Raw genomic sequence first — 68,952 nt, 5'->3', positions numbered from 1 at the left:
CCCCACTGAGTAGCCATGAGGCCAAGGAGGCCTCCTGGGACCTCCCCAGCCTCCACCTCCCTCCTGCCTCCACTGCTCACAGTCTCCCCTCACTAGTCCACCTGGTCCATATCCTTCGAAGGGCAGAAGGTCCTGATTCCACACAGTGCTGCCCTTTGTCTCCCGAGCACCAGCCCCTCAGGAGCCCCATCTTCCCAATTACTGTGAGAAGGGACCAGTCCAAGCCAGGTGTGGTGGCACACACTGGTAATCCCAGTACTCAGGAGGCTGAGGAAGGAGGATCGCAGGTCAGCAGCCAGCCTCCTTAGTGAGCTACTTGGTGAGGCCCTCCACCACCTTAGTGAGACCCTATTTCAAAATATAGAATAAAAACTAGGGCTGGGTGTATAACTTAGAGGTAGAATGCCCCTGGATTCAATCTCCAGGATATCTCTCTCTCTCTATCTCTATCTCTATCTCTATCTCTCTCTATCTCTCTCTCTTTCTCTCTCTCTCTCTCTCACACACACACACACACACACACACACACACACACACACACACGAACCAGTTCAGAGCCCGGGCAGGGCCCACAGGGATGGATAGATAGATGGATGGATGGATGGATGGATGGATGAATGGATAAATGGATGGAAGGATAGTGATAGATGGGTGGATAGATCGATTCCAGTCACTAGTGCCCAAACAAAAAGGGACCACAGCAGTTATGGCATCCATCCCTCTGCCTAAGCCGGTTAAGGACCTTCATGTCCATCCTGCTGGACTGTGAGGCTTGGAGCTTGGCCCCAGCCCTAGAGGTTCTCAGTAGGTTTTCTTCTCCTCCCGGCCTTCAGCCCTACTGTTTCTCTTGCTCACAGCATGAAAGCTAATAATTCCTCCATAAACTTACCAGGAAACTACCTGCATCCCCAAAGCTCATCTCTCTCTGACCCATGTGACCAGAGCCCACCCAGCAATGCCAGGGGTCACACACATGTGCTCGTGTGGACACCTGCGTGTATACATGGTGTATCAAGTCTGGTTTCAGACAAGAGCCTGGGCTCAGGGTCTTCAGATCAGAAGCCTCGTTCAGCCACTCACCATGTGACCTTGAGCACGTCCCTAGACCTCAGGGGCAGAAACAGAATCAGTTTCATCTCTGTGGCCAGTAGCAACTTGACTTAGTCGGCACTCAGGGAATATTTACTGACCTACACTTGGCCGTAACTGCTCTACTCCCTCAGAGAAGGTCCATGAGATTAAAAAAGAGGATGAATCCAGAAGCAGTCTGTAAACATGGCAAGGCTTTGTAAACACAACCAGGGCAGCACAAACATTGGCCTTAATAATTCTCCCACTCCTCCTGTCCCTACTTGGGCTCTCTTCCCAGAGTAGGGAGATAGGTAGCCTAGAAAAAGATGGGGGCATCACTCTAGAGGGGCTCTGCACAGATGGAGGGCAGAAAGGGGGATCTCTTTCCAGATCATTCTATCACCTAGGGACAGGTACATCTACCCTGAGCCCTGAGGCAGCCCCACACTAACCCGGCATGCCCTCCATCCCCAGCCATCCTGGGAGGGCCCAAGAGAGAAGCAGGCATAAGCTAGACAAGAGGGGAGAGGGCTCTGGAGCCAGGAAGGGACCTTAGGGCCACATCTCAGGCCACCACCCACAACCAAGGTAAGTGGATTGGGTGGATGGGGAAGCCATGTTCCTGGATAGAGAAGTACCTTTTTTCCCACGTGACTGCCTGGCTGCCACATGGCTTTACTCAACCCATTCCTGTTGAATGAAATAAGACTTTAACCAACTCTTTTTTTTTTTTTTTTTTTTTTTGCGGTACTGGGGATGGAACCCAGGGGCATTCTGCCTCTGAGCTACACCCCCAGTTCTATTTTTTTTTAATTATTATTCTTTATTTTGAAACAGGGTCTCACTGAGTTGCAAAGAGCCTCACCAAGTAGCTGAGGCTGTCCTTGAACCGAGATCCTCCTGTCTCAACCTCCCAAATGCTGGGATTACAAGCGTGCGCCACCACGCCCAGCTGTCTTTAACCAACTCTTAATGCCGCCTGGACATCTGAATACAAAAATGCCCTGGACACTATTGGAGAGCTGGGAAGCCTTCGATAAGTCTGTTCATTTCTCTGAACTTTTCTCCTCTGTGCACCTACTTCACAGAATGTTGCAAAGATGAAATGAAGCCATGGGCGGGTAAGAATCTGGCATATAGGACGCACATGGGACATTTTTAAAAAGTTAAGATGGGAAGGGGTCATACAGCAGGATACGGGTAACCCCACGCTTAGAAAAAATAAAAAAGTGATTTCCACTTGACTTTGGAGTGTAGTATATTTTATCTTTGGATATTTGATCAATTTTTCCCCCTGAATATTACAATTAGTACTTTCTGTAAGCATAGTAAAATGAGGGAAGGAGGCTGTTGAGAGAAGGTCACTATGGAATTACACTACAAATGCACTCTGCACAATTAAAAGGATGCTTGCAGCTGGGCGCAGCGGGCGCACCCCTGTAGTCCCAGTGCCTGGGAGGCTGAGGTAGGAGGATGGCAGGTTCAAGGAAGACCTCAGCAAGTAGTGAGACGAACTCTCATCACTCTAGCAAGACCTGGTTTCAAAATAAAAATAAAACAGAGCTGGGGGTGTGGCTCGGAGGTAGAATGCCCCTGGGTTCAATCCCTAGTACCACCCCTGCAAAAAAAAAAAAAAAATATTTGCTGCAATTTAGAAAACCTTTACCTCTAAGAAAGGATCTCTGGGCCTTCACGCTTCACTCAGGTCTCCCCTTCCCCTTGCTCCCACCCCGGCCCAGCCCCAGCCCTGGGGTAGAATCTGGGTGCTAGAGGCAGTAGGGCAGTAGGCTGCCTTCTCCCTCACTCCCTGAGAGACACACTCAGAGTCTCTCCTGCACCTTGATGGGTGAAGACCGGAGGAGGCTCCAGTTGAGAGAACCCACCCCCGGAGATCTCAGCTGGGCGGCACACTCCCTGCCAGGTGCGCTCACAGGCCAGGAGGGTGCAGCCCAGTCTGGCCTTGCCCTTTCTCATGAGAAGGTCAGAGGTGAAGACAACCGCCTGGGAAATAGGGAGGGCAAGGATGGACACACACCACCCACCCCACCCCACCCCACCCCCCCGGGGGGAGAGGAGCCTTCTTCCTCAGTGAGGAGGCTCAGGCCACCTCGGGATTGTTTACCACAGATCTGGCCCGGCACCTTGAGGCAGTTCCTGGAGAGGGCAGAGTTCAGCCATAACCTCAAGTCAGCAGGGAGATTGCTGTTTGGCAACATGCAGCCCAGACACACAAACACACAGACCACACAACCCGGCAGAGACACGCAGCCCCAGACACACTCACGCCACACCCCGTGGCAGCCACCCGCTCCCCAGACCTGTGGCCGCCCCACAGCCCCCAGAGCGGGCTCATTTTGTCTTCCCCACCAGCCAGCCATGCGGGAGCAGTGTCTCCCTTCCTCCAGGTGGATTAGTATTGCAATTTCAAATGTGTGATTGGGGGTCACATTTACTGGCTGATTCTTAATCTCTTTGGGGCTAGATTTCCAGCTGGGAAGTGGGAATGCTAATAGGACTGCCACTGTAAGGTTGTTCCCAGGATTAAAGACGGGAACTCATGCAAAACACCACACTCAGTGCCCGGCAGAGTAGCCTTGGCCCGGGGTATATATCAGCTTTTATCATTACAGGTACAGATGGACAGATGGATCCAGATAACACATGCCCCGCGTCACCACCGCCCCCAGCAGAAGGCAGCAGAGCAAGCCCTCTGGATGCCCACATCTGGCCTTCTCTTTTTTTCCTTCCCTCCCCTCAGCTGCCCAGGACCCCCTCCCTGGGAACTCTCCCGCTAAGCTAAGCTGAACACCAGGGAACCCACCACCATCCTCCGGAGTCCCTGATCTCCAAAAGTCCCAGAGCACGCAGTTCCTAAGGTGGCCCTGAGGTTCCAAACAGGGCTGGAAGGTGTGTGGGGAGCAGCCCAGTGATCGTGTTTGCCTAGCAAGCTGGAAACCCTGGGTTCCATCCTCAGCACCGGAAAAAAAAAAAAAATGTTGTTGTTGTTCAAACCAAATGCCTGCCCTTCCCCCACCCCAGACCCCAGCATGAGGCCATTCTGCAGCTCTGGACCACCCCCTCCTCCCCACTCGGCAGGACAGGTCGCTTTCCCCCACCGCCCCCTGCTCCACGACCCCGCGCGGAGCTGGAGTAACAACCGGACCCGCCGGCGGGGGCGGAGCGGGGGAGCGCTGCAGCGCAGGGGGGACCCCCAAAGAACCCAGCCCGGGCGGGCCCGGTCCAGCCTGGAGGCTGAGGCTGCCAACAGAGAAAGCTCTGAGAAAGCGCGAGGGGGCTGGGGAGGGGCGAACGAACACACGCGCGCGCACACGCACACTCAGTGCACACTCAGGAAAAACTTTGTGAACAACTTCAGAGAACTTTCCTGACAAGTTCCCGGCGCCCTCTCGGGGTCGGGAACGCTCGGGTCCCCACAATGGACGGCCGGAGGCGCTGGGGTGCGATCGCCCCGGCCCCTGCCCCGCCTCCCCCGCCCCCCGGGGGCCGACGGCCGCCCGCCCCCTCCCCACGCCAGACCCACCTCGGGTGCCCGCGGCTCCGGGGGGCAGGAGGGCGAGGAGCAGCCCCCAGCGGCACCAGGCCGCCAGCTCCATGGTGCTCACTGCGGCGCGGGCCCCATGGCTGGCGCTGGACCGGGCTGGGCGCGGCGGGGCCGAGGCGGCCCGGGCGGGGGCTCGGGCTCGGGGTCCCGGCGGCGGAATCTCAGCTCCGCGACTTCACGCCGCGCTGCCCGCGCCGCCCTCCGCCGCCGCCGCCCGCGCCGCCCGGGACTGGGAGCGGCGGCCCGCGCCCCCCCACCGCGGCCGCATTCCAGCAGCCTGGGAGTGGCCGCCCGCTCGCTCCCCGCTCGCTCGCGCAGGCCGGGTGCGCCCCGGCCGGGGGGGAGCGGGCTCCCACCCCCGCGAGGCTGGCCAGATTCTCTAGCCGGATCCCTGACACACTTTGAACTCGGGCTTTATCTTAAACGTCCCTGGGGAGTTTGCATCCTACTTCTTCATGTGCCTATTTGTTTAAATATCAAATAAAGGTTTTCCCCACTACATCCTCAAGGAAAACCCCACAGTCAAGGAGGGGGATGCGTTGTGTCAAACTGGTATCTTCCAGGAATCCCTGGGAATATATATATATATATATATATATATATATATATATATATATATATATATATATGTGTGTGTGTGTGTGTGTGTGTGTGTGTGTGTGTATGTATATATGTGTATATGTATATGTATATATATGTATATATGTGTATATATATATGTATATATATTTTTTGCGGGTCTGGGGATGGAACCCAGGGGCATTCGACCTCCGAGCTACACCTCCTGCCCTATTTTTTATTCTTTATTATGAATACCGGGTCTCACTGAGTTGCAGAGGGCCCCTCACTAAGTAGCTGAGGCTGTCAGCGAACCGCGATCCTCAGGTCTCAGCCTCCCAAATGCTGAGATTACAAACGTGCGCCACCACGCCCGGCTGGGATTCTCTTCTTAAATCTTTTGGGTATCTCCATTCTGGGAAGCATGATCTTAAGGGGGTCTGCAAATCTCGAAGGAGACAGATCAAAGGGGCTTTTGCGTGATCCACGTAAGAACGGCTTTCCTGTTTCTTTGTGGGGGCACCCAGAACCCCATTCATTCAGAGCTCCCCTTTGCCTTGTATTAGTTTGCTCACTCCACCTACTCACCTGCACTCCACCTGGAGCCTCTGACCCTATTCCTAAGGCCTGGTGGTGGGGTGGGAGTGGAGAGAAGCATATTTTTGTTCAAAATTCCCACAACATATTGCATGGGACATATTTATACTAACAAATTACTCACTGTTTATCTGAAATTCAAATTTAACTGGGCATCCTTATTTTTACTTGCTAAATCTATTTGGAGTGCTCCAGCCAAGAATACACTGTACCACCAGTCAAGAGGTGATCAGAGGCACCTATCGGGGACAAGAAAATTAAGGACACTAGTATTTCTTTTTTTTTTTTTTTTTTTTTTTGGTGGTACTGGAGGTGGAACCCAGAGGCTTTCTACCTCTGGGCTATACTCCCAGACCTATTTTTTATATTTTATTTGGAAACAGGGTCTCACTAAGTTGCTGAGAGCCTCACTAAGTAGCTGAGGCTGGCTTCAAACCTGTGCGATCCTCCTGTCTCAGCCTCCCGAGCACGGGGATTACAAGCGTGCGCCACCACGCCTGGCTGACACTAGTATTTCTTTACCTTTCTTTTCTCTCTCTCTCTCTCTCTCTCTCTCTCTCTCTCTCTCTCTCTCTCTTTTCTTTTTTCTTTTTTGGACTGGGGGTTGAACCTTTGAATTTTTTTTGGACAGGGGCATTTTACCTTTGAGCTCTACTCCCAGACCTTTATATATCTATTTTATTTATTTATTTATTTATTTATTTATTTATTTATTTATTTATTTATTTTTGGTGGTACTGGGGTTCCTGGAAGCCCTTCTACCTCTGGGATACACTCCCACAGGCTATACTCCCAGACCTATTTTTTAACTTTTTATTTGGAAGCAGGGTCTCTTAAGCCAGCGTGGCTGGCTCCGAACCAGCACAATCCTCCTGTCTCTGCCTCCCAAGCGTGGGGATTACAAGCGTGCGCCACCACACCCGGCTATATATCTATTTTAAAACCAGGTCTCAGTAGGTTGCTGAGAGTGTTGCTAAGTTTCTGGGGCTGGCTTTGAACCTATAATCGTCCCATCTCAAGTCCCCCAAATACTGGTATTACAGGCATGCACCACTAAGCCTGGATAAAAAATACACACTAGTATGTTTTTTTAAATCTCTCTTCTATTGCTGAGCAGAGTTCTACACAGGCACGTCCACAGTCAGGGAGTGGGGAACAGGGAGTTTTGGGTCAGGATGACCTGAGTCCAAATCCTGCTACATCACTGATTAGCTGTATGATCTTGAGCAAGTGACTAAGGTTCTCTGGGTCTCTATCTGCTTATCTGTAAAATGGCATATGGCACACCATGCTAGGGATTGAAGGAGATAATGCTTTGAGACACTTAGGACAGAACTTTGCACATAATAATTGCTCAGTAAATAGTCTCAGATTCAGTTGTATACTGGAGCAGATCCAGGTTTTGTGGAGCCTGAAGCGTAAAGAATTTGAGGGATCTTATTTAAGAAAAGGAATACAGCATTAGGAATCCAAAATTAGACACGTGGATGCAAACGAGGGGCCTGAAACTTACCCTTACTAATTTAGACAAGAGGAATCCTTTTTCTTTTCCTTTCTTTTGTTTGAAACAGGAGGATCACAGGTTCAAGGACAGTTTTAGTTAACCCCAGCAAATGTAAAGAATAAACAGGTCAGCTGAGCCTGGTGGCACATGCCTGTAATCCCAGTCCTTGGGAAGCTGAGACAGAAGGATCACAGGTTCAAAGCCAACCTCAGCAACTTAGTGAGGCTGTCAGTAACTCAGTGAGACCCTGTTTCCAAATAAAAAAAATAAAAAGGTCTGGGGGTGTAGCTCGGAGGTAGAATGCTCCCGAGTTCAATCCCCAGTACCACAGGAAAAAAGAAGAAGAAGAAGAAGAAGAAGAAGAAGAAGAAGAAGAAGAAGAAGAAGAAGAAGAAGAAGAAGAAGAAGCAGCAGCAGCAGCAGCAGCAGCCGGGCGCGGTGGCACACGCTTGTAATCCCCCTGCTTGGGAGGTGGAGACAGGAGCATGCGCAGGTTCGAAGCCAGCCGAGCTGGCTTAGGAGACCCTGTTTCCAAATAAAAAGTGTAAAATAGGTCTGGGGGTGTAGCCCAGAGGTAGAAGGGCTTCCAGGAACTCCAGTACCACAAAAAATAAAAAATAAGTAATAAATAAAAAGGGCTGAGAGTGTAGTTTAGGGTTAGAATGTCCCTGGATTCAATCTCTAGTGAACTGAAAAGAAAAAAAGAAAAAAGAAACAGAATGGGGTTGGGGATACAGCACAGTAGTAGAGTGTTTGCATGTGCAAGGCTCTGGGTTTGACCCCCCAGAACTGAAAAAGAAAAAGAAAAAAGAAATAGGAGGAAATAGAAAAGATCCAAGCATACTGCATGTAATAATAGACAGGTGTAGTTTTGTGTGTGTGTGTGTGTGTGTGTGTGTGCGCGCGCGCGCGCGCGTTTGTGGTACTGGGGATGGAATCCAGGGGCATTCTACCTCTGAGAGGCATCCCAGCCCTAATTATTTTATTCTTTATTTTTGAAACAGGGTCTCAATAAGTTCCAAGGGCCTCGCTAAGTAGCTGAGGCTGTCTGAAAACCACGATCCTCTGGTCTCCACTTCCTGAATGCTGGGATTACAAGCGTACTCCACCATGCCTGGCTTGGCAGGTATAGATTTTTAAGTGTGTCCTGGGTTAATGACATCAATTTATTATTTGCATCATTATCAGGAACATTCAAGAAATACTGCTGATTATTGGGACACAGTAGCCCCTCATGATGATCATCAATAACTCTTCTGGTCAGGGGTGGTAGTACAGACTTGGAATCTCAGTACTTGGGAGGCTGAAACAGGAAGGTCACAGGTTCAAGACCAGCCTCAGCACTCAGAAACTGTTTCAGGGGGGGAAAAAATTGGGCCGGGGTATAGCTGGAAGGTAAAATGCTCCTAGGTTCAATCCCCAGTAACACACACACACACACACACACACACACACACACACACACACATCTCTCTTGGGGTAGTGTTAGAGATAAGGTAAAGATTAGGGAAACTGAGGCTCAAAAGAATTAAGCAAGCCAGGAGTGGTGGCACCATCTTGTAATCCCAGTACTTGGGAGGCTGAGATAGGAGGATTTCAGGTTCAAGGACAGCCTCAGTAACTAGTGAGACTCTAGCAAGATTGTTTCAAAATCAAAATCAAAATAGGGCTGGGAGAAGCCCAGCGTGGTGGCACACACTAGTAATTCCAGCATTTGGGAGGCTGAGACAGGAAGATCGCGGTTCACGGACAACCTTAGCTACTACTTAATAAGGGCCTTTGGAACTCAGTGGAACTCTGTTTCAAAATAAAGAATAAAAAATAGGGCCTATATTTAGCCTATATAGCTCTGAGGGTTCCATCCCTGGGTTCCATTCCCACACGGAAAAACAAACAAACAAACAAACAATTTGACCAGGACACCTTAGCACCAACTGGAAAAGTTGTGCATCCAGCAAAACCAGGCCTCCCCCCTCATCCCATCAACCAGCCCAGGACCTAGTCTATGGCCTCTCAGACTTGCAATTTTGCCTTCTAAAATCACCTACTGGTCCTACACTGGAGGGCTTGTGCCTGGGCGAGGGCACACTTGTGGCCTTGGAGAAAGCATCATGATGCTGAGAGTCAGGGGTGTGTCCCCCAGCCCTCTCAGGCCCCTGAGTTAGGGATGCTTTCTCCCGCTGGGAAAGCTACTGTGGACACCATCTTTTACTGGACCCCTACTCTGTACCACCTGTACTAGAGCCACATTCCTCACTCCTGGAGTCCTTGAGGTCCTGGGGGAGGCAGAAATTATCCTCCGTTTTGCAGAAGAGGAACCCTGAGATCCTGAAAGGTAAAGGGCTTTTTTCTAAAGTCACAGGGCAGAGCCAGAAACCGAGCCGCGGAAAGTTTGGTTTCAACCATGATCCCCCAAGAGCCTCCCAGCATCCAAGGTACCAGGAACCCACCCTCCCCCGGGATCCCTGCAGGGGAACCAGAAGCGGGTCCTCCAAGAAGTCACTACTGTCCCTTTACCCACAAACCGCCCTCCTCCAGTCCCAGCCCCCGCCGAGGCGAGCCCCTCGGCTCAGGATCCCAGATCCCAGAGAAACCCGCGCGGGCCCCCTCGCTGGTGGGGGGTGGGCCGGGAGGGCGGGGCGGGGCGGAGCTGGGGTCAGAACTCACGCCCCCCCTACCCCGGGGAGGAGGCTCCGGAGGCCGGGCCTCGGCCAGAGAATGGACGCTTTCAGAGGCGCGGAGGAAGAGGGAAAACCCTTGTCTGCTGTTTGACTAGAGGAGAGGAAGGGGGGCAGGGTGGGCGCCGCAGTCTCCATTCTCTGCTCCCCGTCCCTCCAGCGGGCCTGGCAGGAGCGCCAAGGGAAGAGGATGTCCGAGGGACAAAGGCGAAGGGGGGAACCTCGGGGAGAAAAGGGGGATTGTTGGAGCCTGAGGGTTTGTGAGAAAGCCCAGTGAGGGGCCTGGGGAGATGGAGACTGGGCTATGGGTCGAGGGGTGACTGTAGGGCAGGGGTCACAGGGCAGATGCAGGGGATTCGAGATTCTCCTTAGGTCTTTGGGCCACAGGTACCGGAGGGGGCCTGAGGGCAGTGGAGGTGGCCGCTGACTTTAAAGGGGCAGGAAGGGGTCCTGACCTCCTATGGAGGTGACCTCTAAGGGTCACCAGGCTAGGGTCTGAAGCCAGCGGCCTGTGAAATGCCAGTCAATCATTGACCCGCTGCTGAGACTGGGGGGCACGGGAGGCAGTGTGTGTGTGTGTGTGTGTGTGTGTGTGTGTGTGTGTGTGTGTGTAGTCTCCTCCCCTCTGCCTACCTCACCCTCCAGCCTGGGCTCAGAGGACTGAAAACAAACAGAAAAAGGGAGGAGATGGTTCGGTCCACAGTCCGAGGTCCAGGCCACAAGCTGGGGCCTACTCAGCAGGGCCAGGCACAGGTTGCTGGAGAAGTGTATGCTGGAGAAGTGTGTGCACGGATTAATTACTTGGAAGGAGTCCCCAGAGGCCTCCCTCGGGCCACAAGGGAGGAATTTGGAAGCTTCTGATAAGAAAAGTTGTCCTCCTTAAAGGTAGTCTTTTATATTAGACTGTAGTCTAAACACTGGAAAGCCGCTCCCTGGCCTTGGGTGGGTCCCAGTCTCAGGAGAGAAAAGTGGCAGAACCCAGTCTCCATCCACACTGACCCTGGGCTTTACATCTCAGGAATTCGAGGCCCGCCGACCCGGGCCCAGCATCTCAGGAATGCGAGGCCCCAGTTTACCTTTGTTTTACCTTTCTCTCTCAAAGCCCCTTTGTAGGAGCAAAGAGTGCTCCTGTGTCCTTGGACTGACCTCACTTTTATGCGTGTGCAAGGTGTGTGCAAGGTGGTACGTGTGATCAAATCATTCATGGCTTGTGCATGAGATGCTGTCAGGGGACAGGTCTCTGTGCCATCTGTACTGGACATCTCACATGCACCCTTAGTTTGTCTGTGGGTCTTTCCCCAGATGACAGCTTTGTGTGTGACTTCAAATAAAGTTCTACTTTGAGCCCTTCATGGTGGCACATGCCCGTAATCCCAACACCTGGGAGTCGAGGTCAGCATACAATAACTTAGACCTTGTTTTAAAATAGAAAAAAATCAAGCCGGGCGTGGTGGCGCACGCTTGTAATCTCAGCACTTGGGAGGCTGAGACAGGAGGATCGCGCAGGTTCGAAGCCAGCCTCAGCTACTTAGTGAGGCTCTCAGCAACTTAGTGAGACCCTGTATCCAAACAAAATAGAAAATGGGTCTGGGAGTATTGCCCGGAGGTAGAAAGCCTCTGGGTTCCACCCCCAGTACCACCAAAAATAAAATAAATCAAATAGGGCTGAGGTTGTAGCTCAGAGGTAGAATGCCACTGGGTTCAATCCTCAGTGTCACACAAACACACAAAGCTTTGGTTTGCCATCTGAAATATGAAAAAGTAGGACAGAGTGATTCCTGGTCATTTATTTATTTATTATTATTATTTTTTTTTTTTTTTTTGTAGGTCTAGGAATGGAACCCAGGGGCATTTGACCTCCGAGCTACACCCCCTGCCCTATTTTTTATTCTTTAATTTGAAACAGGGTCTCACTAAGTTGTGGAGGGCCTCACTAAGTAGCTGAGGCTGTCTGCGAACCGCAAACTTCCAGTCCCAGCCTCCGGAATGCTGGGATTACAAGCGCGTGCCGGCACTCCCGGCTTTTGTGTGTGTGTGTGTGTGAGTGTGTGTGTGTGTGTGTGTGTGTGTGTGTGTGTGTGTATGTGTGTGTGTGGTACTGGGAATGGAATCCAGGGGCATTCTACCTTTGAGCTACACCCCCAGCCATATTTTTTTATTCATTAGTTTGAAACAGGGTCTCACTAAGTTGAGGAGGGCTTCACTAAGTAGCTGCGGCTGGCCGCAAACCGTGATCCTCCTGTCTCAGCCTCCCAAATGCTGAGATTACAAGCCTGCACCACCACACCTGGCTTGTTTTTACTTTTTTTGAGACAGGTTCTCATTCTGTTTCCCAGTTTGGTCTACGACACTTGGACTGAAAGTAATTCTCTCACCTCAGTCTCCTGAGTAGCTGGGATAATAAGTACAGGGCACTGCATCCAGCTTCTGGTCAATGCTTTAGAATTCAATGTGGGGTAGACCCCTTAAGCCGCCATGTTTTTTCCTTAAAAGCCCCACTGAGCCATCCCTCTCCTGGATCCACACTCCTTGTTCCGTGAGCTCTGCGTCTTCCCACTGTCTGTTCCACTGGGCCCTTCAGGACTCTAGCTCCTCTCTCCTGCTGCTAGAGTATAGACCTCTGGGATGTGAGTGAGGACACTCTTGCATCTGGCTTGTGGTTTGGAAAGGACAAGTCTAAGAAGCTTCCAGAAGCATACATCTATGGCAACCACAAAGTCCTCATGTGGGGGACAATTCCCATTTGAGATGTTTTCATTCACTGATTCTTCTTTTCCTCTGCCCTTTACATCCAATCTCTAAGATTTATATAGACTTCTAGCTGGGTATGGTGGCACACACCTGTGATCCCAGTACTTGGGAGACTAAGGCAGAAGCATCACAGGCTCTAGGCTGGTCTCAGCAACTTAGACTCTCAACAAGTTAACAAGACTGTTTTGTTTATTTTTCTCCTCCTCCTCCTCCTCCTCTTCTTCCTTCTCCTTTTTTTTTTTTTTTTTTTTTTTTTTTTTTCCAGTACTGGGATGAAACCCAGGGGCATTCTACCTCCAAGCTACACTCCCAGCCCCTATTTTGTTTTTTCTTGTGGTACTAGGGATGGAACCCAGAGACATTCTACCTCTGAGCTACACCCCCAGTCCCATTTTTTATTCTTTATTTTTTTGAAACAGGGTCTCACTGAGTTTCAAAGGGCCTCACTAAGTAGCTGAGGCTGTCCACAAACCTCGGTCCTCCTGTCTCAGCCTCCCAAGTACTGACATTACAAGCGTGAGCCACCCACCTATCTTATTTTTTATTTTGAAACAGGTTGTAGCCGGACGTGGTGGCGTACGCTTGTAATCTCAGCATTCGGGAGGCTGAGACTGGAGGATCGCGGTTCGCGGACAACCTCAGCTACTTAGTGAGGCCCTTTGAAACTCAGTGAGACCCTGTTTCAAAAAAATAAAGAATAAAAAATTGGGCAGGGGACGTAGCTCGGAGGTCAAATGCCTCTATGCCTCTGGGTTCTATCCCCAGACCTGAAAAGAAAGAAAGAAAGAAAGAAAGAAAGAAAGAAAGAAAGAGGTTGTGGGGGCCTCACTAAGTTGTGGCTTGCTGCAAACTTGTGATCTTCCTGTCTCAGCCTCCCAAGTATTGGAATTACAGGCACCCAGCTGCTTTTTTGGTGGTACTGGGGGTGGAAACCAGAGGCGTTCTACCTCCAGGCTATACTCCCAGACCATTTTTATATTTTATTTGGAAACAGGGTCTCACTGAGTTGCTGAGAGCCTCACTAAGTAGCTGAGACTGGCTTCGAACCCGTGCAAAACTCCTGTCTCAGCCTCCCAAGCATGGGGATTACAAGCGTGCGCCACCACACCTGGCTAGCACCCAGCTGCTTTTTATATTTGTCAAAAATATTGTGAGTTGAGCACAGTAGAGCACACCTGTTCACAGCCAGCCTCAGTTACTTAGTGAGACCCTTCACAATTAGTGAGACTCTGTTTCAAAATAAAGAATCAAAAATAGACCTAGGGGTAGTGTAGCCCGGATGTAGAAGGGCTTCCAGGAACCCCAGTACCACCAAAAAAAAAAAGGATAAAAAATCAGGGCTGAGGTGTAGCTCGGAGGTAGAATGCCCCTGGGTTCCATCCCCAGTACCAAAAAAAAAAAAAAAAAAGATTTTCCACACCAATACATTACAAATTTAGCCCATTCCTATCCATAGATCTTCTTCAATTAATGTAATGCATTCTCTATGGATGGAGATTTAATTATTTCCTTTTTTCTTTTCTTCCTTTTTGGGTTTTATTTTTTGCTATTGAAAATAATGACTAATGGTGCCATGAAGAGCACTTACACCATTCTGCACACGGGTAGGTGACTTAAGAGTGAGATCGCTTGTTTAGAGGTAGGTATGTTTTCCACTCTGATACTTCAAAATCATCCTACAAAGTCGGGCATGTTGGCGCACGCTTGTAATCCCCGCGCTTGGGAGGCTGAGACAGGAGGATCACATGGGTTCGAAGCCAGCCTCAGCTACTGAGTGAGGCTCTCAGCAACTTAGTGAGATCCTGTTTCCAAATAAAATATAAAAAAGGTCTGGGAATATAGCCCAGAGGTAGAAAGCCTCTGGGTTCCACCCCCAACCCAGTACCACCAAAATAAAATAAAAGTTCCTTTAAAAAAAAATCGTCCTACAATTTGTACAATGTGTTCTTACATTAGCAGTGAAACTTGACAGTAACTTAACAAGTGATGTGTTTGGTGTCCTTCCTCTGACCTGAGGAGGATAATGCCTTGTCCCTGAACTGCTACTCATTTGTAAACCTCATAAATACTTGTTGTTATAATAAGGACCCCTCATTGTAGAAGATCCCCAAGGGTTTGCTCTACGAGCGCCATCAGCTTGCCAGCGAGCCTTCACCACCCTGTAACTGGTTCCCTGGACTGGGAACCATTTCTCTGTGTGTGGTTGGGGTGGGGGTGCTGGGGCTTGAACCCAGGAACTCAGCGGTGAACTGAGGACCACTTCTCCCCCTCCCCCCACCAGTGCAATGGCTGATGCACAGTGCGGCTCAATGAACCTGAGTGGAAAGAACGAATCGGTGACTTTGCAGCCTGTGGCCAAGTCAGGATGTAAGGCTAACGGGGCTCAGGGGTAAAATTGGAGCTCCGAGCTGAAAAGTTGAGAGAGAGAGAGAGAGAGAGAGACCAGGTCGTTACTAGCAGGAAAAAATTTCAAGAACTGTCTCAGAAAGACAACACCCCGTCAAAAGTCAAAATCACAACACATTTAGTTATAGATCTGACTTTCATTCAGGACTCATGCCTGGGGCAGCCTCCCCATTCTATAACAGAGAATGAAAGCGAGGAGTGGGTAAGAGCAGAAACAGAGCAATAGGAAAAAAGATGATCTGTTAACATCAGGTTATTTTGTTGCTATTGTTTGGTGCTGGGGATTGAACCCAGCCATGGCCTCTTGCATGCTGGACAAGTGCTACTCCGCGGGCGCGCGCGCGCGCGCGTGTGTGTGTGTGTGTGTGTGTGTGGTACTAGGGGTGGAACCCAGAGGCTTTCTACCTCTGGGCTATACTCCCAGACCTATTTTATACTTTATTTGGAAACAGGGTCTCACTAAGTTGCCGAGAGCCTCACTAAGTAGCTGAGGCTGGCTTCGAACCTGTGTGATGCAAGCGTGCGCCACCACGCCGGGCTAAGCGCCCCACTACTGAGTTAGATTCACAGCCTATATCAGAATATTATTTACTTACTTTGGTACTGGGATTGAATGGAGGGGCACTCTACCTCCAACCTACACCCAAGCCCTTTTGATTTTTTTGTTTTGAAACAGGGCCTTTCTAGGTTGCTGCGGGTCTTGCTACATTGCTGAGGCTATCCTCAAATCTGCAATCCTCCTGTCTTGGCCTCCCAAGTACTGGAATTACAGACGTGTGCCGACAGGCCAGGCTTTACTTTTTTGTAAAGATTAAAGCAGAGGGGAATTTGTTAACTAATTAAGTAGACTAGAATCTCCTTTTTCAGGAACAGTGGGGTCTATCTGCTTCTCTAAAGTTTCAGTTTTGATTATATGGCATTTAGTCTCAGTGACTCGTGTCTCCCCCTCTACCCCTGTGGTACTAGAAATAGAACCCAGGGGCATTCTACCTTTGGGCTACATCCCCAGCCCTATTTTATTCTTTTAAAACAGGGTCTCACTAAATTGCAAAGGGCTTTACTAAGTTGCTGAGACTGACTGCTAGTCTGTGAGCCTCCTGTTTGAGCCTCCCAAGTCCTGGTACAACCCTGCACCACCACGCCCGGCTCAGTGACTCCATTTTGGTCTGGTTTGTTGGAGCTCAGAGGGGGAGAGTAGTTCAAACAATGACCTCCCATAATTCTATTTAACAACCCTGTATCCCATCAGGACACAAGGACAGAAGTCTCCAGGAGGGCTGTTTTCTCCATCAGGTATGTAGAAGTAGATATTCAAGGCTCTAGAAAATGCTTGGAATCTGAACAAATTTTTACTGTTAGCTCCAAAATATGATGCAAAAACTATGAAAATTAACACATTTTACTAAATGTATATAAGTGTAACAGTATTTCAACTGTTGACAGCAACTAAACAATATTGCTATTTACATTTTTTTTTTACTTAATACAAGATATCGCCACATTGTTTGATATAGGATGAGGCCTTCACAACTGGAACCTAAGAGGTTCAATGTAGAATGTCAGCCTAGCACGTGCAAGGCCCTGGGTTTGATCCCCAGCACCAAAAAGAAATTTGGAACTTGAAAGTTTTAAGAGATTTATCTCTAACTAGGAGTTCTCTCAAAGGAAAAATTCTTACTTTGCCTTTGATTTTAGATGTCCTCATCTTTAAACAGGTCTCTCAAAAATATATAGTTATCCCAACAGTATAGGACAAAATGAAAAAAAAAAGTATTCTAAAAGAACTGATCTGTTAGATGCAAAATAGTACTAGCACTTGATCTTTTCCAATAGGCTACTGGAGAGCTAAGCAGCTGCTTTACTAATTTCCACTTTCCAGTCAGTATCAACTAGGTGCTCGACTCCAGGGGACACTGTTCATTTTATATTTAACAGAAACACGGCATTCACAGAAAGTAAAAGATGAATGGTGTGTCCTGGAGTTGTGCCTTGCTGAGCAGGGAGCTAAAGCCAAGGCCTTGGGAAATGCTTCCTGGGTGAGTGAATGAATGGAATTCGATGTTATTTCTTGCTCATTCCACACACACACCCCCAACCCTGATTCTCCCCCCCAGGATAAGAAGAAAAATCTGACCAGGGGTGAAGAGAGTGGAGGAGGAGGAAAGGTAATCATTAGCTACATGACTTCAATGCCTCAGTGAGATTCATGTGGGTGTGTATTGGTGGTCCTGCAAGGGAAAGGATACTAAAGCCAGCATCCCAGTCCCAAGGATCTTTTCTTATTTTCCTTGAAATATTTCATCTCTTTCATCTCAGTGTGGAACTATGCTGGTGATTTGAAAGCCCCGGATTAGGCAATCAGTGAGTTTTATGTTCACTCATTTTATTTAATTATTTATTTTGGTATCATGGAGCTAGATCCCCAGCCATATATATATATATATATATATATATATATATTTATATATATTTATATATATAAATATATATAAATATATATTTATATATATATATATATAAATATGTAATTTTGGAACAGAGTCTCACTAAGTTGATGAAGGTCTTGCTAAGTTTCTGAGGCTGGACTTGAACCTGCGATCCTCCTGTCTCAGCCTCCCAAATACTGGGATTATAATCCAGGGTATAATCCCAAGTATACACCACTGCACCCAGCATGTTCATTCGTTTAAAACAAAAGAAGAAGTAGCCAGGTGTGGTGGCACACCCTTGTAATCCCAGTACTTGGGAGGCTGAGACAGGAGGATCGCAGTTCGCAGCCAGCCTAAGCTACTTAGTGAGGCCTTCTGCAACTTAGCTTCGGAATAAAGAATAAAAAAAATAGGGCTGAGGGTATAGCTTGGAAGTAGAACGCTCCTGGGTTCAATCCCCCGTACCGCAAAAATAAATAAACAAATAAATAAATATAAAAAGAGGAAAAGCACACTTGGTGTCTACCATAATCCAAGTTCTGTGCTACTACTAGAAGTAGTGGTAGGCAGGCCAGCAGAGTAAGAGTGAAACAAGACAGAAGACTGCAGTGACCTGAGCCTTTGAAGGGAATGTGAGCAGGGCCGACTATGCAGGGCTTGTGAAATTTGGATTTTATCCTGAGGGTAATTGGGCGCTAGTAAAAGAATTTTAAGAAGCAAAGTGATTTGTTTGAATTTGTTTTGTTTTTGTTTTTGTGGTCCTGAAGATTGAATCCAGCCAGGGGCATTCTATCTCCCAGCTACGCTACATTCCAGCCTTTTTTTTTTTTTTTTGTGGTACTGGGGTTCTACCCTTCTACCTCTGGGCTACACTCCCAGACCTATTTTATATTATTTTTATTTGAAAACAGGGTCTTTTAAGCCAGCAAGGCTGGTTTCGAACCTGCGCGATCCTCCTGTCTCTGCCTCCCAAGGGGAGGATTACAAGTGTGTGCCACCATGCCCGGCTATTCCAGCCCTGTGTGTGTGTGTGTGTGTGTGTGTGTGTGTGTGTGTGTGTGGTGTGTGTGTGTGAGAGGGGGGGGGAGAAAGAGAGAGGAGAGACAGACAGACAGACAGACAGACACTGAGACTGGAACCCAGGGACCTCTACCTCCAGGCCACACTCCCAGACCTATTTTATATTTTGTTTGGAAACAGGGTTTCACTAAATTGCTGAGAGCCTCACTAAGTATCTGAGGCTGGCTTCAAAGACTGTGTGATCCTGTCTCAGCCTACCAAGTATTGGGATTACAAGTGAGTGCCACCACACCCAGCTATTTCAGCCCTTTTCATTTTTTGTTTTGAAACAGGGTCCAACTAGGTTACTGAAAGCATCACTTTGGTGCTTAGGCTAACCTTGAACCTTTTCCCAGCTTCTCAAGTACTGGATTTGGTTTACTTTGAATTTTAGAAAATGGAGTTGGAGCAGGGCATGGTGGAACACACGTGTAATCCCAGTACTTGGGAGGCTGAGGCAGGAGGATCTCAGGTTTTCAGCCAGCTTTAGCATCTTAAGACCCTATTTCAAAATAAAAAATAAAATAGGGCTGGGGTTGTAGCTCAGAGGTAGAATGCCCCCGGGTTCAACACCCAGTACAAGAAAGAAAGGAAGACAAGGAAGACAAGGAAGGAAGAAAGGAAGGAAGGAAGGGAAGAAAGAAAGAAGGATCGATCGAGCATGGGTCAGGCAGTACATGCCTGTAATCCCAGTACTTGGGAAGCTGAGACCGGAGGATGGATGGATGGAGGATGGTCTCAGCAACTTAGTAAGACCATGTTTACAAAAAAAGGAAGAGGGGTTGGCGTGTAGCTATGAGGTTAAAATGCCCCAGTTCAATCCAAGAAGACTGGAGGTAAAAGAAGAGAGAGGAAACTATTAAAGAGGCCACACAGTAGCTATCTCAGCAATAGATAATGATGTCTTTAACAAAAATGGTGGGGCACGCTTGTAATCCCAGTACTGGGGAGGCTGAAACAGCATGATCACAGGTGCGAGGCCGACCTCAGCAATTTAGCGAGACTCAGCAACCTAGCTAGAGACACTGTTTCAAAACAAATCATAAACCAGGCGTGGTGGCGCACGCTTGTAATCCCCGCGCTTGGGAGGCAGAGACAGGAGGATCGCGCAGGTTCGAAGCCAGCCAGCCGCGCTGGCTTAAGAGACCCTGTTTCAAAAATATAAAATATAAAATAGGTCTGGGAGTGTAGCGCGGGGGTAGAGGGGCTTCCAGGAACCCCAGTACCACCAAAAAAAAAAAAAAAAAAAATCATAAGGACTGGGGGTGTAGCTTGGAGGTAGAATGCCCTTGGGTTCAGTCCCCAGTACCACAAAAACGAAACAACAACAACAAAAAAAAGGTGGGGGCCCGGGAGGCAGAGACAGGAGGATCGCGCCGGTTCAAAGCCAGCAGCGCTGGCTCAAGAGACCCTGTTTCCAAATTAAAAAGTATAAAATAGATCTGGGAGTGTAGCCCGGAAGTAGAAGGGTTTCCAGGAACCCCGGTACCACCAAAAAGAAAAAAGGTGGTGCTAGAAGAGAGGGAGAGAAGTGAACGGTGCCAGGTGTGTTTGGGAATTGAAATCCAACAAGGCTGGTGACAGAAGTAGCTCTACTTCAAATAAAAAGACATCCTGGAGAAGAATAAAAGAGCCACTTTTTTTCCTCTCCTGATCTCACCAGGGATCCTCTTTCCCTTAAAGCTGCCGCCTCGATGTATAGAGACCGCAGTGGGACGAGGGGCGGGGCAGGCGCCAACAAAAATCCGGGAACTTTTATTTAAAGTGGGTGGACGTCAGCGGAGGGTACAACGAAGAACACAGGTGCTTCCGGTTGCCCCGGAAGCGGAGGCTACACACGCCCCTAAGACCCTCCCTCCGCGGCCGGCCGGAGTGACGGCATGGCCGGCAGGGCTGCGCGGCTGGTACTGCTGGCCGGGGCAGCCGCGCTGGCGAGCGGCTCCCAGGGCGACCGCGAGCCCTTCTACCGCGACTGCGTGCTGCGGTGCGAAGAGCGGAACTGCTCGGGGGGCGCACTGAAGCACTTCCGCTCCCACCAGCCAATCTACATGAGTCTAGCAGGTAAGCCCCACCCACCACAGACCACGCCCACTCATATAAACCCCGCCCACGTCACCACCTAATACTCTGCCAACTTTGAACCTTAGTTTCCCAACGGGGTTCCTTATGAGTACAAGAGACTGCAGGGTGTTGGAACCTGTCTTCCTTTCCCAGAAGCTTTTACTTTTTATTTCCTCAGTCAAACCTGCGTACAAGGCCCTGGAATGACGCAAAAATCAGACCAGTTTTCCGACCTTCTAAGCTTATAGTTCCCTTGGGGAACATCAGCTTTCTCAAGTAGAGAATGATTCCAGAAGGAACTGTGTGAGGGATCATTAGAATTTTCTGTCCATGGGAAAAGAAAGAATCATCACTTGTTGAAACCCAGATTGGTTTTCCAGGTCTGAGGAAAGAACAAGGTGCATGTAAGTGAGGTCCAGGCCTTCGAGGCCCATCAGCAAGGGGATTTTCAGCTCCTCTCTCAGACAACCTAGTTGTTGAAGATAGCACATCATTATTTCCATTTTCCTAACAAAGCCACTTTTTCTTTATACTGGGGATTGAACCCCGGAGCGTTCTACCTCCGGCCTACACTCACAGCCCTTTTTATTTTTTAATTTGGAAATAGGGTCTCACTTAGTGAGAGACTTACTGAGGCTTTCTTTGAACATTCTGTCCTCGAACCTACAATCCTCCTGTCTCAACCTCCCAAGTACCAGGATTACAAATGTGCACCATCATATCCAGCATAATAAAGCCACTTTTCTGTAGGAGAGAGAGAGAGAATGAATAGGAATTTGAGCACTTAAGGACTCATCACAAGCCCTAGATGAACTGGGCACAGTGGCACACGCCTGTAATCTCAGCACTTGGGAGGCTGCGACAAGAGGATTGCAGGATTGAGGCCAGCCTTGGCAGTTTAGCAAAACTCTATTTCAAAATAAAAAATAAATAAGAGAGGACTGGGGGTATAGTTTAGAGGTAGAACACTCCTGGGTTCAGTCCCAGTACTGCACACATACACACACACACACACACACACACACATACACACACACACACACACACACACACACACACACACACACAGGGCAATATTTGAGCTTTATTTTAATAGGAGGTGGCGTGAGATAGCAAGGACTCCGCCCTAGCAAGTAAAATCTACCACAAGAAAATATTGTGTTCAGGAAAGACAAACATAAACCCAGGTTTCTATAGCTAAAGCCATCGATTTCCCAAGGTCCCCATCGGGATCCCGCTCCCGGCCTGCACTTGTGCTGGGCCTCCATCCCCACTCTCTGTGCCGCCCTTGCTGGGGAGTTCACTGGCGCGTTTTTCTGTTTCAGGCTGGACCTGTCGGGACGACTGTAAGTATGAGTGCATGTGGGTCACGGTTGACCTCTACCTCCAGGAGGGTTACAGAGTGCCTCAGTTCCACGGCAAGGTGAGTCTGGGGCCCGGGGGTGCATGTGGCAAAGTGGTGGGAATAAGGTGTCCTCCCGCCGGCCCACCTTGTTCCAAGCAATCTGAGGTGGGGGTGACAGGGACAGGTGCGTGTTTGAGACAGGCACCTGCTCTGCTCACAATCCACTGTTTGGTGGGGGAAGGGATACTGGGGATTGAACCTGGAACAATCTACCTTCAAAGCTAAATCTCCAACCGTTTTTTATTTTTTATTTTTTTTTTATGGATCTGGGAATGGAACCCAGGGGCATTCGACCTCCAAGCTATACCCCCTGCCCTATTTTTTATTCTTTATTTTGAAACAGGGTCTCACTGAGTTGCAGAGGGCCTCACTAAGTAGCTGAGGCTGTCTGTGAACCGCGATCCTCCAGTCTCAGCCTCCCGAATGTTGGGATTACAGGTGTGCGCCACCACGCCCGGCTCTTTTTTTTGGGGTGGTACTAGGGATTGAACCCAGAGGCATTCTACCCATGAGCTACACCCCCAGCCGTTTTTTTTTTTTTTTCTTTTTTCTCTTTTTTTGAAACAGGGTCTCACTAAGATGTGAAGGGCCTCACTAAGTAGCTGAGGCTGTCCGCAAACTGTGATTCTCCGGCTTAGTCTCCTGAATGCTGGGATTACAAGCATGTGCCACCACGCCCAGCTCCTTTTTTTTTTTTTTTTTTTTGAGTGGTACTGGGGATTGAACCCAGGGGCATTCTACCCCCAAGCTACACCCCCAGCCATTTTTTTTATTCTTTTTATTTTTTTTATTGAAACAGGGTCTCACTAAGATGTGAAGGGCCTCATGAAGTAGCTGAGGCTGGCTGCAAGCCTGCAATCCTCCTGTCTCAGTCTCCTAATTTTGAAACAGAGTCTTGCTAGGTTTCCAAGAGTCTCCCTAAGTTGCTGAAGCTAGCCTCGAACCTGCAATCCTCCTGTCTCAGCCTCCCAAATATCAAGATTACAGGTATGTGTGATCATGCCCAACTGAATCTACTGTTTTTATATAATCAGATGGGACTGATGTGTCCAGCTTCTGGGTGTAGAAAGAAGATCTATGAAGATTTGGGATCTCCTCAGAAAGTGGAGCTGCTTGGAGTGGTTGAGGTGCCCACCTTGCTAACAGGGACAAGTTTCTTGGCCCACTATGACATGTTTCCTGATACTTCCCCAGTAGGGTCTGGATCAATAGCAGTACCCCTCAGGTTGCCCGGCGAGGCAGTTTTCTAGTGCCTTTGATCCAATATTGCCTAATTCTAGCTTGTTGAGGTTGGTGGGAATTATTTTCCCCAGTTTGCCACAGAGTAAGCTGATACTTAGAGGACTGTGGTCAGTAGTAGAGGAGGGACTGGGACCTGTGTCTAGATGGCAGGTCTGGTCTGTGCTGTTTCTACCAGGCCACAAGAGCCATGTCCCCCGCCCCCATCCCGATCTTCCCAGGGCTTTCAGTGCTGTGTGTGCTGGCTAGGATAAGGGGTCTGACCCTTACCCAGAGACTGGAGAGGAGCATATTTGATCTGGAGAGAACGGGAGGCTTTGGCCAAAGTTTAGAGCTGGATACCCGTTGATGTAGCCCATCAAGGGAATTTTGGTGGCATATGCCTGTAATCCCAGTACTTGAGAGTCTGAGACAGGAGGATCACAAATTTGAGGCCAGCCTCAGCAACTTAGTGAGACCCGGTTTCAAAACTTAAAGCATTTAAAATGTTCTGGGGATAGAGCTCAAAGGTAGAATGCCCCTAGGTAAAATCCAAAGAAAGAAAAGAAAAGAAAAGAAAAGAAAAGAAAAGAAAGAAAGAAAGAAAGAAAGAAAGAAAGAAAGAAAATGTTTATTGAAGTGGCTGAAGCAGGAGGATTACCAGTTCAAGGCCAGCCTGAGTAATTTACTGAGATCCTATCTCAAAATAAAAAAAATAAAAAATAACCAGGCGTGGTGGCTCATGCTTGTAATCCCAGCATTTGGGAGGCTGAGACTGGAGGATCGCAGTTTGTGAATACACTCAGCTACTTAGTGAGGCCCTTTGCAACTCAGTGAGACCCTATTTCAAAATAAAGAATAAAAAATAGGGCTGGGTGGGTGTAGCTCGGAGGTAGAATGCACCTGGGTTTCATCCCCTGTGCTGCAAAAATTAATTAATTAATTTAAAAAGGGCTGGGGATGTAGCTCAGTGTTAGAGCACTCACCTAGTATGTGCAAGAACCTGGGTTCATTCCCCAGAACTCCAAAACAGAAAAGAAGAAAGAAATAAGAGAGAGGGGGGGGAGGGAGGGAGAGGGAGAGAGGGAGAGAGGGAGGAAGGGAGGGGGAGAGAGAGGGAGAAAGAGAGAGAGAGGGGGAGAGAGAGAGGGAGAGAGAGAGAGAGGGAGAGGGAGGGAGGGAGAGAGGGGGAGAGAGAGAGGGAGAGAGGGGGAGAGGGGGAGAGAGAGAGACAGAAAGACAGAGAGAGAGAGAGAGAGAGAGAGAGAGAGAGAGAGAGAGAGAAGAGAAGAGAAGAGAAGAGAAGGGAAGGGAAGGGAAGGGAAGGGAAGGGAAGGGAAGGGAAGGGAAGGGAAGGGAAGGGAAGGGAAGGGAAGGGAGGAGAGAGGGCAGAGCTGGGCAGTTGAGCCTCTCCCTCAGGCCCTGCTATCTGCTCCTTTTTCAGTGGCCCTTCTCCCGGTTCCTGTTCTTCCAAGAGCCAGCTTCTGCCATGGCCTCGTTCCTCAATGGCCTGGCCAGCCTGACCATGCTCTGCCGCTACCGCACCTCCGTGCCGGCTTCGTCCCCCATGTACCACACCTGCGTGGCCTTCGCCTGGGTAGGTGACCGGTCAGGATGCCTGCTGCACGTCCTCATTTAGGAAGGGGGGATGCTCCGATCCCCACCGATACCCAACGGGGCCCTCAGCCCCCCAGCTTCCCCTGTTTCCCAGGGCTAAGGTTGCAGCTCTGGCCAGGCCAGGTATGGGGGAGACTTAGGCCCACTGTGTGCTGACTTAGGCCTTACCTTTCCAACAGAGTCCTAGCCCAGGCTGTTGGGGAAGGAAGGAGGAAAGACCCTGTTCTTGTCCTGAGGGAGGAAGCCACTAAAAGACCCCGAAGGGCCATTTACAGACAGAAGGGAGATGGTGGTAGGGGGATTGCCGGGACCCTGAGCCTTTCCGAGGCCTCTGGAGGACACCGAGTGACCTCAGTCCTGGCGCCGGCCTGCAGGCAGTTGTAGCCACAGCGCTGTGTAGGACTCAGCCTGGTCTTTGTCTGAGAAGCCAAGGTGTTCCATCTGAGTGCAAAAGGCACTTTTCTGGGTGCTACAGGTCCAAAGTGTGTAGAAACAGACAGATCCCTGCCCTCCGGGACTAACACACAGTCACAAGTTGAATGTAAACATACAGGGATGAAGAGCGGAGGAGAGGGGCTGTGGGGATGTGATGGGCTGGACCAGTCAGGCCAGCAGGGAAGGCTTCCCTGCAGAGGGCCATCGGAGGTAAGATGGAGTTGATGAGTGAGGGTCACTAGGTAAATTCAAGGAGGGCAGGGGGGGTCTTTTTTAATATTTTATTGGTGCGTTGTAGTTATACATATCTTAATGGAGTACAAGATGGTAGAGGCATACCTGCACACACCCCTCATTTAGCCCTTCTCCAATTCCCACCCCAGTCCCTCCCCTGGCATGGGGGGGGTCCTTCTAAACATAAGACAGAATGTGCACAGGCAGGAGAGGGTGAGAGTCATTGAGTGCCTGAAAGGAACTCAGTGCAGACGTTTGGTTGGTCGGGAAGAGTGGGGTGTGAGGCGGGCGGGCAGGGAGACAGCCCCCAGGGCCAGTCCCGGAGAACCTAACACCTTTGTTGGGGGAGGATACTGGGGTTGAACCCAGAGGCATTCTACCTCTGAACCACACCCCAGCCCTATTTTATTATTTATTTATTTATTTGTTTGTTTGTTTGTTTAGTGGTTCTGGAGATGGAACCCAAGGGCATTCTACCTCCAAGCTATACCCCTAGCACTATTTTTAATTCTTTATTTTAAAACAGAAACTCACTGAGTTGCAAAGGGCCTCACTGAGTGGCTGAGGCTGTCTTCAAACTGCAATTCTCCTTGTCTCAGCCTTCCAATTATTTTTTATTTTGAAACGGGGTCTCACTAAGTTGCAGAGGGCCTCACCAAATTGCTGAGGCTAGCCTCAACTCTGCAATCCTCCTGTCTCCGCCTCCCACGTACTAAGACTACAGGCATGTGCCACCATGCCCAACTGAGCCCAACACTTTAGATCTTAACTTTCAAAATGTCAGGAAGCACCAACAGATTTTATTTTATTTATCTGTTTTTTGGTACTTAGGATTGAACCCAGGGGCATTCTACCTCTCAGCCACACCTCCAGCTCTTTTTATTTTTTACTTTGAAACAGGGCCTTGCTAAGTATCTGAGGCTGGCCTCAAACCTGTTACCCTCCTGTCACAGCCTCCCAAGTATTGCGCATGTGCCAGCAGGCCTGGCTGACATTAAAACTCTTAAATTTTTTATGTTGCTTATTTTATTTATTTATTTATTTATTTATTTATTTTATTTGTTTATTTATTTTGGTGGTACTGGGGGTTGAACCCAGAGGCTTTCTACCTCCGGGCTATACTCCCAGACCTATTTTATATTTTATTTGGAAATAGGGTCTCACTAAGTTGCTGAGAGCCTCACTAAGTAGCTGAGGCTGGCTTCGAACCTGTGCAATCCTCCTGTCTCAGCCTCCCAAGCGCGGAGATTACAAGCATGTGCCACCACGCCCAGTTTTTATTATTTATTTTTGTGTGTGTGTGTGGGTCTGAGGATGAAACCCAGGTGCACTTGACCTCTAAACTACACCTCCTGCTCTATTTTTTTATTCCTTATTTTTGAAACAGGGTCTCACTGAGTTGCAGAGGGCCTCACTAAGTAGCTGAGGCTGTCCGTGAACCATGATCCTCTGGTTGCGCCACCACGCCCGACATTATGTTGTTTATTTAACAAGGACATACATAGCTCCTTCTGCCCACTTATAAATATTAATCTTGTTTATCCCATAACAAGCTTATAAGGTATAGGTGTTACTATTGTTCCCAGTTTACAGATGAGGAAACCAAGCACTGCAAAGGCTAAGCAGCCTGCCCGAGGTCACGGAGCCCGGGCTCAAGTCCAGGCATCTGCCCTGAGAGCCCACAGGCTTGCCGTCCTGGCTCTGCGGATAAGCCAGGCAGTGGAGTAGGTAAGGAGAGGAGGAGCGGAGACAACCCCCTTGCCTCTGAGACAGGGATGGAAGCTGTGAGTGTGCATGAGGCCACCACGGGGAGCTTAGCCAGTAAGAAGAGAAGGAATGACTGGAGAGAGGAAGGGGGGCCCGCAGGTGGAGACAGCGAGGGGCCAGCGGGGCAGGTGAAACTAGGAAACCGTGGGCTTGGAGACCTGACTCAGCACAGGAAGGAGAGAGTAGTGCAGCTGTTGCTGAACAAGCCAGTGAGAACTGAGGGGTGCCCTGGGCCCGGCAGCCCTGAGGACCTGAAGATACTATGGCTGTGCCAAGAAGTCCAGGCTAAGTGCAAGCCTTGGGAGTGGGCCGGGAAGGAGGCTGTTAAACCTCCAGGAAATTCTGGTTCTCCCTAGTACTTCCTGGTCAACAACCATTAATAATGATGGTTCAGGCTTGTAATCCCAGCATTTGGAGGCTGAGACCGGGGGATCACAGTTCGCGGACAACCTCAGCTACTTAGCAAGGCCCTTCGCAACTCAGTGAGACCCTGTTTCAAAAAATAAAAAGAAGCCGGGTATGGTGGTGCACACTTGTAATCCCAAGCATTTGGGAGGCTGAGACTAGAGGATCATAGTTTGCGGACAGCCTCAGCTATTTAGGCCCTCTGTAACTGAGACCCTGTTTCAAAAAATAAAGAATAAGCTGGGCGTGGTGGCACATGCTATAATCCCTGTAGTTGGGAGGCGGAGACAGGAGGATTGCTCAGGTTCGAAGCCAGCCGCATGTGCTGGCTTAGGAGACCCTGTTTCCAAATAAAAAAAATGTAAAAATAGGTCTGGGAGTGTAGCCCGGAGGTAGAAGGGCTTCCAGGAACCCCAGTACCACCAAAATAAATAAATAAATAAATAGTAAAGAATAAAAATAGGGCAGGGGCTGTAGCTTGGAGGTCTAATGCCCTGGGTTCCATCCCCAGTTCTGCAAAAAAAAAAAAAAAAAAAAAAAGACTAAAAAATAGGGCTGGGGCTGTAGCTTAGAGGTAGAATGCCCCTGGGTTTTATTCCAAGTACTGCAAAAAATAATAATAATAATAATTCAGGATAATGATGGGTCCTAAACACATTTCCTCCTGTAATCCTCATAATGCACCTGCGTGCTCCTAGCAAGGCTCAGTGGGGGGGGGGGGAGGACGCCCCAGGCTACCAGACAACCGGTTAGCAAGCAGTAGAGGCCCGGTTGGCCTCCAGTGCAGACTCCAGGCCCGAGTGCTCAGCCCTCTCCTGGGCTGCCTCTGGGTCCTCCAGTGGATGTTGGTTGAGCGTTTGCTGTGCATAGAGACAGGGTGTCACACTTGCCCCAGGGAGCTTTGTGTAGTGGGAGGTACGGTCCAGCCAGCCCACCCAGAGAGAGCGAGCCCTGGGAGTTGGGCGGCAAGGAGATGGTTCTGTAGTTGGGGAATGTGCCAGGGGAGTCCAGGAGGAGGAGAGGCATCACCAGGGGCTTGCTGAGACTCAGCTATGTGGAGGGGAAGGCTGGGATCCTCTCCTTCTAGGCGAGGGGCCTGGGAATGACGTATGGGACCCGGCGGGCGCCCTTGGGACAGTGAGCCTGGCTGCCGTATGGCTGTTTGAAGGGAAGCAGAGGAAGATGAACCAGAGCAGAGAGGCCGAATGCCAGGCTGGGAGCTAGGGGCTCTGCTGTAGGCAGGGACTTGGCATCAGCACACAAGTCATGGCCCTGTGTGAGATGGGGCCCCCACTTCCTGTGCAGGCCTCCCACAGAGAAGAGAATGTGGTCCTGGCCCAGAAAGCAGGAAGGGCTGGGGCACTGAGGTGGGCACACCTGTCCCCCTTTCTCTTAGGGCTCCTCCAGGGACACTGCTTGCTGGCCCCCCACACACACCTGCACTGCCGCTTTGCCTGCTTTTCTTAGCCCACGACAGCGCTCCCTGAACTCTGCAGCAAAGCTCAGCCCCTGTGGTTGGCCCCAGGTCCGAGGGGTCCTTGCAGGGTCTGAGCCTTTGCCACATGACATGTGCCAGATGCTAGTAGTCCCTGGGGGTTGAACCTAGAGGTGCTGAGCTACACCCCCAACCCTTTTTATTTTTAATTTTGGGGCAGAGTCTCACTAAGTTGCTAAGGGTCTTGCTAAGTTGCTGAGATTGGCCTCGAACCTGTAATCCTCTGGTCTCAGCCTGCAAGCACTGGGATTATGGCATGCGCCACCACTCCCGGCTTGTTTCCTGGGTCTTTTACCCCAGTGATCTGCAGCGGCAGCTTCCGTCTTCACTGGGAGCCGCCCCTCCCAGGGGTGCCCTGCAGTCCACTGTGGCCATGGGCCCTGAGGAAACAGTGGGGGCGTTTTGGTGGGGGAGGACGGGTAGCCAGGCCTGTGTCTAAGGCACCCTACAGGACATGGGGTTATGGCCGAGGGATCCCTTAGGGCTACCACCTGGCCCTTGGGGGACTCGCCTGCAGAGCCCACACCCTTGGTCATCTGGGTTGGATTTTACACCTGCTCCTGAGCCCTGTGTGTCTGTGCGGGAGGGAGGGCTCCTAAGCCCAGCGTGCAGAGGCTGTGGCAGTGGACTTTGCCTGGGGCTGGGTCATCTGGAGTGAATGGGGCCCCTGATTTCTGCCGGGTGAAGGTGGGAAGGCCCATCACCCACTCTGGGTTCTGTTTGGGGGGAGGGGTGTCTTCTCCCCTGGGAAATGAGAAGACCCTGCTTCCCCCCTCCCCCGTGGGGCTAGGGAAGCTTTGGCCCAGGGAGGCGGCCCCTGCCTTGCCGTGTGGGTCTGGTGCGGCTGGGTAGCCGCTGAGGAGCTCACTACGTTCTGCCCACGGGGCCTTTTGACTTCACCGAGCAAGATCCTGGCTTTCTGCCCAAACTAGGAGGCCCAACCAATTCCTCAGTACTTCACCTAGGAGGGAAAAGTCCCCAAGTGCAGACGAGACAAGAGGAAGCGCAGGGATGCCCAACTGTCGCTGTAGGATGATTTCTGGAGGTGAGGACTGATTGTGTTACCTCTGTTGAGGAAACTCTAAGAAGGGGTGGGTTGCAGCTGCAGCAGCAGGATGGGTGGGCTTCAGGAAGGCCTTCCATGGTCAGAGGAGCCAGGGAGACAGAAAATCTAAGGATCCTTTTCTTTCTTTTTTCTTTTCTTTCTTTCCTTCTTTTTTCCTTCCTCCCTCCCTCCCCCCCTCTCTTTTCTTTTCTTTTTTTTTCATATGGGGGATGGAAGCCAGGGGCATTCTACCTCCAAGCTACAACCCCAGCCCTATTTTTTTTTTTTCTTATGCAGTACAGGGAATAGAACCCAGGAGCGTTCTACCTCTGAGCTACATCCCCAGTCTGATTTTTATTCTTTATTTTGAAACAGGATCTCACTGAGTTGCCGAGGGCCTCACTAAGTAGCTGAGGCTGTCCGCGAACCGCGATCCTCCAGTCTCAGCCTCCCAAATGCTGGGCTTGCAGGTGTGCACCACCACGCCCGGCTAGAAATCCTTTTGGATGATGGGAAAGCCCGCTTCTCTCAGGAGTGAGCTGGGACAGGCTTGCTGCGCCTGACGCAGAGCAGGACACCATGGCCTGGAGGGGGGCAGGATGGCAGCAGGCATCATACTTAACATTCTGCCTCCCCCACTTCTGAGACACCGAGCTATTTAAAGACCCACTTGTCCCTAGCACTACGGTGTCAGTGACAGCCCCAAGCACTGGAGCTTAGCACCAGGGTCGAATTCCTGACAGATCTGGCTCACTTGGCATTCAACCAGTTTCACGGCTGCGATATTTTTGTCTCAATTTTCTTATTTTCCAGCAGACTGAAACAGCCTCCTGCCCCCCCCACAAGCCTTTCTCCCCCTCCCCCGCTCCCCCTCCCCCAGTGGCTCCCTGCCCCTGGCCTCTCCATTCCTCTGTGTTTACACAGAGTCATCTGGGCCCCAGCCTCGGCCCTCCTGGCCAGTTACCCCCTCTGCGCCCCCCCCCCCACACACACACTACAGCCTGGCTGAGGAGACTGGGAGCAGCCCTGTGTTTGCATCTTGGGGCTTTCCCTTCCTTCCACATCCATCTGTCCCCTTTGCAAGTGTCTTGATTTACAAACTCTGAAGAGAAACAGGATCTGCTGAGCCCATGCTGGTGAGACAGTGGTTCTGGAACGAGGAGCTCAGGCCCTTTCCCATAGCTGAGGATCCAGCAGCTGTGTGGTCTTGTAGCTTGACCTTGAACTTTGTGACCTTTAAGGAAAGGGCCATTGGGGTCAGCTGGAGGGAAGTGGTGGGGTCAGACTCCTGAGCATGATGAAGGCAACTGATGTTCACGGGGCACCTACTGCGTGCCTGGCAGCGGTAAAAGCAGCCATTTGTGGAGTGGCTCCTGGTCCTCACATCCCTCTTGTGGAGGGGGTACTGTTACTAACTCTGTTTTGTAGATAAGGCCACTGAGCTCACCGAGGCTCAGCTTCTTGTTCAAGAACATACAGCCAGCTGGGCGTGGTGGCACACACCTGTAGTCTCAGTACTTGGGAGGCTGAGACAGGATTGCAGGTTTGAAGCCAGCATCAGCGACTTAGCACGGTCCCTCAGCAATTTAGCAAGGTCCGTCAGCAACTCAGTGAGACCCGGTTTCAAAATAAAGAAGGGCTGGGGGTGTAGCTTGGAGGTAGAATGCCTCAGGGAGGCTGAGACTGGAGGATCATGGTTCGCGGACAGCCTCAGCTACTTAGTGAGGCCCTCTGCAACTCAGTGAGACCCGGTTTCAAAATAAAGAATTAAAAAATAGGGCAGGGGCTGTAGCTCGGAGGTCAAATGCCCCTGGGTTCCATCCCCACAAACACACAAAAAAAACTACACGTCTGTAGTTCCAGCAACTGGGAGGGCTGAGGTAGGAGGGCTGCATGAGCCCCCTTTGAGGCTAGTCTGAGCAACATAGCAAGACTGTCTCAAGAATAAAAAAAAAAAAAATACAGTAATTTAGGGGCTATCATTGAAGCAGGACTTGAATTCAGGGTCTGTTCCATTCTGCCCCAGCCTGGTGTGGGGGTGGGCTAGCCATAAAGGAGAGCTCCCCTTCTTGGCCTAGACCTCCTGGCCTGGAGGGCAATCAGGAGGCCCGCTGGTCTCTGTGGCCTCGGCTGTGGAGGCTGTGAGGAACACACTGGACCCCGGGGGAGAACACAGCTCTAGGGTTTTACCCTGTCCCAGCGCTGTACCGTCCGTGTTTCTTACTGCTCATGGAATCCTGGTCAACATTGACATGATCCCCGTTTTACAGATGAGACAATCGAGGCACAACAAGGCTAAATAGCCTGCCCAGTAGGCCGAGCCAGGAGGTGAGCCCTGGCGGCCGGGCTCTAGGGCCTGCATTCTTCCTGACTCAACCTCCCGAGTCGGAGGAAAGGGTCAGAAGAGGAGTTTCCCCCCAGCATGGAACACTCCCCAGGGGAGGGGGCCCTTTCAGGAGTGGAATCCAGGCCTCAGGTGGGAGGCAGTTTGAGGGGGACCCAACAGCCCCCACCTGGCCGCGGGGCTGAGGCCTGCCTGGCCGGTGCACTCCACCCGCTGCTTTCTCTGGGTTCAGACCGCCACTCAGCCCAGGCCTCCTGTCACCTCCCCGTCCTGCTGTGGGTGACAAGAGGCCTGGTCAGCTGCCAGGCCTGCTGCCTCCCGCCCCACACTGGCTGCCAGGCCCCGTCCTCCCTTAGCCCTCCTGCCTGGGCCCTGTCTCCAGCCGGCGATCCTCTCCCCACGCTGGCTTTCTGTGCCACAGGCCTTATGGGAGCAGTGCCCACTTCCTAGCCTCCAGACGGGACCTCCATGATGTCTCTGGGGAAGGGGTAGTGACAGGGAGGAGTCTGGAGGCTGGAAAGGGACAAGGGACAGAATGGCCACCCTCACAGGAAGAAACAACCTGCCCCAGGGCTGGGAAGGAGCGGAAGACCTCTTAGGCTGATGTGTCCAGGGGAAGCTTGGGCTGAGAGGGTCAGGGCTCGCGCCACTGTGAGGAGCCAGAGCAGCAAGGCTCAGAGGGCCTGGCCCGATGCCGCAGCGTCACACCAGGCTGCCCAGGGTCCCCGGAGGCCCTGCCCTGCCTCCCCTCCCCACCTTGTGCTGGGGCTGCCTGTGCAGGAGCCCACAGGGTGGCCTCTTGCCCTGTCCCTCTGCCTGGACAGTTGGCCTGGGCCCTAAGTGGCAGCTCCTGACTTTTCCACCTCCTGCGGGCCTGGCCCAGTCTAGGCTTCCCTTGCCACCTCCAGGGCGGGCCAGGATTTTTATCTCTTCCCCCAGCCCACCCTTTGCTAAGAAAGTGCCAGCACCAACTCCTACAAGACCTGGAGTTCACTTGCAAGATGATCCTACTCTGCATACACGTAATTTCCAGGAAGAAGGCCTCAGACTTTCCCTTGGGCCCTTGCCCACCACAGCCCCTTCTGTCCCTCCTGCTCCTGCTCCTCCCAGGGCTCTGGAGCAGCTCTGGTCTGGCGGGTTGGGCAGGCCCAGCCAGGGGAAGCTGGGCTAGGTCGCCACCAGAGTCCTCGTCTTAGAGACTGGGCCCCGGTAGGATCTGCTTGATCTCCCTCCCTAACTTGCTGGCAGGACACACCCCACGCTGGCTCCAGCCTCTCCACCCCACCCACCTCATTCCCACCCCCAGAGGCTGAGGTCACCAGCTCCCTGAGCCGGGGTGGGGCTCCTCACCTGGCAGTTGGGGGAGGAGGTGAGGGCCCTGGGGGCTGTTGTCTTAGCGATTGAGTAACCAGGGAACTTGGCTCTGCTAGAACTGGTTCCCAGGCCAGGCCAGGCCGGAACTGTGGAGGCTGCAGCCCCCACCTCCCAGTGGCCTTGGGGTGGTGGGAAGTTGACTGGTGGACAGGGCTGGGTTGGGGACCAGGTCAGGCTGAGGTTTGTTCAGGGGGCTCCAGGGGCGTGCCCTCCCAGAGCCCCTTCCCAAAGATGAGGTGGATGGGGGCCCCCAGGGGGCAGCATGCTTACTGGCCCCTGCCTCCTCAGGTGTCCCTCAATGCTTGGTTCTGGTCCACGGTTTTCCATACCAGGGACACCGACCTCACAGAGGTAAGTCCCCCTGCACGTGGGGCCGTCCCAGAGGAGCCCAGGAGTGCAGAGCAGGGCTCCAGTCCATCATGGCAGCTCCACCCAGGTGCCTGGCCCGCGCTGGACCCCACAACCTTGGCTTGAGTTTTAGCTTTTTTTGTCTGACGAGGCAGCTGAGCAGGGAGAGGTGAAATCACTTGCTCAGGGTCATCTAGCTAGTACAGGGGTGCCATTGGGACAGTGTGCACAGCTGTGACTAGGTATGCTGGGAGTCCGTGGGGTGTTCTGTTCTGCAGTCTGAGCGGTACCCCCACCACCGCCACTAAAGCCTGCTGCTGAGCAGTTCACATATTATATAATGTAGCCCATGCCTGTGACCCCAGGATGTAAGAGGCTGAGACAGGAGGACCAGAGGTTCAAGACCAGCCTCAGTAACTTAGTGAGACCCTCAGCAACTTAGCAAGACCCTATTTCAAAATAAAAAAGGGATGAGGGTATAGTTTGGAGGTAGAACACCCCTAGGTTCAATCCCCAGTACCCCCTCCTTCCCCCCCAAAAAAAATCCCACCAGTGTATAATGTGAGCACAAGGGTCGGTCTGTCAAACTCAGGAGTGAAGCACTAGCCAGTGTCCCCACCAGGCAGCCAGACCCATGGCCTCCCCGCCCCCCCGCAGGTGCTCTTCCCTGGGCCCCACCCTCTGAGAAGCCTTTCCACTTTGGCCCTAATGGGCTCCCCTTGTCCTCAGAAAATGGACTACTTCTGTGCCTCTGCCGTTATTCTCCACTCAGTCTACCTGTGCTGTGTCAGGTGAGCCTGTTCTGAAGGCTGCAAGGGGCAGAGTCCGGACCTGGGGGCAGAAAGAGGTCGCCTTGCCCTCTGGCAGCTGCCCCAGGCCCTCCTTCTCTGGTCTCCACACCACTCACTCTGCTTTCCTGGATGGGAACCCAGGGTGTGGGGGGGACTGGGCCCTGACTTCTCACCAGGAGCTGCCGCACCTGCCCCAGGCCCAGGAGGGCGGCCTGCTCAGCTGGCCTGTTCAGTGGGGAGGAGGATAGTGGCATCTGCAAGCCCACTGAGGTGGGGGAGGACACGCTCTGGGGACTGCCACCCCCTCCTGAGCAGCTCTGGGCCCGGGCAGGACCGTGGGGCTGCGGTACCCGTCTGTGGCCAGTGCCTTCCGGGCTCTCCTGCTGTTGCTGCTCACCGCACACGTCTCCTACCTGACCCTTGTCCGCTTTGACTACGGCTACAACCTGGTGGCCAATGTGGCTATTGGTGAGGCGAGGCCGGGGCCCCTGGGCTGGGCCATCTGCAGAACCTCCGGGTGGGCGTGGGGATTGTGAACCTCAAAGAGAAGGAGGTTCTAGCAAGACACTTGGGGGATGGAGGGGGAGGGACTGGAGGTGGGAGAGAGGGATGCCCCCAGGATCAGAGAGCTCCGTGAGTGAGCCCCTCCCTGCCTGTGGTCCAGGCCTGGTGAACATGGCGTGGTGGCTGGCCTGGTGCTGGCGGAACCACCGGAGGCTGCCGCACGTGCGCAAGTGCATGGCCGTGGCCGTGCTGCTGCAGGGGCTGTCCCTGCTGGAGCTGCTCGACTTCCCGCCCCTCTTCTGGGTCCTGGATGCCCACGCCATCTGGCACATCAGCACCATTCCTGTCCACATCCTCTTTTTCAGGTTGGTGCCACCTCTCGCCTTTGTGGTACCCTTCCTTGACTGCTCCTGCCCCCCATGTGCCCGCCCGCCCCCACCCCAGCTGCCCCCTGGGAGCTCTCAGAGCCCGTGCCTCAGTGGACTCCTCCCTCTCCCTCAGCTTCCTGGAAGACGACAGTCTGTACCTGCTGAGGGAATCGGAAGCCCAGTTCAAGCTAGACTGAAGACCCTCGCTGTGGCTCTCCCCTCTTCTCCCTTTGAAATGACTCATTTTCCCCTTTTTGCTTCTTCAACTTGGACATGTGGAGTGTGGGACCAGAATCACTTAGCTGCTCCCCTTCCTTGCTGGCCCTCACAGGGCTTGGAACCTGTCCTGGGACAGCCTCCTGGCATCTGGGGCCACGGAACGGGCAGCCCCTTTGACTCCCAGAGTTGAACTGGACTGCAACTGTGTTCTGAGTCCTACCAAGAGGAGCTCTGCCCGTCTCCCTCTAGCAGCCTGCTCCCCTCAACTCCCACCCCCACCCTATGGGAGACCGACACCACATGCCTTTGGGGAACCCTGTCCTTTTCCAGGGCACCACTAGGTGGCGCTAGATGCATGCTCTTTGGTTACCCAGCATTTCAAGGCCAGCCTCAGGCTCCGGGTGGGCTCTGGAGGGACCTAGCTGCTGAGACTGGGACCAAGGAGGGGTTTCACCTTGGCTCTTGCCCCAGCCAGACTCAGGGGTTTTTGCCACACTCCCTTTCAGGGCCAGGACCACAGAGGGTCCGGGTGAGAATCCTGTGGTACAGTTTTGATTGGGAGCCTATGTGTGAGTGTGAAGGGAGTGTGGGCCAGGCCTAGAACAGAGGTGATGGGGCAATGAACATGCCTCGTGTGTGTGTGTGTGTGTGTGTGTGTGTGTGTGTGTGTGTGTGTGTGTGTGTGTGTGTGTGTGTGTGTGTGTAGACCTAGGTGTGCAGTACAGAGAGGGGTGTGTGTGTGTGTGTGTGTGTGTGTGTGTGTGCGTGCGCACGCTCGCTGAGACCTGGATCCTCCTGTCTCAGCCTCCCAAGTACTGGGATTACAAGCATGTGCCCACGCCCAGCTTCCCACATAACTTAAGAGCACCCTCTGATAGCTTTTGAGGGGTTGAGGGAAGAAGGGAAATGGGGTTCCTGGGCCCTCTCCTGCCCCGCCTCCTTTCCTAGGCATGTAGGCCTCCCCTCACCAGTTCCCTGCCACAGCCTGGACCTCGAGGGGTGTCAGGCAGTGTGGGAGAGGAGGGAGCTATGGCTGACTCTTGCTTCTGCCCTCCCCAGAAGGACCCACTCTTCCAGGGCAGGCAGGGGCCACATGGGGCCTGTGTCCTGATAAAGGTACCCCTGGCAGTTGCCAATAGTATTCTCCTGCCTCCAAGAACAGTGCACTGCCCCAGATACTTCCCATGCCAGACAGCTGGGCGTGGCGGCACACACTTGTAATCCCAGCATTCGGGAGGCTGAGACAGGATGATCGCGGTTCACGGATAACCTCAGCTACTTATTGAGGCCTTTTGCAACTCAGTGGGATCAGTGAGACCCTGCTTCAAAATAAAGAATAAAAAACAGGGCTGGGGGTGTGGAGGTATAGCTTGGAGGTAGAATGCCCCTGGGTTCCACCCCCAAGTACTTCAAAAAGCAAACAAACAAACAAAAAACAAAGACAGTTGAGGCAGGGGGGCTGGAGTTTTGGGGGAGGGAAGCCAGCCTAATCCTCTGACCTCAGGGACTCGGGTGGCCTTTGTTAGCTTCTCCTGATACTGAGAACTATTTTAAGGCAGGAGGGTACCAAGGGACATGCTTAATAAACCAGTTCCCCCTCTCCCCTCGTTCAGCTCATTTGTGTGCATAGGGTGGGCTGCAGGGAGGGAGGAGGCGCGTTGACTGGAGGTAGCGACAGCCCGGGGTCTCCACCCACCTCTGGAAGGGGATGCAGAGGCCAGACAGGGAGCTGGGCCGCGCCCAAGTCCAGCCTGGAGGAGGAGGCTGGCACCAGTGGGTTCGTGCCCTCTCACGTCCCCTGCCTATGTTTGTGGCTGGACCGTGACACGTCCAAGGCCCTGCAATTTAGTCTCCCTACTCTTCTGGCTTTGCCTCTGAACCAGGCTTCACTACTCTTCTTAACATCTCTAAGCTTCGCCAGGAAACAGGCTAACAGGGCTGGGCGCTGAGGGGAAGGACCGAGCGATGTGGCAGATAGAGCTGCCTGGCACACAGCGGATGCCCAGGGAGCTACCGCTGACCTTATCCTGCCTTAGTTTGGGAAGGATGAGTGGTACAGAAAGCTACCCTTGTGGAAGCTTCTGGAAGGAAACAGGCCAAGGTTGGCGCCTCCCACAGCCTACCCTCAGAAGAAAGCTCTGCGCCCTTGTTGCTCCCCAGGAAAGCACAGATGGTTCGCACACTTGGCAGCAGGGAATGATTTCTTTATTAGGTGTCACTTCAGGAAATAGGGAATCTGGTGGGTGAGGGTCGTAGGACACTGGGCATGCTGGGCCTTCAAACCTCTGCCCCCGCCTTCTTCTGGGCCCAGGCAAAGAAGATGCCCTTGACATCATCTACGCCTGTCCGGAGGTGGGTAGGCATGATGTAGGTGCGAAGGTCCCGGACTTCATAGCCACTCCGTACCAGGGCCTCCCTCACCTCCCCCTCACACACGGGCACCACGGCCAGCCGGGCCTCCCCAGCCAGGTACCACGACTCCTCCAGGCCCCCGATGAGCAGCAGGTGCCCCCCAGGCCTCAGCAGCGTGGTGATGTGGTCCAGGGCCCGCTGGAAGCTGGCGAGGTCCGGGCTCACAGCCTCCAGGCAGAAGGCAGAGACCAGGGCGTCGGCAGGCAGGGGCGCCAGGCTGGTGACTCCCAGGGGCTGAGGCTGGTGCACATCGATGGGCAGGACACGCTTCACCCGGGCGCGCAACTGGCCCTCCTTCTCCTGCCAGGACTCACTGCGCAGGGGCCACGGCAAGATGAGGCCTGCTGCCCTCAGCCCCACTGCCCCCCAGCCGCCCAGGGAAGCCCCCTGGCCAGCCCCCGCCCTGGGCCTTACCCCTTGCCCTCAATGAGGCACACGTGCTGGCTGTACACGCTCCAGTTGAAGGCCCCCGGCTCCTCCTGTAGCCAGAGCCCCAGCTCCCGGCGGTTGGCCTCTAGGAAATCGGTCATGGTGATGTCCTCAAAGTGGGCACAGGCGCTGAGCAGCTGATAGATGGTAGGGCCTGACCCGATGTCAATCAGTGTGCGTCCAGACACCTCCCCTGGGGGGCAGAGGAAGAGCGGCTTGCCCAGGCACCCCCTGCCTGTCACCCCTCTTCGGCTTCCCCCCAGGTCTTCCTTCTCCCTGGATAAGTGTCTCTACCTGGAAGACACCCTGGCTCTGAGATTAGACTGAACGAGGCCGTCTTGGCTCCAGCATGGCCTGGCTCGCCTTGGAACTCAGGCTCCACATCTAGAATCCTCTACCTCCAGCAAGGCCGAGTGGGGCACCCGAGGCACCTGGCCTTTCTCTCCCCTCCATCTGTCTTCACTTCTTCCTTTGCATCTGCCTTCATCAGCTCTGCCTGTGCCCCACCTGAGCAATCCCCCTCCCCCCTCTCTCCTAAGTCACTGCTCCTCTTCCTCGTTTCGCCCTGCCCTCTTTGAGGGGGTGGGGTCCACTATGTTGCCCACGCCTGCCCAGAACTCCTGGACTCACATGATCCTACTGCCTCGACCTCCCCAGTACTGGGACTATCGGCCGCTGCGCCCGGCTTCCTCCTTCTCTCTGTTTGCACCTTTTAGCTTCCTGCCTCCTCTTCTCTTCTTGGTGGCTATCTGGTGCGTTCTCTCTTCTCCCCCCTCTGTCCCCTCTGCTTCCTGATGACGCCTCCCCGTGCCTCCGTTTCCCCTCTCTCACCGGTGGCGAAGGTCTGCGCCAAGCAGCGCAGCTTCCAGGGCCCGACGCCGTCGGGGCTGCTCAGGTCCCCGCGAGGGGGCGCGTAGTTGTTCCGCAGGTAGGCGCGGGGCTCGAAGCGCTGGTAGGCCCAGGCCACCGCCGCGCGGCCCGGGTCGGAGTCGGGGTCGGGGTCGGTGCCCGCCGCGCGGCTCGGGTCCGTTCCGCTCATGCTGGCGCCGCCGCCCGCCCTGGGCCCCGCTCGCCTCCCTGCCCCTTTATCTAGGCCGGACCCCCGCCCCGACCCCCCCCCCCCCGCTGCGGGGGCGGCGGCTGAGTGATGAGCCGCCCCGGGCCACGCGCGCCGGCCACCGCATCCATCTCCGTTAGTGCCGCAGCCGCAGACACGCCGGGGTGTGGGGGAGCCCGCTGGAACATCAGCTGCCCCACCCTCGGCCTCACCTGCCCCGCGCCCCTGACCCCCGGCCCGCAGCCCAGCTCCGCGCGGCCGTTCGCCCATTTTGCCCGGCATCCCCACCCTCTTTCCCCAGGTTTGAATTCACCTCTGTCCCCAGCCACCTCACAGTGCCCTCCTCGCAAAGCCGCAGACCCCTGGGGTCTGGACCCCCTTCCTCCCACACCCCTTCCAGCCCCCACCCTTTCCTTAGCAAGGACACCCAGTTCCCCCCGCCCCTCCTCGAGGCCTCTATACCCCCCCCCCCCCCGCACCTCTAGAAAGGACAGTCCGTTCCGACTGCTGTTCCGACCTCTGTTGCATCGCCGGGGGTGCCCCAGAGCTGGCCGGGCTCCCACCCACCCCGATGGCCTGCGATAGGGACGGGAGCAGCTAACGCACTCAGCAGCCAGAGAAGCCTGCTCCCTGTGGCCCCTCGGGCTCCTATGCTTATCTGGGAGGTTCAAGATGTTCCCGTCCGAGATGTTCTAGATGTGGGATGAGGACCCAGGTGAGGGTGGAAGGTGTACTGGGCGCTCGATGCCAGGGACATTAGGGGCACAGCGGTGTGTTTGACTTGCCATGGTCTCTGGCCCTCCTCCTCTCCAGACAGCCCTCTCTGGGAAGCTGGCCAGGCCAGGCCTCCGTCCCGCTCTCAGGATGCCAGTCTTCTCTTTTACCCCCACAAGTGGGAAGCCAGCTCTGCACCCAGCAGCTGCATGGCCTTCCTGAAATGGGACCCCTCTGAATCAGGCGGGTACCTCTGCCCAAGATGGGCCCTTGGCCTCCCTTGACCCAGGCCTCCTCTGTGCCCCCTCCTTGTCCCAAGGGAAAAGTCTCCTTGCCGGGCCACACAGCCTGGTTGGGGCATGAGTCATCACAACAGCTGCAGGGGTCACAGACAGGAACCTGACCCCATATTCATCCCCCCCCACAACCCACCCAGGCCAGGGAGGTGGAGCGCCAGGCCCAGCCAAGGATTGATTCTGTGAGGATCTGCAGCTGAGGCCTCAGGGTCGCTGACCCCTCCACACCCTGAGGCACCGCCAAGGACAGTCCTGGTGCCAGCCCCCTTCATATTCTCCATATCATTTAAACAAACCCTGATGCCAGCTGGCTTGCTGGGCACTGTCCAGTGCCAGGGATTAGACTTTGAAGCCAAGATTAGGCAGCAGAGTCAGGGCACAGGAAGGGGACTGGACAAATGGCAACCCTGTTTACAACTCTGCCCTGCACCCCACCCCCCGGGTGTGGGGTGTACCTAGTAGCTTAGCTCAGCTGCAGGGCTTGTTCCGAGAAGTCCAGGGGGCATGGGAGAGGGGCACTAATGAGCTGGCCCTCACAACCACAAGGAAAAAAGACAAGACGGCAACATGGTCGAGCATTTATTGCAGCGCTAACAGAGGGTGCCGGGGGCCCGCCCTGCCTCTGCCCTCTTCACATCCCCCTGCCTCCAGTCTCCTCTCCAAGTCTCCTTCCTGGAGCATCCAACTCCCTCTCACACTTGTCCAGTCCTTCTCTGAAGCTGAAACCTGGACCAGGGTGGCTGCTCCCAGAGACCGCCTGCCCTTACCAGCACCTTTCATCCCTTCTCCTGGGGCTGAGAGTGCTCGGCTGTGCTGACACCCAGCTGTCCACCCTTAGTGCCCACTGCCTTTGCTCCCCTCCCTTTGGGAACTCAGGGGACCCAGGCATCCTGGCCTCTGGCTCCCTCCTCTCATAGCCCCCAACGCTGGGCAAACTACAAAGCGTCCATGGCCAGCAGCTCCCCTCCAGGGTCCTAGCCAGGAAGAGCCCAGCCCTGGGCGGGCACAGTGGAGCCTGAGTCACAGTCCCTCTCAGCCTCTCTGTGCTTCCTGGGACATGGAACGAGACAGGGTGCGGCGAAGAGCCCCAGGCTTGCTGACAGGCACCACGGGGGGCAGCTGCTTGGTGATCTCAGCCACGTCCTGGCGCTCCGCGCACTGGCCGCCCAGGGCTGTCTCCAGCGCCAGCAGTTCCCGCAGCTGGATGGGGGTTTCCTCGCGCTCCTCTTTGGCGGCCCCCACTTTGGTGGGGGTGAAGATGGGCAGTGGCAGCACCCGCTGGTAGGGCAGCTGGTACTCCTGCAGCCCGCGGCCGAGGATGCCCATCCGCATCACCAGCCAGGGGGAGCGCTGCACCAGTGCCTGGCACTGCCCCTGCCGGTGGTAGGTCTCATGCTGCTGGGTGTCCTCCTCGTGCAGTGAGCAGCTGGAAGGCAAGGGGAGGGGTGAGCGCTGAGAGCCGCTGCTCCAGCCGCTGGCTGGCTGCGGAGGGAGAAGTGGCTTCGGGGGCTGTCCCTCACCGGTGACTTCTGATCCTACCCCTAGAAGTTTCAGGCTTCCGGACTCTGGCTTGGGGAGGGTTCTTTGGGGGGTAGAGGCAGGACTCCTAGCCAAACTGCACTCACCCCTCCTCAGGCCGTGTGGACAGAGTCAGGTCTTTCCATTCAGCCCAGAAGGCCTCTCTGCGCTCAGGGTTCTCCTCGGACACCTGGCAGCTCAGCTCTGAAGTGGCCATGGTCAATCCTTGCTCCCTCTGCTCTGCTCCGCTCCTCCAGGCCCTCTAAATAGCTTCCCTCTCCCCCTTCTCTGGGGGCTATTTTTGGCCCCTCTGGCGTCAGATGCTATAAGCAGAGCCAAGACTCACTGATGGGGGGGGGGGCTCTGAGTCTAGGGTGGGGGGTTTGAGCACCTGGACTCTGGACCCCCCCAGGCCAGAGGTCAGCTTCTGATGGGGCCAAGATGCTCTGGTGGGCGCTAGGGTCCTCAGAGCAGCACCTGGGCACCTGCCACACCGCTGAAACCACCCGAGCCCAGGCACATGCCCAGCCTCGTGCCACCTTGGCACTGCCCTCTGCCCCGCCCGTTCCCCTTTGCCCAGGGAGGACGGCGCTCGGCTGTAAACAGAGCAAGAGATAGCAGCGGCATGCACTGAGGCCCCCTCGGCCTGTTCCAAGACTGCTTAGCCCCCCTGCCCCCACTTTCTTGTCTCCAGGGCTCAAGGGCACATTCCCAGCTGGGCCCCTCCACCAGAGGGACAGTTCAATCCTGTCCTCAGGCATCTGAACCGCTGACGCCACACCAGCAGGGGTGAGCGGACACCAATCCCACACCTGGGACCCTGGGCGGGAACCTCGGCCATGTTTTCCTTCCTTAGGGCCAGGGCTCCTAGGTCAAGCCAGTCAGGTGGAGGGGCACGTGTGGGAGGTGGCCCAGCTCTGCCCCCAACATGCCACCAGGGAGGAATGGGGTGAGATGGGAACACAGGAGCCCTGATGAGGGAGTCAGAAGACCTGGCTGGAGCCCGATGCAGCCATAAATAGGCTGTGTGCCCCGTCCGGTCCCTGCTTTCCAGCCATGACAGGATGAGCAGGAGCGCTCTGGGTCCTCCAGGGCAATATGTGGGAAGGGACCAGCACTGTGTGAAGGGAGTGGGGAAGAGGCTGTGGGGAGCCACAGGAAGCTGGCCCAAGATGCTGGTGCCCAGGGGTGAGGGCATCGCTGCATGTGCCAAGCAGAGGGCACCAGGCAAGGCAGTGATAGGGCAGGGGGGTCCCGGGGGCCCCAGCTGCTGGGTGCAGAGCTGCACTCTGTCAATTATGGCGGCACCACGCCCTATTCTGGATACCTTTTAATCTCGTGACAATCCAGGATCATACACCTGGCTGGGACCAAGATAGGATCCATCTGGTTCTTAAGAAACTGTCTCCTTCAGAAACCTGCGGGTGGGCAGGAGTGGAACCTGAGAGGCCCAGGGCTCTAGGATCCCAGGGGTGCATCAGTGACCTGGTATCAGTACCCTGGAACAGTCAAGGCCTGTTGTGTGGCTGCTGGGTGCCTTCCCCAACAACTCTGGGCCACAGACTGTAGCCCACCCTCCTGCAGCCTCAGCTGCTGGGTCAGGGGGAGTCCAGGAGCTGGCGGGATGGGTGGTGTTTCTGCATCCCAGTGACCCATCCCTTCCCCATCGAGAGGGCTGCCCTTCGCTGCTCTCAAGAGGCTGAGCCCAGGCCAAGGTGCCAAAGCAGGAAGCTTTTTTTTTTTTTTTAGTTCATGTGTTTAATTGGCTCAAATTACAAAGGTCCCCAAGGAGGCCCTGGGGAGAGGGGGGCAACCAGGCTGTAGGCAGAGGTTTGCTGCCAACACCCACTGCCCCCCACTTCCCCACAAGTGCATATGGAAAAAGGTCCCAGACCCTTTAAATAATCCTAAAAAACTGATTGAGCAGGCAGATGAAGGGCTCCTTCACCCTCCTGCTGGGTGCCTCGCCCCTCCCGCGAGGCCCTGGCCCTCCCAGCCAAGTCCAGGCTTCCTAGCTCAGTCCAGCCCGTGGCAAGGGAGCAAGCTTCTCCTCTAAGAGGAGGAATGTCTTGTCAACATCAGCAGCCCCCAGGCTCCAATGCTGCGCCCTACAAGCACTGGGTCCAGGCACGTGCTGCTCAGTGGAGGGGCAGCTAGGGGCCAGGTCTTCCGTGGGCAGCAAGAAGTTCAGCTGCCCCTCTTCCTGGCTCTGGAGGCCACAGCGACAGGACCCTGGCCTGCAGGGCGGGCAATGGAGGCACAGTCACGCCCGGGCCCCCAGCTCTCCAATGCGCTGCCGCAGGTGAAAGGCAAATTCAAACATGGTGGCCGCGAGGCTCTGGTGGATGAGGTACCGGGGCAGGCGGCCCTGGGGGAGGAAGGCAGCAGTTACATGACTTGCTCTTGGCAGGGTCTCCCCGCTGGCTTGCAGCTGGCACCAGCAGGGGTGCTCTGGGCCAGAATGCAGGTGCAGCTCTGGAATCCCGCCGGGACCCCCCTCTCCCCTCACTCTTAGCAGGAAGAACATGCTGTGCCCGGGTTTTGGCACCAGCCATACAAACAGACCCGGGTGGGGCCGGGCTGGCGGCCAGCACCCTCTCCAGGGCTCAGGGAATCAGAGGGGAGTGAGGGGAGGCACCTGCCCTCCCACACTCGGGGCTAGAGTACCATCTGGACTGTCGTCAGCCCTCAAGTCAGAGTGAAGGCTGAAAGTAGGGGCCCTGAGCGTGGCAGAGAGCCCCTAGGGTCATAGCAAAGCAAGCTGGCAGCACAGTCCCCTCCACCCCATAGGGCCGGTCTTGCAGCCCCCACCTTGAGATCTGTGTTAAGGATCCAGATGAAGGTGCAGACTCGGGGGTTGCTGGCCGACTTGAGCACGATGAAGCCCCCAGGCCCGTTCTCCCCCCTAAGGAGAGAAGAGGTGCTGGGGAGAGGCGCCCTGGAGCCCAGCCAGGCTCCCAAGCACCCCCTGCCCGCCCCAGTCTTGGCCCAGCTTGGCCTGGGGCAGGAGAACGAGAGCAGAGGCTGGTCTAGGAACTGCCACCTGTCTCAGCAGGGCTCAGACCTGGTGTCCAGGGGCCACTGGGTCAGCCTTCCACCCCGCAGACTCTGCGATCTTCCCACAACACCTTGCTGGTGTTTGCACACCCCCAGTGACAGCGAGCTCACCGCCTTCTCAGCCCTCACCCACTCTATCCAGACATGTGAGGGCAGTTCTGGTGGTGACGGGGGCCTGGGGTGGCCCTTCCCACCCCTGTCCAACCCAGGGAGCAGCTAGTGCCCTGAGGCTCCCGAAGGCAATGCCTTCTGGGGAGGGGGTCAGAGATAAGACAGCAGGCTTAAGCCCACAGAGATAAGGAAATTGGCACAGAGAGTGAAAGGTGCTTCCCCATCACCCAGCAAGCTGGTCACAGGGCCAAGACAGCCCCAATCGCACGTTCCAAAAACTCTCTGCTGGGAAGTATGGGGCCCGCAGGAGGTCCTGAGCTCGGTGGTCTGGATTAGCTGGCAGGGAGAACTAGGAGGAAGGTGGGGACAGGAGCAGGGAGCCCCTAACTCCTCTCCCTTTGAGGGGCCTCCCACACCATTCAGGAGAAAGAGGAGGCAGTGGAGTTTGGGGAGAGAGGAGAAAGCAGCAAGGGGACCCAGTTTCCTGAGGCAGAAAAATGAAACCCAGACCCAAAGCGCAGCACGACCTCACGGCTCCCGGCCCCATTCCCTGGACAAGTTCCCACCCATGGTCTATCCCTGCCAGCTGCCCGCTACATGTCCCTCCAGTCTTGGTGGCTTGCTTCCAGTCAGCAAGATTAGCAAGATTAGGGACCAGGAGCGGCAAAGCCCAGCAGGACAGGGGACAGGAAGGCGGGCTCGGCAGGGGAGGGCGCCCAGCTGCACACGCTGTACCCTGGGCAGCTCGCTGGCCATTGCTCCCGGGGAGCCTGCAAGGCCAGGCCCACCTGACGTATCTGTGCGTCGGGGGTTTAGCGCAGTGCACGGTGGCGGTGCCTGACGACAGGTACCGGTCTCTGCGGCGTTCGATGCGGCGGACATTCACAAAGTCCCTGGGGGAGAGAGGGTTAGAGCCGGGACACAGGACCCCAGACCCAGCGCTGGAGCCCTGGCTGAGGTGGGGGCGCTCACCTGGGGGAGACCACGCCACCTGCAGCCCCCGCAGACACATCATAGGAAATAAGGGTGTTGTCTTCTACTCGCTGCAGGATCTGAGGACCCGTCAGGGAGACATGAGGCACAGCTCACCCCAAGGATGGTCTAACACGTCAGGGACTTCCCAGGCCAGCCTCCTCCCTGCCTGGGTCCTGCCACTCAAGTGCTCTGGGGGTGATGCAGCCAGGCCCCCCCAGGGGTGATGGTGCCCTGACCCATGTGGCGAGAGGTGGCTGGGCGGGGCCAGGCAGGGCGCACCTGGCAGGCTGTCACCGTCTTGTTCCACAGGACCATCCTCTCGGGCTGCAGGATCACCTCCTGGTACACCAGCTCCGCGGAGCAGGGCAGGAAGGTCTGCGTGGGTGGGGCAGGCGGGGCGATGTCAGAGAGGCTTGCACATACGGGCCCCTCTCTGTGATTAGGGGGCCAGCCCCTCGGCCCCTTCCTGGAGCCCCAGATGGAACAGGAGGCTCCAGGACCCCCTTTCCCCACTCACCTTCAGGATGAAGGTCTTGCCGTGAAAGGGAACCTCGATGGTGTACACGGTGTCCCCATACTCCTGTGGCAGGGACAGAGGGTGGCAGGGAGAAGGGTGCAGGGCATGAGGGGTGGGCTGGCGGCACAGGGACGGGAGACAGGCAGGGCAGGCTTCTAACAGCCGAGGGTAGACGACTCCAAGAGTTTGGAGGCATCTGAGCGTAGTTACAAAATGGTAGCTCTGGCAAGCACAGGCCGCAAGGAGGGAGGCTTTGATCTCTCGTCGAAAGACAGGCAACTGTGGCTGCGGCCACGAGGAGCCCCATCCCCAGGTCGCCAGGGCAGCCGGAGGACCTGGCCAGAGAGCGGCACTGGGCCACACTTCCCTGTTTCCCAAGCTCTCTGCAATCTTTTTAGATAATGTTGTTTTGATCATGAAACAAGACACCGGACACAGGCAGAGCCTGGCTGCCCCTTCAAAGCCTGTGGCAGAGGGCCCCAGCAGCAGGGAGGCGAGGCCGGAAGGGGGAGACAGAGGAAAGGTCCAATTCATCCTGGCCTCTGCCCAACAGCTGACCCCAGGGCCCAGACCACTCTCCTGGGCCAGGAATGTGGTTCCGTCCACACAAGCTCAGGTTAATGTTTCAGGCCTCAGAGAAAGGCTAAGACCCCCCAAAGTGAAGAGGAGGCTTGGGTGGGAAAGACGCTTCTTACATTATTCTTCTCGAACTTCCAGTTCTCCTCCTGAGCCAGGATCTGGTCCACCACGGCGGTGGCCTCCCTCCCCTGGCGGATGTACTCGCGATCCTGGCCAGGGGTGGGGGACAGGACGGGGTCAGCCCGAGGCCCACACCCCAACTTGCTCAGGGCCTGCTCTCTCTAGACTCTCCACGCTCCTGCCCGAGGGGTGTGACCCAGGCAGAGGTGGGCCGAGGGTCTCCTGGCCTGCTCCTCCCATGGCCTCTGCCTGGGGCAGATGGGGAGCCTGACTGTCCTGGGCGCAGCAGATACTCATTGGGTGGGTGGGTGCTGACTGCTGCTTAGGCTGTGGGGAACTGTCCTGCCTTCCTGGCCAAGCCTGGAACCCACTCCCTGGCACCCACTCCAAAGGGAGAGTGGGCACGGGCAGCAAGTACCTGGGCAGAGAAACTTTTCTTCCCAGTGACTTCCTCATCTGATTCGTTGTCAGACCCTGCGGGAAACAAGCGCGGGTGGCAATGGCGAGGGGTGGGGAGAGAGTGGGAGGGGGCGAGGCTCCGGGATGTGAGCGCCAGGATGCGGGGGGGGGGGCAGAGGCGTGTGGGAGGGGGTTGCTGGCTCTCCCCAGGGAGCCCAGGAGAAGGAACAGAAAGAACAGACCCAGCCTACCTCCCTCCTCACAGGGCCCCACCCCGCCCGCCCGCCCTCACCTGCAAAGGATTCTGGGGGTGAGTAGAACTGTCCCTCAGACAGAGCTCCGGAGAAGAGTAGGGGTCCACGGGCAACAGCAGCCTGGGCGGCAAGGTACCCTGGGGGCAGACAGGGGCCGGTGTCCCATGGGAGAGTCATGCTGTAGGCTGCTCAGAGGCAGCAAGATGGCCTCGAACTCACTCTCTTTGGAGCTGGGAGGACCCTCGTGCCCCCGTGCCCAGCACTCACATCGCTCCTCCTCAGCCTCCTGGGGCAGGACTTTGAAGTCAAGGAACCAGGTCTCCAGCCAGGCGAGGACGAAGGAGACGATGGGGAGCAGGTAGCCAAACGCGCCTTTGCTGAGCAGCTAAGGTGGAGGGGGGCTGAGCTCCACAGCACGGGGTCACCCCGGACCCAGAGCCCCCTCCGGGGGCCACCGACTCTGCTGGCATAGACCCCACTCCTGGTGCCAGCTGTTTGGGGACCCTCTGCGGCACATGACTCTGAGACGGAATAATTGTGTCCACAGCAGGATAAACTGAGGTTTGGCCACAAAAAGCACTTTCTAATCCCTGGGCTACCAGGGGCTAAGTGGGGAGACCCTCTAAGGATGATTCCTTGGGAATATCTAAGGACAGAATTCCTCCTCATTCCAACCCTGACAACAGGGCAGACACCCCAAACCAAAGAAAGGGCCTTTTCTCAGGGGAAGCCCATGCCCCATATCAGATGCCCACCAGGCAACCAGCCCCTGAGCCGCTGACCTCAGAGAGGATGACCTTGACAATGAGGAACGCACTGGACACCAGCGTAGTGATCTGCCGGGAGGGCGGAGGTGAGAGGTGAGGGGGGAGGCAAAAGCGGGAGCCAGTCCCGCACCCCATCCCGCCACCCCACGCCTGCTGCTGGCATCTTACCGCAATCACCCACCAGTGGCGGAGCCGCAGCACTGCATAGCCCAGGAGCAGTCCTGAGAAGCGGAAGAAGGCCAGGACCTGGCGGGAGGGCGCCACGCTGTCAGAGGCCAGCGCCCCGCCCTGCTGCAGGGCGACACCCCGGCCCAGCTCCCCAGCTTCAGGGTGCTCGCCTCAGGAGTGGATGGCCGGGTCAGTTTGGATTTTGGGGTGGGGGGGTCCTGGGCATTGTACCTCTGAGCTATACCCCCAACGCTATTTTTTAGTCTCTTTAAGGGAGGCCCCATGAGGCACCTTTGTGAAGATGGCAGATGGGAGCCGGGCCCCTTGTTCACACCCAGCCAAAGGCAACCTGCTGCGCCCCGCCCCCAGGTTCCCGGGATCTCCCGAGGCCACTCACAAAGATGTCAAAGAAGGAGGACTTAAAGTTGTAGTGGATGATCTCCTGCTCCAGGTTTTTGGGGAGGCCTGTGTTGGTCTGAGAGAGAAAGACAGGAAGAGTCCCGTGGGTAGAGCCCCAACCCTGGGGCTGCCCCTCACCTCCCAGCACGGGGCAGGGTAGGGTGGGGGAACCTGGAAGGTGGGCCATTAACGCCAAGCCACCACCCAAGGGGGCCCCAAAGCACCAAGAAGCCCGAGACTCCGCCGCCTTTGCTCTCCCTCAGGATGCCAGCAGCCCCATCAGGGCTGGGCTCTAGCACACCGGCAGGGAAGGGGCAGCGCAGGGAGGGGTGGGCCTGTGCAGGCCTGGCAGGCGGGTGCTGGGAGCCTGCCCCCCTCATAATTCCATCTCCCTCCCAGCACTGTGGCGCTCCATCTTCCCAGCCAACAATCTGTCTGGGTGACAGGGGCCGGAGTGGAGAGCGGTGTCAGACGGAGCCCCAGGTGGCAAATCAATTGATTAGGTTTGTGCTTAATGGGCAAAATCCATCACGCTGCTGGAGAAAATGGCGTGGAAAGTTAGTAGCCCTGTCCTCGCTCCCGTTCCTGCCCAGCCCACTATGCATTTTCACTGGGACCCCTGAGACTCCAGTGTCCAGGGGTCTAGGAGATGAGGGGGCCTGGATGGATTCCAAGTGCCAGACCGTAGCCTAAATCCTCAGAAAGGGTGCACCCAAAGAAGAGAGGACACAAGGGGACCCTGGGAATGGAAGGCTCTAGGAACTCCGTGGAGGAGCCCCTTCATGACCACCTAGACCAGGGGCTTCTAATTTCTGGCAGGTCATCTGATGAAGTGGGGGAGTTTGTTTAAAGATACAGACGTCCCAGGCATGGTGAAACATGACTGTTATCCCAGTACTTGGGAGGCTGAGACAGGAGAATTGCAGGTTTGAGGACGGCCTCAGCCACTGAGACCCTGTTTCCAAATTTAAAAATAAGGCTGGAGATCTAGCTAGGCATGGTGGCACATACCTATAATCCTAGGATTTTGGAGGCTGAACAGAAGTATCACAGGTTCAAGAGCAGCCTCCACAACATAGGGAGATTCTGAGCAACCTAGTGAGACCCTGTTCCAAAACAAACAAAACTGGCTGGAGGTATGGCCTGGAGGCAGAATGCCCCTGGGTTCAATGTTTAGTACTTGAGAGAGAGAAAGAAAGGGGGGGGGGGAGAGAGAGAGAGAAGAGGAGAGTAAGAAGGGAGAGAGGAGGAGAGGGGGGAGAGAGAAAGAGAGGGAGGGAGGGAGACGGCCCGCTAGTCTGGATCTCAGGGTGAGCTTAATATCAGAAATCTTTATAAAGCTTCGGGGCACTTCTGATGCCAGGAAGGAGGCCAGCAGTCTGGGCAGTGAAGGACACTCACTGACACCTGGGTGCCCCTCTGCGTCCCCACCTGGCGATTCTACCTTTAAGCCACAAAATCTGACATCACCTCTCACCACATCCCAGTGTGGCTGCCCACCCCAGCCCTTCTTCTCTTGCTTTCTCCAGGGCTCCACAGCCCGCCCACCCAGCAGCTGCTGACCCCAGCGCTCTGCACGCACGCTCTTCTCCCACGGTGGGGGAGCCGCCAGCATGGCCCCTGCTCTGCCAGTCTCTGCAGTGGTCACAGAACCCAGAGGGCTCCTGGCATCCACTGAACAACACTGACAGGACCTGCCAGGGAACTGAAAACACACCAACTGCAGCAGACAGAGAGAAAAACCACAACACTGAGATAAAACCTTCATTAAAGGGCTGCCCAGGGAAGCATCACGTTGGTTCTAATAGTTAAATCCAGTATTCTGAGGTTTTTATTACATTTGAAAACAGTTTGTAGTTAGGTTTTCTTACTTTGAGAATACTCAAGGATGCATGACTGCCGAGCAGTCTCCCCTGACAGCTGAGCCATTTCAAAAGAAAAATGATCAAAAAAACGTTCAGCCCTTCCCTGGTTATAAAATCTGTACTGAATGGAGGGTGTGGGTGAGTTTTTACTGTCTGCTTTGTATTCTCTGAGGCCTTCAGAAGGAAGAATCCTAAGACCTTGGAAGCTGTAAAAGGCTGAGCTGGGTCTCGTCTTTTTCATGGGGAAGATGGCCCCAAGGCCCTCCCTGCTGGTGACTCCAGCTCACTGCCCTGCAAGTTCCTCTCCGGTGCACAAGGGACAGTCACCCTCCTCTGAGCCCCGTCTTTCCTCCAGTGCAACACCCCAGAATCAAACTCGTCCTCTTTTCTCCTAAGCCAGCCCCTTCCCCAAACTCTACTTCTATAAAGGCTCTGTTCAAGAGAAAGGAAGAGAAAGAGAGAAAGGCCCTGTTTTTTTTTTTTTTTTTTTTATCACCCAAGCAGGGGGAAGGGCCCCTGGGATCCAGGGCTGCGGCCTGCTGCGGGGGGGGGGGGGGGGCGCTCGGAGGGGCTGAGGTCACCCAGTCAACAGCGCAGGAGCTGGGGTGGGACCAGGCCTGGGCTTCCCTCTGGGGCGCTGAGGTCAGGTGAGGCCCCACGGTCAGGTGGACTGTGTTCCTGAGGGTGGGAGCACTGTGGGGGGAGGTGGCCCCAGCACTGTGAGGCAGCTCCATTTCCGGGCCATCAGGCAGTTTCTCATCAAAACCTGGGGCCACTGGAATCTGGGAGTTTTTACTTATTTTCTCCCTACCATCATTCAGCTAAAAACACAAATGCCTGGGACACAGCAAGGGCTCAACAAATGTTAGCTGAGTGAATGAGAGAGTAAGTAAGTGAATGCATTGGAGTCTAGACAGCAAGCAGGGCAGGAGGAAGACAGGCGGTGCACGAGCTCAGCAGAGCCCCTTCCCCTCGGCCTCCTCCGTTCTCAGAGGCTCCACGAGGGGGCAGTGTGGCGGAGGCCGAGAGCCCAGCAGCAGCCAGGGGCCCGAGCGGCCTCCCTCCAGCGCCTTTGCTGAAGAGCCTGGCGGAGTGACTCAACCCCTGGCGCTGCTTTTCTTCGTCCGGAAGACGATGACAGCTGTTCTCATCTCCCATCCTTCACTTTACCCACCCATGGCAGAGGCAACCCTCCCTTGTGGCAGAGGGATTAAATGGCGCCCTCCACGCCCCGTGCCGCCCCCGCCCTCGCCCCCACTCACGTTCAGCTCAATGATCCAGAGCAGGGAGATGAAGAGCAGGTCGAAGGTAACGAAGAGGCAGAAGGTGCGGCGGACGTCAGAGATGGCCCGGCGCTTCTCGGGAAGTGGTGGGAGGAAGTGTGAGGAGAAGCTCTGGCTGTGGGACAGCGAGGAGCCCAGGGACGCCACGGCCGGCAGGCTGCGCTCCAAGTCCCGCAGGTCCCCGGGCAGTTTGCTCATCCTGGGGGGCCCACGCCGAGGTGGGGAGGGCCGCGCCTCAACAGCAGGGCTGCAGGGAAGGCAAGTGGCAGGCAGGGGCCTGGAGGGCCCTGCACCTCCCTGTCCCTCTGCATACAGCCCCCAGGGCCCCAGCCTGCTCCCAAACACATCTGGTGCCCCACCCTGCCTGCCCATGTCCCCAGGAGCCAGAGAAGAACTGCTCTCCTCCTCTGCCCTCTGCGCTCCTAGGTAACAGCCCAGTCCCTCTGGCTTGCCTCTGCAGGTCGGGGGTCTTAGCTGGGCCAGCTGGGCGCCTACCTGCTCCTAGCCTGCCTGGGGGCACAGCCTGTCTCTGCCTAGCCCAGCCTGGTGGTCAGCCTCTGGTCCTGTCAACAGCCTCCGGGCTGCACCACCCCCAGAAGGAAAGGGCCCCAGGCTCTGTTCTTTGTCTTCCCAGCACAAAGCCACCACATTCCCTCCCCAAAGCCAGCCCTCCCCTCCACCCCTAATCCATGGCAACTGGGAGGGAGCAGCGGCTGTGTGCTCCACCACGCACATCTTGGACCTCTCTCTAGCTCCTCCAGTCCACCCTACCCCGGGCCCAAAGGCCACCACCTTCTGCCTGGACTACAGCCTCACGGGTCTCCAGGCTGCCAGCAACCCCTTTCCACACAGTGACCAGAGGAAGCTTCTCAGAGCTCAACCGTTGCCTGGCTGAGCATCCCCAGGGTGCCTCCTGACCAGGCCAGCTGGGGCCGGCTCTTTACCAGACAGCCCATCTCTCCACCCCCCACCCGGGCCTTCCTTCAGCCTTCCTTCAGCCCTGCGCTGCCTCTGCCCTTGGCCCTGGCTCTCCCATCATCTGGGATGTTCTTTTCCATCCCTTCCAGTTGGCACCTCAAAAGCCCTCCCTGCAGAGCCCTCATCCCCATTCACAGCCTGGTATGATACTACTTTAATCTTTTCAGCAAACTCCTCACTATCTGAAATCTCTTTACTGTTTTACTTTATGGTATATCCTCCCAGTAGACTGTAAACTCCATGGGCAGGGAGGGGCGTTATCTGACATGGCCACTGCATGGCTGTCTCCCTGGTGCCAGCACAGTACACGGCGCATAAGAGGCCTCCACGATGTAACTGTCAAATAAATGAACACTCCAGGGAGTCTCCTGGCCCGCAGCTTCATGCCACTCGGCAGAGAAGGGCAGGGTGAACCCTAAGGAGATAAAAACTACGTGGTCCACACCTGTAATCCCTACAACTCGAGAGCCTGGGGCAGGAGGCTCGCAAGTTCAAGCTCAGCCTGGGCAACTGAGGGAGACTCTTAAAATAAAATATAAAAGGGCTGGGGCGCAGCTCAGTGGCGGGGAGGGGGGGAGGAGGAGAAGGAGGAGGAGAAGGAAGAGGAGAAAGAGAGAGACTAAAGGTAAGACCTGCCATTCCCAAGGCTAGCCTGGTGTTCTGCTGCCCAGAGCCTACATATCCACAGCCTGTTCATGCCCACAGCAGGCAGGATGGTTCCTTCTATTTTACAGATAAGAGGACAAAGGCCCAGAGGCTGTCCTTAACATCCAGTGCAACCACAGAGCGCTCATGAACCGTAAAGACAACAGGAACTCCAAAGCCCGCCCGCCCTCGGGAGCCCTCAGGATGGGGACCCTGTTCCACAATCCAATGGGCTCCAGGAAGCCCTGTCTCTGGGCAAGGAAAGGAAAGGTTCTGTGGGGAGCCCAAAAGGAGATGACTCAGGGGTGTGAGTGCACCAGCCTGGTGGGTTCTGAGCTTCTTCTTCCACCAGGAGTCTTCTCACAGCCTAGCAAGGGAGCAGGTCTAGGGCGAGTACAGTGGGTGCCCTGGACATTTGTCCTTGATCTTGGGAAGGGAGGGTACTGCCGATTTGCTGTCCCTGCCACGCCTATGTTCTGTCTACTACCTTCCAGTGCTCTCTATCTACAAGGCCCCCAATAGGCCCCAAGCCTGTGCCTGGCAGGAGGATGAGAGCAAGTCAGCTTGCCCAGCCCTCTGTCTCTATGCAAAGCCCCCACAAATAGGAGAGGCAGTGACACAGCCCAGCCCACTCCCCAGTCCCATCCTCTTTGGGTTCCCATGACGACAACTTCATCTGAAGAGGGTGTGTTGGTTGGTTGGCTGGTTTTGTTTTAGTGGTACTAGGGATTGAACACAGGGACATTCTCCCTCTGAGCCGCATGCCCAGCCCCTTTAATTTTGTTTGTTTGTTTGTTTGTTTTGGTGGTACTGGGGGTGGAACCCAGAGGCTTTCTACCTCCGGCTATAGGCTATACTTCCAGACCTTTTTTATACTTTATTTGGAAACAGGGTCTCACTAAGTTGCTGAAAGCCTCACTAAGTAGCTGAGGCTGGCTTCGAACCCATGCGATCCTCCTGTCTCAGCCTCCCAAGCGCGGGGATTACAAGCGTGCGCCACCACGCCCGGCTTCAGCCCCTTTAATTTTTTTTTTTTTTTTGTGGTACTGGGGTTCCTGGAAGCCCTTCTACCTCCAGGCTACACTCCCTGACCTATTTTTACATTTTTATTTGGAAACAGGGTCTCCTAAGCCAGCGCGCGCGGCTGGCTTCGAACCTGCGCGATCCTCCTGTCTCTGCCTCCCAAGTGCGGGGATTACAAGCGTGCGCCACCACGCCCGGCTTCAGCCCCTTTAATTTTAAAACACAGTCTCATGACGTTGCTGAGGCTGGCCTTGAACTGTGTCCAGGGAGACCTGTCTCCCTTTCTATCCCCATCTCTTTCTTCCTTGCCCCTGTCTTTCACAAAGTAACTTTCCACTTATATTTTCTCTTTTTACCTCTCTTGCATGTCTCTCTTCTTTCTGCAGTTCTGAGGATTGAACCCAGGGACGCTCTACCACTTAAGTTATATACCCAGCCATTTTTACTTTTGATTTTGAGACAGGGTCTTGCTAAATTGCCCATTTGGCCTTGAACTTGCCTGCTTCAGCCTCTCAAGTCACCGTGATTTCTGGAAATACAGACACGTGCCACCTTGCCCAGCCTCGTGTGATTCTTTTAAGACATAAATTTGAGGGGTAGCTCAGTGGCAGAGTGCCAAAGTCCTAAATCAAGGCAGGGCCATGCTCCCTCCCCCTGAACCTTTTGACCTCTCCCTGGCTTCTGGATAAACCTCTGGTGTTCCTTGGCTTCCAGCTGTGCAGCACTAGTTTGTCTTTGCTGTAAAATGGTGCTTTTCCTTTGCCTTCACATGCCTGTTTTCTTTCTTTTTTGGTGGTACTAGGGATTGAATTCAGGGGCACTCTACCTCCAAGATACACTCCTAGCCCTATTGTATGTATGTATGTATGTATGTATGTATGTATATATAATTAATTAATTAATTTGCAGGTCTAGGGATTGAACCCAGGGGTATTCTACCTCCAAGCTACACCTCCTCCCCTATTTTTTATTCTTTATTTTGAAACAGGGTCTCATTAAGTTGCAGAGGGCCTCACAAAGTAGCTGAGGCTGTCCGCGAATGGCGATCCTCCGGTCTCAGCCTCCCGAATGCTGGGATTACAAGTGTGTGCCACCACGCCTGGCTTATATTTTATTTTGATATAGGATCTTGTTGACAAGAACCTTGCTAAGTTGCTGAGACAGTCCGTGAACCTTCAGTTCACCTGTCTCAGGCTCGCAGATACTAAGATTACAGGTGTGCCCCATGACCCCTGGCTATACACGCCTGTTTTCTTATAAGGGGCACCAGTCATAGTGGGTAGGGGCCGACCCTGCTCCAGTATGACCTCAGCTTAACTGAAATGTCTGCAGTGAATCCATTTCTAGATAAGTCGTATCCTGGGACACGGGGAATCAGGACTTCAATAGGGGCCTGAGTTCAGCCATTAACAGTAACCTATCATTTGGTGTCTGGTTTATTTTCCTATCTTCCTGTATTTCCTTTGTATGAAAGAATGTATGTGTCTGTGAACTGTTATAATCCCAGTACTAAGGAGGCTGGATCAGGATGACTGCAGGTTCAAGGCCAGACTAAATAATTTAGGAACCCTCAGCAACTTAGTATTATTTAAAAAAAATTAAAAAGGACTAGGAGTGTAGTTCAGAGGTAGAATACCTCTGGGTTCAATCCACTGTACCAAAAAAAGTATGTGTGTATATTTCTTTTTTTTTTTTTTTTTTTTTTTGGTGGTACTGGGGTTCCTGGAAGCCCTTCTATCTCCGGACTACACTCCCAGACCTATTTTTACATTTTTATTTGGAAACAGGGTCTCCTAAGCCAGCGCGCCCGCGGCTGGCTTCGAACCTGCGCGATCCTCCTGTCTCTGCCTCCCAAGCGCGGGGATTACAAGCGTGCGCCACCACGCCCGGCTTGTGTATATTTCTTGTATCTTTTCTTCCTTCCTTTTTTTTTTTTGCGGGTCTGGGGATGGAACCCAGGGGCATTTGACCTCCGAGCTACAGCCCCTGTCCTATTTTTTATTCTTTATTTTGAAACCGGGTCTCACTGAGTTGCAGAGGGCCAAACTAAGTAGCTGAGGCTGTCCGCGAACCACGATCCTCCAGGTCTCAGCTTCCCGAATGCTGGGATTACAAGCGTGCGCCACCACACCCGACTTTATACATGCTCTTTTGCATGTTTTTTGTTGTTGTTGCTTAACAGCACATCTTGGAAATCACTCTCTAGTAGTTTTACAAAGATCTCCCTCATTCGTTTATAGAGTTGCTCAGTATTCCATTTTATATGTATATATGTGTACATATAAATCTATGTGTGTATATACAGTATACACACACTTTTCTTTTTTTTGCAGGGCTGGCGCACAGCCCTGCATGACAAGCAAACAGTCTACCCCTGAGCTACATCCCCAGCCCTACTCCTCAACTTTATAGGCGAATCAAATTGATTCGATCCATCTGCTATGAACAAGCATTTAGGTTCATAAGGACCAGAAATGGGACAACAAATAACCCGGTACATATATATTTTTGGTTGCTGAGTCTCTTCAGAGCAGAGTCCTGAGAGCAGTACCGCTGGATCACACTGCGCGTGTGGTTTGCTTAGGGATTGCCCTTTGCGGTTTGCATTCCCACTGGCCGTGTATGAGAATGGCTGTGTGTCCACCGCCCACGAAAGGTACCGTCAGCATGTCTGCCTGGGTCTCCCTCTCACCTCTCTCCCATTTGGGAATTGTTCTCCACCCCCATCATCTGCCAGCACCTCTCCCTGCCTCACTCTGCATGCGATGGCTTTCCTGCTCCCGGGCTGCTCCTCTGTCTGTCTGTCTGTCTGTCTGTCTTCCCCCCTCCCTGGGCGCAGGACTTGGGTGGCAGCAGCTCGGGTGTGAGACGCACTTGGAGTGGCAACTGCACTGACACTCGTGACGCCCAGACGTCCCCGTTGAAGTGAGAGACACGGGTAGGGCTGAGAGCAGAGGTGTTGGGGAGTCTGGGAGTGCCGAGGATGCCAGGGTGTGTGGGAGCCAAGCCTGGGGGCTGGAGGGAGGGGTGGCAGCTGGCCAAGAGTCAGAGGAAGGGGGCGCTACATCACCCGTCTCGGAAAAGCAGCTCGAGCCCACGTGAGAGCATGTGAATAGCCAGGGCTGGGGTACTGAGTTAAGACCCACACCCAGTCTGGGGCAGCTAGAGTCCCTGTAACTGAAAGAGTCCCTCCTGAAGAAAAGGTCAGTAGTTTTATAAATTCTTTTTTTTTTTTTTGGAATTGAGGATTGAACCCAGAGACATATTAACTATAAGCTATACCCCAGCCCAATTTTATTTTGCATTTGAGAACAGGATCTCACTAGATTGCTGAGAGCCTTGCTAAATTGCCAAGGCTGGCTTTGAACCCGAAATCCTAGCTGGGCATGGTGACACACACTTGTAATCCTAGTGCTTGGGAGGCTGAGACAGGAGGATCTCACAGGTTCAAAGCAGCCTCAGCTACTTAGTGAGGCTCTCAGCAAGTTAGTGAGACCCTGTTTCCAAATAAAGTATAAAATAGGTCTGGGAGTATAGCCTGGAGGTAGAAAGCCCCTGGGTTCCACCCCCAGTACAGAAAGAAAGAAAGAAAGAAAGAAAGAAAGAAAGAAAGAAGAGTGAGCCTGAAATCCTCCTGTCTCAGCCTCCCTAGTACTGGGTTACAGCATGCAGCACCACATCCGGCTCCTTTTTTTACTTTTTAGGAAGAGGAACGTGTGTGGGGGGATACTTTACTTGGAACCTCAATAGATAAAACAGATTACTTGGATGTGGTGGCGCATGTCTGTAATCCCAGTACTTGGGAGGTTGAAACAGGAAGATCTCAGGTAAGCGGCCAGCCTCAGCACCTTAGTGAGGCCGTCTGAAACTTAGTGAGACTGTTTCATAAATAAAAAGTAAGCCGGGCGTGGTGGCGCACGCTTGTGATCTCCGTGCTTGGGAGGCAGAGACAGGAGGATCACGCAGGTTTCAAGCCAGCAGTGCTGGCCTAAGAGACCCTGTTTCCAAATTTTAAAAAATATACAAAATAGGTCTGGGAGTGTATCCCGAAGGTAGAAGGGCTTCCAGGAACCCCAGGACCACCAAAATAAATTAATTAATTAATTAAAATTAAAATTAAAAATAAGCTGGGCGTGGTGCCGCACGCTTGTAATCCCAGCATTTGGGAGGCTGAGACAGGAGGATCGCGGTTCGCAGACAGCCTCATCTACTTAGTGAGGCCCTCTGCAACTCAGTGAGACCCGGTTTCAAAATAAAGAATAAAAAATAGGGCTGGGGATGTAGCTCAGAGGTCGAATGCCCCCGGGTTCCATCTCCAGACCTGCAAAAAAATAAAAAAATAAAATAGGAGCCAGGCGTGGTGGCATACACTTGTAATCCCAGTACTTTGGGAGGCTGAGACTCTTGGATTGCACAGGTTCGAAGCCAGCCTCAGCCACTTAGTGAGGCTCTCAGCAACTTAGTGAGACCCTGTTCCCAAATAAAATATAACAGGTCTGGGAGCGTAGCCCAGAGGCAGAAGGCCCTTGGGTTCCATCCCCAGTACCACAAAAAATGAAATAAAATAAAAAAATAAATAAAATGGACTAGGGGAAGCTGGATGTGGTGGTACACGATTGTAATCCTGGTATTTAGGAGGCTGAGAGAGAAGGATCACAGATTTGAGACCAGCCTTGGCAAGTTAGTGAGACCCTGTTTCAACATAAAAAATAAAACTGGGCTGGGGATGTGGCTCAGTTCAATCCCCAGTACCAGACACATACACAAAAAAATGGATGAAAGGGTATAGTTCAAGAATGCCCCTGGAAGCCAGGCATGATGGTCCACGCTTGTAATCCCAGCACTTGGGAGGCTGAGATAGGAGGATCCAGGTTTGAGGCCAACCTCAGCTGCTTAGTGAGGCTCTCAGAAACTTAGTGAGACCCTATTTCCAAACAAAATATAAAATAGATCAGGGGTATATCCCAGACATACAAGGTCCCTGAGTTCCATCCTCAGTACCACAAAAGAAGAAAAAAATGCCTCTGGGTTCAATCCCCAGTACCCTACACACACACAAAACCAGATTAAAAGCAAACTGCTGGGAGTGTATTTCAGTGGTTAGAGCACATGCCCTGTATGTGGGAGGCCCTGGGTTCAACCCCCTTCACTAAATTAATCAATTCATTTATTTATTAAAAAAGCAAAGCTAAAGCCGGGCGTGGTGGCGCACGCTTGTAATCCCCGCGCTTGGGAGGCGGAGACAGGAGGATCGCGCAGTTTCGAACCCTGTTTCCATAAATAAATAAATAAATAAATAAATAAATAAATAAATAAATAAATAAATAAAAGGTCTGGGAGTGTAGCCCAGAGGTAGAAGGGCTTCCAGTACCACCAAAAAAAAAAAAAAAAAAAGCAAACCTAGACTGCTCTGGGTGAGGGTGGCCGCAGGATGCCATGTGCCTTCAAAAGGCTGTGGAGCCCCACCTGGTCACGCAGTGAAAACGCCCCTCACGACCCCCAGCGCGGGTTCTCTAGCCGCTCTTGGCCCAGAGGGCAGCGGCTGGCAGCTGCGGGCAGGACAGCTGGTGCAGGCGAGCACTGCCTTGCCTCACCTCTTGGGGAGGCAGGGCTGCGGGCTGCGAGGGTGAGACAGCAGCAGGGCTGCCACAGCCTCTCGGGAGCAGCACCCCTGCCAAGCCCGCCACCTGCTGTCACCGGCCCCTCCCAAGCGCCTTCAGAGGTGTCAGGAGGGGAACAGCATTGAGGCTGCAGACCTGACACGTGTGTTTGTGGAAGCTGAGCTGAGAAGGCTTGGGGAGAGGGGAGGAGGGAGGCGGAGGAGCTGGGGGGGCCGAGTCAGGTGTCTGGGCACAGCAGAACATTAAGTAGTCTGTGGCTCCGAGGCAGGGGAGGGGCGGGCGCAGGGCTCACCCTCCTGCCCAGGCCTTCTCCTGCTGCCCCCAGCAAGCACGCAACAGTGGGGGTGAGGGCTAGGGGGCAATGGGACTGATGCAATGGGAGAAGTCATGCCCGGGGACAGGGGTGCAGCTCAGTGGTGGGGCGCCTCCCCAGCACCACAGGGAGGGGGGAACCAGGGCTCAGAGACTGATGCCCCTCCTACATGAGTGATGGGCAAAGCAGAACCTTCCTGGGTCTCCTCAGGGGTGTGTGTGTGTGTGTGTGTGTGTGTGTGTGTGTGTGTGTATGTGTGTGTGTGTGTTATACTGGGAATTGAGCTCCAGGCCTCAAGCATCTAAGCACGTGCTCTACCACTAAGCCACACACCAGTCCCTCAGGTGTATGTTTTTTTTTTTGGGGGGGGTACTAGGGATTGAACCCAGGGGCATTATACCTTCAAACTACACCACCAGTTCTTTTTATTTTTTATTTTAATTTTTATTTATTTATTTATTTTTGCAGTACTGGGGATGGAACCCATGGGCATTCTACCTCCAAGATACACCCCCAGCTCTATTTTCTTATTCTTTATTTTGAAACAGGGTCTCAATAAGTTGCAGAGTACCTCACTAAGTAGCTGAGGCTGGCTGCAAACTGTGATCTTCCTGTCTCTGCCTCCCAAGTACTGGGATTACAGTGTGTACCACCAAGCCCAGGATGTTTTTTTTTTTTGGTGGTACTGGGGGTGGAACCCAGAGGCGTTCTACCTCCGGGCTATACTCCCAGACCTTTTTTTAATATATATATATATTTTATTTGGAAACAGGGTCTCACTAAGTTGCTGAGCCTCACTAAGTAGCTGAGGCTGGCTTCAAACTAGTGTGATCCTCCTGTCTCAGCCTCCCAAGCGCAGGGATTACAAGCGTGCGCCACCACGCCCGGCCCCAGAATGTTTTTAATTAATTAATTAATTAATTAGTTAATTAATTAATTTATTTATAGTCCTGGAGATGAAACCCAGGAGGATTCTACCTCTGAGCTACACCCTAACCCTATTTTTTATTCTTTATTTTGAAACAGGGTCTCACTGGGTTCCAAAGGGCCTCACTAAGTAGCTGAGTCTGTCTGAAAACCACAATTCTCCTGTCTCAGCCTCCCAAATACTGGGATTACAAGTGTACGCCACCATGCCCGGCTTCCTTTTTATTTATTTATTTATTTTTTTTGTTTTGTTTTTTTTTTTTTTGGTGGTACTGGAGTTCCTCGAAGCCCTTCTACCTCTGGGCTACACTCCCAGACCTATTTTTATATTTTTATTTAGAAACAGGGTCTCCTAAGCCAGCGCGCGCGGCTGGCTTCGAACCTGCGCGATCCTCCTGTCTCCGCCTCCCAAGCGCGGGGATTACAAGCGTGCGCCACCATGCCCGGCTATTTTTTTATTTTGAAACAGGATCTCATTGAGTTGTTAAGCCTGGCCTGAAATATGTGATCTTTCTGTCTCAGCCTCTCAAGTACTGGGATTACACGTGTGTGCCACCATGCCCTGATCTTCTGCTGTATTTTTTTTTTTCCTGGCAGTACGAGGGATAGAACCCAGGGGCATTCTACCTCCAAGCTACACACCCAGTCCTACTTTTTATTCTTTATTTTTGAAACAGAGTCTCACTGAATTGCAAAAGGCCTAAGTAGCTGAGGCTGTCCACAAACCACGATCCTCCTGTTTCTGCCTCCTAAATGCTGGGATTACAAGTGTGTACCACCATGCCCGGCTTCAACTGTATTTTTAAAAGGCAATAAAAATATACTTAATGTTGCTGGGCATGGTGGCACACGCTTATAATCCCAGTACTTGGGAGGCGGAGACTGGAGGATCGTGGTTCACAGACAGCCTCAGCTACTTAGTGAGTCCCTTTGCAACTCAGTGAGACCCTGTTTCAAAAATAAAGAATAGCCGGGCGTGGTGGCACACGCTTGTAATCCCTGCACTTGGGAGACTGAGACAGGAGGATCACACGGATTTGAAGCCAGCCTCAGCTACTTAGGCTCTCAGCAACTTAGTGAGACCCTGTTTCCAAATAAAATATAAAAAAGGTCTGGGAGTATAGCCCAGAGGTAGAAAGCCTCTGGGTTCCACCCCCAGTACCACCAAAATAATAAATAAATAAAAATAAAAAATAGGGCTAGGGTGTAGCTTGGAGGTAGAATGCCCTTGGGTTCCATCCCTAGTACCGCAAAAAAGTATATATATATATACTTTTTTATATATATATATAAAAAGTATATATTTATATATATACTTTATATATATATATATATTATATATATAATATATATATTATATATATATATTATATATATATATATATATATATATATAATAAACAGAAGGATCACAGGTTCAAGGACAGCCTCAGCAAGTAGTGAGACTGGATTCTATACCCAGTACCACATATACACACAAAAAAAGATTCAACTGGTAAATTTTGTGTCGTGTCTATTTTACCACGCGTATTACCTCCCTCCCTGCTCATGCCTGCTCCCCACACGCCTCAGCAGCTCAGCTTCCATGAACGCCCGCGGGACGAGTAAGTGTCAGGAGGGAGAACAGCGAGTGCATAGTCAGGTGACTGAGATGCACGAGCAGCGACACCTTTCAGGTACGCAGGGAATGGGGTTCTGGAGAATACCCTTTGGGTGCATAATAACCATCCTCATGGGACTGGGCTCAAATCTGAAGTCTACGATTCACTGGCTGTGTGACTCAGAGCAAGCTCCCTAACCCTCAGCCTGGATCCCGCATCCTACGGAGGGCCGGGTTATTCCAGCTCCACTCAAAGGTAGATTCCCAGGTTGGAGTAAAAGCAGAAAGTGGGGCTGTCCTGGCTCCTTGCACAGGCACCCTGACACTCTCGCCCCCACTCCATGCAGAGGGAGCGGGGGCAGCACAATGGCGAGCCCCTCTCCCATCTACCCATCCTGCTCAGTTTCCAGGGTCTTAGTGGCAGGGGCCCAGATGGGGTCCTGGCCAGCCCCCCAGCCCTAGTCCTGGAGCCAGCACCTGTCTGCAGCCCAGCAGCCGGGTGGGCCGTGCTCCCGGCGAGCATTTCCTGGCCAAGGCAAGTCTGAGACATACACTGGGGAAACACCTGCAAGCTGTGGAAACCTGTCTTGACCCCAGGCTGCCTGGCCATCAGGGGGATAGTGAGGCTCCAGAAGCACCTAGCACAGCACCCAGCGCCACAGGCCGAGTGTTCAAGGGACGTCCACCCTGCCGCCTGTGTCCTCTCGCCCTCTCCTTTCCCACCCCAACTCTGCTTGGAAGCTGGGCCACTTGTTGGAGGGCTGGAGCTAATCCCACAGAGCTGTACTATGTGGCTCAGGGAGGAGGACAGGTGTCACCTATCTCCAGAAAGGACCCGCCTTCTGTGCAGTGTGGGTCCTCGAGGCTCTCAGAGGCTGAGGGGGCTGCTGGGTGGCTCTGCATTCCGAGGGAATGTCAGCACCAGGCCAGGTGGGAAGGGGCGCGCGTGTGCTGGGGGAGGTGGCGTCCAGGGGTCTCTAAACCAGTGCAAAGTGGAGAGAGCAGAGAAGCCAAGCAAGAACGGGGCGCCAAGCCAGGGGAAGGCCATCGCCCTGTGCTGCAGCTTCCCACTCTGTAGGATGGGGCCAATGGTAGGGCCCAGCCTTCCAGGTAATGGTCCTAACACAAGGATGACCCCTAACACAACAGTCACTGTGCAAGGGCCGCCGTCATTCCTGCCCTGTCATCTCCAAAGGAAGGCAGCCTTGAGCGCGGACAGCCGTGACAAGGCGACAGACCAGGGCGGGGGCTCTTGGTCCAGCAGCTCCTGTTACTGCCAAGGTATGGAGGGTCCACACAGGGTAGGAAGCAGGTCTGGGTGTGGAGGAGGATGGCCTTGGCCCTGTCTGGCAGCTGGGCGGCCCAGCGGAGATCTGGCAGGGTGGGGGTAGGAATCAAGCCGGCCCGTGTACAGCCAGTCGGGCCGGCACAAAAGTAGCAAATGGCCGGCAGTAGCCCGTGGTGGCTCCTCTGCTCATCACACACCCCACCAGCAGCTGGAGGACAGTCCTGACATGGGGAGGAGAATGAAGCTCTGACAGATCTGCCCACAGTGCCTTGCCGGGAAGGGACAGGGCTGACCCGAGGTGCACACGGGCTCCCCAGAGCTGGGCCAGGACCTGCTAAACACAAATGGAGCCGCTACCAGGGGCCCTTGCTGACCGGGAAGGGAGAGGGGCAGAGTGTCAACAGACCCCAAACAGCCCAAGAGTCAACTAGCCAACAACTAAGCAGAGCTCAGTGTGCTTCCCCACACACCAAGCCATCAGCAAGTCCTGTGGGCTCTTCCTTCCGAATTCAGCCAACCAACTACCTGTTGCCCTGTCCCGGCCATACTCTCACCAACTACAGCCTTCTGACCTCTTCCTTGTCCTCATCCCAAGTCTACTCCCAACACAGCCGCCATGGGGATCCTGACTACATCTCCCCAGTGCCCCAAACCTCCCAAAGTGAAGGCCAAAGTCCCCATCCCGGCACCCATGCTTCCTCTTCTCTTGAGCCCTCCACTGCAGCCACACTGGTCACCCCATCCAAACTGCTCTTCACCCCACTCTGGCCTCTATGCAAATGTGTCTATGGAGACTTTGCCCGAACCCCCTATCTAGCCGCCCTCCACCCCTTACCCTGCTTAATCCTCACAGCACTTGTTCTCCTGATGTAAGTCTTCACTAGTCTGTGGGGATTGAACCCAGAGACTCACACACACTAGGTGAGTGCTTTACACTGAGCTGCCCCAGCCCTGCTGTCTGTCCCATGCTTGGCTCACTGCTGTGTGCCCTGAAGCATACCAGGCTCATGGCAGATGTTCAGGCCATGTGAACCACGACTTACATCTACCTTGCATGGACACTCACACCCAACCCTGGGAGCAGCCTTCACCGTCCTGACCGCCTCTCCTGGAGCTGGACTTTAGCCTCATCTGGTGCCCCTGCCGAGCCCACGCAGCCCTCCACAGCAGGCAAGGGAAGCTTGAGGTAGTTAAGTCCTTTGATGATGAATGTCAAGGAGGAGGGAGCGCCCCACAGCAGGCCCTGGTGCTCCTGACTCTTGCTTGCTATGGTGCCTGATTAGTCCCCCAGACTCTCCTGACCACTGGCTGCTCCCAGCACACACCACAGCCATCTCCCTTGTGTTCTCAACCTCCTGCCCAGACCCTTCAGAGATTAGTTCAAATGTCACCTCCTAGTTAAAGCTCTCTCCCACCACCCGGGCTCCCCTGACCTCTTAGGACTCTGAGTCAGCACCTCCTTTATCCCACAGCTAGACCTGAGCTTCAAAGCCATCTCTCCCCCAGCCCTCATGGCCCATGTCCAGTAAGTTAGCTGTCTGTGAGTCCATAATGTCCACCCTGGAACAGGGAAGGGGTGGGCCTGGGGGGTCAGCACTGGACCTGGAATCCAAAGCTCGAGCCCATTCCGTATTAGGCTGTGTGTTCTTGACCAAATCGCTGAAGCTCTCTGAACATCAATGTCCTTATCTATAAAATGGGAATAAGACAGTGACTACTGTCTTATTAAAAAATAGAGCTGAGCTAGGTGTGGTGCCACGCTTGTAATCCCAGTACTTGAGAGGCTGAGACAGAAGGACGGCAGGTTCAAGGACAGCCTCATAACATAGCAAGACTCTCAGCAACCCAGTAAGAACCTGTTTCAAACTAAAAAATAAAATAGGGCTAGGGGGGTGGCTCAGAGGTAGAATACCACTGGATTCAATCCTCAGTAACACACACGCACACACACACACACACACACAATAGGTCTGGGCATGGTGGTACATGCCTGTAATCCTGTTTTGGGGAGGCTTAGACAGGAGGATTACAGGTTTGATGCCAGCCTCAGCAACTTAGTGGGGCTCTCAGCAACTTAATGAAAGTCTGTTTCAAAAAATAAAAACAGGGGCCAAGCGTGGTGGCACAGGCTTGTAAACCCAGCATTTGGGAGGCTGAGACCTGAGGATCGTGGTTCGCAGACAGCCTCTACTTAGTGAGGCTCTTTGCAACTCAGTGAGACCCTGTTTCAAAATAAAGAATAAAAAACAGGGCTGGGGGTATAGCTCAGAGGTAGAATGCTCCTGGGTTCCATCCCCAGGACTACAAATTAATTAATTAGTTAATTAAAAACATTCTGGGCTTGGTGGTACACACTGTAATCCCAGTACTTGGGAGGCAGAGACAGGAAGATCACAGTTTGCAGCCAGCCTCAGCTACTTAGTGAGGTACTCTGCAACTTAGTGAGACCCTGTTTCAAAATAAAGAATAAGAAAATAGAGCTGGGGGTGTAGCTCAGAGGTAGAATGCCCCTGGGCTCCATCCCCAGTACTGCAAAATAAATAAATAAATAAAAATAAAAAGGGGTAGAGGTGTACTTGGGGTAGAATGTCCTGGGTTCAATCTCCATTATAGGAAGAAAGGGAGGGAGGGAGGAAGAAAGGAAGGAAAAAGAAAGGAAAGGAAAGGAAAGGAGGAAGGCGGGCGGGCGGTTCACATACACAAGGACTGTTCTTAACGGCAGTTACTCTGCTACTGCCTCCACAGGTAAAAGACAAGAGGCAGGGCCTGGGTCAGGCATGTCCAGACCAGCACTCTGCCCCAACTGAGGGTCCACCAGTCCTGCCAGATGAAAGGAAGAGCCCTGGCCGCCGACAGCTGAACAGGGCTGCCACATTTTGGGTTCTCCTGTAATGCAGCCCCCTGATTCAGTCTGGGAAGAGCTAGCTTACTGGCCCCGAACTGCCCCAACCACAGAGGATGTAGGAAGTTCCTTGGAGAAACAGAAGTTTACGGACAGGAGGGCATGAGAGCAATGCCAAATAAAACTGCAAAGTCCAAGCCCAGCCTGCTTCTCCTTTCCTTCTGGGGAAATGGAAAGAGAAGAGTCAAGTGGAAACAGTGCTAGGTTCTTCACCAACCACTCCTCCTCCCTGGCTCAGGAAAAAACCCTAACCAGAAGGTCTGCTCAGCCCTCCAGCCAGACACCCCCAGGCCAGGCACTGCTGAACACCAAGGATGCCCTCAGCTCATGATTCCAGGACCTCTGGCCTACTGGAGCCCAACCCCACTTAGTGCTTGCCGCTGGGTTAAACTTGGGGCAGGGGAGAGCAAGTTCCCAAGGTCAGTCTGGAAAGAGCTGGTCAACAGGGACAACAGGGCTCTCAGTCCTTTCAAGGAGACCTCCCCCTGCG

The 68,952-nt window shown here is 53.8% G+C and overlaps 5 protein-coding genes across 27 annotated transcripts in view; 1 reads left to right on the top strand and 4 right to left on the bottom strand.

Moving 5' to 3' along the window:
• The window catches only part of ERBB2 (erb-b2 receptor tyrosine kinase 2), a gene marked incomplete at both ends in the record, with an annotated part of 23,173 nt that extends 18,488 nt beyond the window's left edge, over positions 1-4,685 (bottom strand). For all 18 annotated transcript variants that reach the window (XM_080713210.1, XM_080713220.1, XM_080713221.1 and 15 more), the window contains one exon: positions 4,613-4,685. In XM_080713210.1, coding sequence (XP_080569336.1) covers positions 4,613-4,685 — 73 coding nt within the window. The remainder of the gene's footprint in view (positions 1-4,612) is intronic.
• A 15,810-nt stretch (positions 4,686-20,495) lies between these two features.
• Positions 20,496-36,223, top strand: PGAP3 (post-GPI attachment to proteins phospholipase 3; the record flags this gene model as incomplete). Of its 5 annotated transcripts, XM_080712223.1 has the most annotated exons (8): positions 20,496-20,676; positions 22,002-22,099; positions 24,744-24,896; positions 34,304-34,366; positions 35,093-35,154; positions 35,486-35,622; positions 35,819-36,023; positions 36,160-36,223. In XM_080712223.1, the coding sequence occupies 8 exons, from the start codon at positions 20,496-20,498 to the stop codon at positions 36,221-36,223; spliced, it is 963 nt and encodes a 320-aa protein (XP_080568349.1). The 5 variants fall into 5 exon arrangements, with proteins under 5 accessions (XP_080568349.1, XP_080568351.1, XP_080568350.1 ...); XM_080712225.1 differs by lacking the exon at positions 24,744-24,896; XM_080712224.1 differs by lacking the exon at positions 34,304-34,366.
• A 2,299-nt stretch (positions 36,224-38,522) lies between these two features.
• PNMT (phenylethanolamine N-methyltransferase) lies at positions 38,523-40,125 on the bottom strand (the record flags this gene model as incomplete). Its single annotated transcript, XM_080713629.1, has 3 exons — positions 38,523-38,970; positions 39,072-39,279; positions 39,918-40,125. 3 exons carry the CDS (start codon positions 40,123-40,125, stop codon positions 38,523-38,525), a joined length of 864 nt encoding a protein of 287 aa, XP_080569755.1.
• Positions 40,126-42,158: 2,033 nt separating this feature from the next.
• On the bottom strand, positions 42,159-42,888 carry TCAP (titin-cap; the record flags this gene model as incomplete). The annotated part of the gene is made up of 2 exons (XM_080713536.1): positions 42,159-42,579; positions 42,779-42,888. 2 exons carry the CDS (start codon positions 42,886-42,888, stop codon positions 42,186-42,188), a joined length of 504 nt encoding a protein of 167 aa, XP_080569662.1. The 3' UTR covers positions 42,159-42,185.
• A 2,046-nt stretch (positions 42,889-44,934) lies between these two features.
• On the bottom strand, positions 44,935-53,363 carry STARD3 (StAR related lipid transfer domain containing 3; the record flags this gene model as incomplete). 2 transcript variants are annotated; one of them, XM_080713310.1, is made up of 14 exons in its annotated part: positions 44,935-45,039; positions 45,483-45,576; positions 46,628-46,732; positions 46,812-46,891; positions 47,094-47,189; positions 47,332-47,394; positions 48,027-48,119; positions 48,449-48,504; positions 48,722-48,820; positions 48,951-49,068; positions 49,466-49,519; positions 49,619-49,696; positions 50,016-50,093; positions 53,145-53,363. In XM_080713310.1, the coding sequence occupies 14 exons, from the start codon at positions 53,361-53,363 to the stop codon at positions 44,935-44,937; spliced, it is 1,338 nt and encodes a 445-aa protein (XP_080569436.1). The 2 variants fall into 2 exon arrangements, with proteins under 2 accessions (XP_080569436.1, XP_080569437.1); XM_080713311.1 differs by lacking the exon at positions 49,466-49,519.
• Between the last annotated feature and the right edge of the window lie 15,589 nt (positions 53,364-68,952).

This window comes from Muscardinus avellanarius (assembly GCF_963383645.1).
Source record: "Muscardinus avellanarius genome assembly, chromosome: 16".
NCBI classification, from domain to species: domain Eukaryota; kingdom Metazoa; phylum Chordata; class Mammalia; order Rodentia; family Gliridae; genus Muscardinus; species Muscardinus avellanarius.
This window is presented reverse-complemented; position numbering and strand designations above follow the sequence as displayed.